The 70,656-nt window shown below is 45.9% G+C and overlaps 1 protein-coding gene across 3 annotated transcripts; it reads left to right on the top strand.

Moving 5' to 3' along the window:
• The first annotated feature begins 14,716 nt into the window (after positions 1-14,716).
• Positions 14,717-62,812, top strand: Brd1 (bromodomain containing 1). Of its 3 annotated transcripts, none has more exons than XM_038341559.2 (13): positions 14,717-14,768; positions 18,227-19,607; positions 31,268-31,424; positions 36,493-36,624; positions 37,045-37,173; positions 37,638-37,950; positions 40,831-41,091; positions 47,603-47,707; positions 57,767-57,902; positions 58,327-58,454; positions 59,881-59,990; positions 60,195-60,349; positions 61,359-62,812. In XM_038341559.2, exons 2-13 carry the CDS (start codon positions 18,241-18,243, stop codon positions 61,540-61,542), a joined length of 3,177 nt encoding a protein of 1,058 aa, XP_038197487.1. In that variant the 5' UTR covers positions 14,717-14,768; positions 18,227-18,240; the 3' UTR covers positions 61,543-62,812. The 3 variants fall into 3 exon arrangements, with proteins under 3 accessions (XP_038197487.1, XP_038197486.1, XP_038197488.1); XM_038341558.2 differs by having other exon boundaries at positions 47,210-47,707; XM_038341560.2 differs by lacking the exons at positions 14,717-14,768; positions 31,268-31,424 and having other exon boundaries at positions 19,474-19,607; positions 47,210-47,707.
• Positions 62,813-70,656: the final 7,844 nt, after the last annotated feature.

The raw sequence follows: 70,656 nt of genomic DNA, 5'->3' as shown, positions 1-70,656 counted from the left end.
TGCTTCCTGCTTTTTTGTGGGTGAAGTAATTTTTTTTCCTTTTTTTTTTTTTTTTTTTTTGGTTTTTCGAGACAGGGTTTCTCTGCAGCTTTTTTAGAGCCTGTCCTGGAGCTAGCTCTTGTAGACCAGGCTGGCCTCGAACTCACAGAGATCCACCTGCCTCTGCCTCCCAAGTGCTGGGATTAAAGGCGTGCGCCACCACCGCCCGGCCCTGGGTGAAGTAATTTTTTTGGGGGGGTGTTCACAGCAACCTTATGGGGAGGGTCTTGGTACATCAAACCACATTAGTCTGAAAGAAATCCACAGGTCCTCATCTGTGAAAACAAAAGCAGAACCTCTTTTCCAAAGCAACAAATCCTTACACCCAAATTTGGAAGTCAAGATACCTTTATGTTGGTTTATCTTAGCAGCCCATACAATGAAATGTCTCTCTCTACTTAGTTTCTTCACAGTCAAAAAATTTAAAGAAAACACAATAATATATATAATCCAGACTCTGTGCATATTCCATCTTTACATGGCTTTTGTACTCTATTACTTTTTCTACAAGTTTAATATTTATTTTATTATCTTTAATCCTTTAATCTATAACTGTCTGTATTCTTTTATATTACATTTACTGTCTCTTTAGTCTTTTTTTTCTCTTTTCTAAGCCTACATACATTTTTTAAACACACTGTGACCCATTTAAAGGTCTATTTCATCTGAATCTATCTTTATTGTGTATCTGTAATCCTTTTTTGATCAGGACTGCCATGCACCCATCTGCGCTCTATGCGCTAGAACCCAGTTTGCGAGCTTCAGGCAAGGGGCTGGAGGTTGAAAATACACATGCAGAGACAGACCAACACACAGACCTTCAAACATTGGTACCAAAATCCCTCTTTAATAGCACCATGGAGGCTTAAATACCCCTGCAGTCAATGGTCAACAGGTGAAAATCCCCATCCGCTCATCCTCTAGGTAAAGCACAGCTTTTAGTAACTTCAGTTAGAAGTCTCTAGACAGGGAAGAGCAGCTGAAGGCCAGGACTCATTAGTCCCAACACAGGACCACTTCTTAAAATGTTAAACAGCTTGACTAGTACTAAGGCTGCTTTGTCTTTTGACTCTGCCTAGTCTGGTATGGTGGAGGTCCATTTATTGCCTCTAAGACTGCCAGGTGGTAGTTGTCCTCACCACCTCAACTCTGGTAACCAGTTGGCCCATGCTGTCACCAAGTAACTTGCAGCATGCTGCCCACAAACCCCATTCACGTGCTCAGCCTCTTGAAAGAGCCAGAGTTTGTGCTGCCAGCACGGCCCAGGAAGCCACCATTTCAAAACCGTGCTGCTTTTTTTCTGCTACTGATGAATCAGGAAGACTTCTCTTAAGGGAGCTACAGCATGCTGCCAGCTGAAAAAAAAAAAATATGCAGCCAAACTTTGTTTTTTAGTGTCTAGAATTACTTTCCAAGCTTTCTCAGGTTTTATGTGGATTTAGCTAGCTCACGTTGGAGTGCCAATTTGTTGTATGAGGCTACTTGTTCATTTCCTGGCCACCCAGACTCCCAAAATAACCACACAGAAACTGCTTGGCCAATCACTATAGCATATTCCTAGCAATCTCTTACATATTAAATTAACCCATTTCTATTATTTGATATTTTACCCATGAGGCTCATGGCCTACCAGTAAGGTTCCACCTGGCAGTTTGTGTTTTTCCCCTCTGGCGGCTACATGGCATCTCTAGACTCTGCCTTTTTTCTCCCAGCATTCAGTCTAGTTTTCCCCTGCCTACCTCTACTCTTTCACCCTATCACAGGCCAAGAGAGTTTCTCTATTAACCAATGGTATTTCACAACATACAGAAGGGAATCCCACATCAGCCATGGTTTTTTTTCCTAAGATATGTGTTAGCATTTAAATTTCCTTGTGTCCACAGTCTTTAATATGTTGTATTTTTTTATTATTTTATTTATTTTTGTATACAATGTTTTGTTCTGTCTGCATGTCTGCTTGCAGGCCAGAAGAGAGCATCAGATCTCATTACAGATGGTTGTGAACCACCATATGGTTGCTGGGAGTTGAACTCAGGACTTCTGGAAGATCAGACTGTGTTCTTAACTGCTGAGCCATCTCTCCAGCCCATGTTGTATCTTTTTTACTGTATTCAGTATACTTCAATTTCCCAGTGCCTAGTTTTTGTTTTATTTTGATTTTTAATTTTAGGTGGTAAAAAGATGGCACAATGGTTAAAAATACTGTTGCTATTACTTGGGTACAGTTCTCAGCTCCCCAAATTGGCTCATGAAACATTTTAATTCCAGTTATGCAATCCTCCTCCTTTTGGCCACCACAGGCACCACACATACATACATTCAGACAGAGCTCTCATACCCATAAATATAAATAAAATAAATCTGATATTTTAAATTTTAGTTTTAATATTAATGTGTATATGTATGGGTGAGTGTGTTAGTTCAGCTGTCCAAGGAGACCAAAAGAGGGTTTCCTGGGACTGGAGGTCTCAAGCAGTTGTGAACCATCTGACATGAATGCTGGAAACCAACTCTGGTCCTCTGCAAGAGCAGCACATACTCTTAACTCTGAACCATTGCTCCAGCCCTTATTGTGAAGATCTCACTTAGTAAAGCAGGATAGCCTTGAACTCTCAAGTCTCCTGATTTCTTCCTCTTAAATTCTGGGATTACAGGCATGTACTACACCAACCGGGCTTTTGTCCTGTTTCTGTGTTTTATGTTTATTATTATCTAAAAGTGTATACCACACACCCACACCACGGGTTTTTTTTTTCCCCATGTTTGTTTTCTTGAGACAGGGTTTCTCTATGTAGCCCGGCTGTCCTGGAATTTTCTCTGTAGACCAAGCTGGCCTCAAGAGACCACACCTGCACTGCCCTCCTAAATGCTGGAAATTAAAGACGTGTGCCACCACCACTGCCCCGCTAAAGTAATTATTGGTGCATTAGAGATTTGTTTTTGTTGGGGGGAGATTTTGTTTGTGTTGATTGCTCCAGGGACCACCAATAGAGTTCACCTTGGGTCGGAGGGCAGAGTTCACATTTAAATGGCTGATAGGGCCATAAAGTTTCCAGGCAGAGCTCAGAGGGAGATAGGATATATGGAAAGAAAAAATGAAGAGTTGAAAGGTTGTGCGGTTTTTTTAGTCTGGGAGAGGAGAAGCAGATGTTCGAGTCTCTGTAGATCCATAGATCTCTTAGCTTTATTGGCTAATACTTACTCTCGGTATATTTCTTAAAGAACGTAAAAAGAAATCACAGTAAGTTTTACCATTTTACTTTTTGCTTACTCTCTTTCTCCCTCATTTCGCTTCTCTTTTCTGCCTTCCTGTGGGAGAAGTGACCATTGTTTAGAATTCCACTTTGATTTGTTATAATATTATTAGCATAATATTTGTGTAATTTTATCAGTCGTCTTCTGGCCATTAAAATAATCATGATTATATTGTCATAATCTATTCATATTGACATTTAGTATTATGAGTGAAGTACAAAACTTTATTCCATTTGTCTCTTTACCTTGTCTACTAAAACCTATAAATATTTTTGTTTTGTTTAGTGTTTTTTTTTTTGAGAGAGGGTTTCTCTGTGCATTCCTGGCTGTCTTGAAACTGGCTCTGTAAACCAGGCTGGCCTCAAAATCGGAGCTCAATCTGCCTCTGCCTCCTGAGTGCTGGGATTAAAGATGTACACCATTATCACCCAGCAAAACCTATAATTTAAAAAAAAATTCTTATATGTACATTTATATAACTTCTCCTATATATACATATATAACTTTAGGCTGTAGAAGGCTTTATTTTTAGGCTACCAACCAAGTCCCAAATCATGACACGGAGACTTATTATTAGTTTTAAACTCTCAGCCTTAGTTTAGCTATTATTTTAATCTGTTTGTCTGTTTTGCCTTGAGGCTTTTTTTCTTCTTTCCTCCCTTCCTCCCTTGCCTGTTCTACTTTCACTGCTTCTCATATCAGTATGTCACTCTGTTTTTCCTCTTTGTTCTCGCCTCATTTTTCAAAGCCTAGATTTCTCCTCCTGTTTATTCTGTCTGCCTGCCAGCCCACCTATCCCTCTCCTGCCTAGCTATTGGCCATTCAGCTTTTTACTAGACCAATCAGGTGCCTTAGGCAGACAAGATGAGACAAAGGCAACATATCTTTAAAAAATTAAACAAATGCAGTAAAACAAATGTAACACATCTTTACATTGTTAACAAAGGCAGCAGAAATAAATGTAACACAAACAAATGTAACACAAACAAATGCAACAAACCTTTATACAGTTAAAGTAATATTTGCAACATAAACAAATGTAACATCTTTGCCTAGTTAAAATAATATTTCACAACATTAGACAGTGTTATTTTTTAGCTTCAACAAAATAACATACAAACTACAAAATCCAGTATGGTCTAATTTTCTTATTTCATTTTATGCACATTGGTGTTTTGCCTGCATGTATGTCTGTATGAAGGTTTTAGATCTAGTTCAGACAGTTGTGAATGGCCAGGTGAGTGCAGGGAATTGAACCTGGGGCCTCTGGATGAGCAGTCATTTCTCTTAGCCACTGCCATCTCTCCATCTGTAACTCCAGTTCCAGGAGACCCAACAGCCATGGAAAAACACCAAAGTAGATAAAATAAAAAATAAAGAAGAAACACATTGATGATGTCCTGTAACACATTGACCATGTTCTGTAACATACTGGTGATGTTCTGTAATACACTGGTGTCCTGTAACACACTGATGGTGTCCTATAACACATTGATGGTGTCCCGTTTCACTTGCCTGTCTTGTATTCATCACATTACTTTTTTCCCTTGCTGAAGTTGACTTCTGTTATCATGACTTTCCTCCTTGAGAGTTTCCTTCAGCTAATCTTCCTTATGTTTACACACGTGTATATACATGGGCCTGCATACACGTACACATACACAAACATACACACACTCCTGTGGACATGCACATGCACACACATGCATATTTGTGCATATGCACAGAGGCCAGATGAGAGAGTGTCATTTTTCTCTACTTATCTCTGTCTATTTCTTTGAGGCAGATTTTGGTTTGTTTGTTTGGTTTTTGTTTTGTTTGTTTTTGAGATCTATTTTCTGGGCTAGGCTGGAAGCCAGAAAGCCTCTGCAATCTCTCTGTCTGCCCCTTGGAGCTGGGGTTTTACAGGTATTCATAGGAAGGTAGCTCATTCTATGTGCTGAGGTCTGAACTCCAGTCCTCCTGGCGGTGCAGCAAGCACTCTGACTGCTGAGACATTGGTCCTGCATGTGTCTCTTGGGTAGCTCTGTTCATGGCGCGTCGTTCTAATCTTCCTACATTAGAGATTCTTTTCATTTGTTCTCATTCAATCTGAAGGAGTTCCAGTAAAAAGAGAGTTCCTGATGGACAGCTCTTCTCTTGAAAAACAGTGTCCATATCTTCCTGGCCTCAGTGGCTCCTGCTGAGAAGTACAGGTACCGAGATTCCTCTTCACTGCAGGCAGTGGGCCATTTTTCTGAGTCCACTTGGCAGAGGTTTGGTCCCCAGTTCAGAAGTTTAACTATAATGCATATAGCAGGGTTTTTTTTTTTTTTTTTTTTTGTCTTATTTGGACCTCACTAACCTTGAAATGTGCAGATTCATAGCGTTTGCCGTATTGGGGGAAGTTTTCTGCTATTGGATCTTCAAATATTTTCTCAGTCCCATGTTTCTTCTTGGACTTCACTGACACAAAGCCTAGCAAAAACTAGATTTATTTTTAATAGTCCTATAGATCCCCAAGGCTATGTCCAATTTCTCTCCGTCTATTTTCTCTCTGCAGTGCAGTTGGGCAATTTTTATGACCTTATCTTCCAGTTCAGAGTCCAGATTCATTCCTATGTCATATCTAATTTGCTATTGAATCCATCCAGTAAGTTTTTCAAATTTTTGGTTCATTGTTTGTACCTTTTTTTTTTGTTCTGTAATTTCCCTTTGGTTCTTTGATACGGAATTTTTCCTAAGTTTTTCTATATGCTCCTTTATTTCAAGATAATTTGTAATGACTATTGAAGCATTTTTGTGATTGCTGCTTGACAGTCCCTGTCAGACAATCCCACATCTGTCGCCATTGTGCTGCCCCTGGTGTTGATGACCTCTTCCCAGTCAAGCTGTGAGTTTTTATTTAAGTCATTCCTCAGCCATGATTGGACAGTTTGGGTTAGGGTTATGAGACTGAATCCTACTTAAACCTTTCCTGTCATTAAGCCAGGCAGTTTGTTTAAGCAGGTGAGGGCTTCCTGGGCTGCTCCTCTGGGTTGTGGTTCTCATGGCCCTGCGGTTTTCAAAGCCCTTACCATCGTATGCTGATCTATTTTATCCATCTGGTGACACTGAGGTATCTACTTAATTCTTTGGGCTTCCTGTGGGAATAGAGGTGCTTCTCATGCTGCCCTGTGGGAGGGGAGGAGGCCAAGTGAGGTGGACTTGCTAGTCACAGGCTTCTTGCCTTGTCTCTGGTGAATTCGTGGGAAGGTACTGAAGCTTCTTCTCACTGCTGGGCAGGGGTCTGGGAAGACACAGATGTACCCGGGCACCTCTGCCACTGACTGGAGGTGCAGAAGATATATGGTCTAGACTCCAGATTAAGAGTGTGGGAGGCTGCAAGTTGTGTGTTTCCTAGGCCCCTGGCCAGCCTGCTTTGCTCCTCCTGTCATTGAGACTTCTACAGTTATCTGCTGTGTCACTTAAAAGCTGTGTTTGGTTGGAAGGAGCAGGAAGAGATTAGTCAATGCCATAAGGGTTGACGAGAAGCCGCTGGTTACCTGTTGGTTTGGGACGGACTCTCGCCCTGTTGTCTCCCATTTTAGCCTCTCAGGTGCTGCTGTTGCAGATGGGTACCCCAGGCCAGGTTCATGGTCACTTTTAGAGCAGTGTCATATCCATCAGCAGTCACTCTCAATTTCCTGCTCCCTGAGTCCTTGGCAACTAAATCTATCTTTGTAGATTTGCCTAGTATGTCCCTAAGTGAAGACATACAGCGTGTGTCCTTTTGTGCCTGGCTGCTTTTGCTGAACTTGTTTTCCGTGTTCATCTGTGTTATAGCATGTCAGTTTTCATCTTTCTTTAAAACTTTATTTACCTTTTCATCAGTCATTTCCCCCCTTTCCCTATTGTGAATAATATTGTATTGTTTTTATTTTTGTTTTTTCAAGACAGGGTTTCTAAGTGTAGTCTTGGCTATCCTGGAACTTGCTCTGTAGCCCAGGCTGGCTTTGAACACATAGAGATCCCCCTGCCTCCGCCTCCCCAGTGCGCCACCACCACCTGGCATATTTTCATTTCTTTTGGGCATGAATTCAGAGTGGGTTTATAGTGACAGGTTAACTCTATGCTCAGCATTTTGAGGAACGGAATAAGAGTATCAGTGTTTCTGCACCCCTGCTAGCACGTACCCTAGACCTTTTGGGTTCTTGTTATCCCAGTGGTTGTACAGTAGCATCTCACTGTGGATTGCATTTACAGGTTCGTGAGGGCTGATGATGTGGGGTATCCCAGTCCTTGGCCCATTTGTTAATGCTTTTGCTTGAGTGTTTTGAATTGAGGACCTTGGCTTTCATTCCGAGGGAGATAGCATTCATGATGTTCTCAGTTTGGGAGGGATGGAATCACTTGAGGTGCTACACAGAGAAATAGGGAGGTACAAAGTATCTGAGTGATGAGTCAGACACAGGGGTCACCCAGGTGAGCGAAAATGTTGACTGGACTTGGGGGGACAGAGGAGTTGGTGCTGTGGGTCTGGTTCTGGTTGTGCTGTGAAGAGGAACTCGCAGAATTTTCTGATGGATTTCCTTTTTTCTTTTTGACAGTGTAGCTCTGGCTGTCCTTGATAAACTCAGAGAGATCTGCCTGTCTCTGCCTCCTGGGTGTTGGGATTTAAGGTATAAACCACAAGTCTGGCTCCTGATGGATCTTATGTGAGCAGTTGAGGCTGCTTATCATTGAGAAGCATGAAGGGCCCAACATTTGAGACTGCCTTCATGTTATACAGCTTCAGGAACACAGAGTGAACATCTTCATCAAACGAAATTTATTGTGCCATGGTCTGGAGGCCAAAAGTCTGAAATGAGTGTCTGCAGGACCACCTCCCTCTCAAACCTGCGGTGGAAGACCCTTCCTGTCTCCTAGCTCCTGGTTATGAGGCTGTTGGTCAGTCCTTCATCATCTTTGACTTTGTGGTACTGTCACGGCAGTCTTTGCCCCACTGTGCCTGCATCTAAACTTCCAGTTTCCCTCAAGGATATCAGGCACAGGAGTGGGGCCTGGCTTAAAAACCTGACCTTGATTACACATCTGAACACTGTTTCCAAACCAGGCCACGGTTCAGTACTGTGACTGAGGACTTCAAAACAGCTTTACAGGAGACATGCCTCCTCTTTCAGTGAGGGAGACAACAGAGCCACTCGGGGATGAAGGCTGAAGCCAAGCCTCAGAGGGGTTATGTCTGAGAGGCCTATTAGAGACGATGCCAAGGAAGCTGCTGAAGGATGGGTTAAAAAAAATTTACAAACATGACTCATGCAACTCTAAAGCGAAGATGTGTCAAAGATTTCTTTAATCATCGCTGAGCAAGCCAGCACGGTGGTGAGACCATTCATGGCACCGAAGAGAGACATTTGCAGTGGCTGACGCAGAGCTTGGTTGAGGAGGTTTGGTAACCCAGATTATCAAAGCAAACTGTTGATGCTCCTCGGGCCGTCAACCTGCCATTCTCTCGACCATCTCTTCCCCCAGGCAGAAATCACTTTCTATTATTCACTATTGAATTTATTTGCACTGTCATCAAACAAGAATCATTTAACTAGCCGCCCGTTTTCTACAAGTTAAAAAAAAGGAAATCTACCTTTCCTGACTTGTCTAGCAAGACGCATAGCCCAGGAATCTGAAAATTCCCTCGGCAAGTCTGCTGGACAGCATTCAAGCTGATGTTGAAAAGACACATGCCACTCTTTTGCTTAATCCTACATTTTGGAAGTGCTTTATTAGTTCCCACTTGGGATGGTAATCTCCCAGGGTCATTGTTGTCCCAGGAAAGCCAGTTTCCTTGTGTGCTGACCTGATTCATGCACACAGGTACTGTGAGAAGTGGTAATTAACACAGACGAACCTCCTTGTTAGGTGATAAAGCTAAGCCATGCATTACACAAGAACAAGGCCGGAAAATCAGCTCTGTCTGACGATGTCATCGTGAGGAATGTGGGACTGAGCCTCAATTATGCCTAAGGTAGATTCTGATTTGCCTTTCTAGACCTTGGTTAGGAAACTGAGCCAAACTAATCTTCAAGTTTGCTTACAGTCCTTGTGTGTGTAGGTGATTTTCCATTTTCTCACTAGCCTCAGTGGCTGTCATGGTTCCTGGGTTTCCAGACTGTGTCTCTGTGTAAGGGTGGGCCTTTGTATGTCAGAGTACAGGTGCCTGGCCAGCGTGTGTCTGAGGGTGGAGTGAAGTAGCTCATGTACTCCAAACTTTGTTCCTTTTTATGGTGGGCATGCCATGTGGCTCATGAGAAATTTAAGATCTTATGAGGTCTTAATGTAAGGCCTTGGTTACACAAATGATTTGATTTCCCAGTGAAAAGGACAACCAATTTCTATGATAAACATGCAAAACATTCGATTTTCATTAAGAGGAAAGGTTATAAGCCAGACAAAGAAGCAAATACCTGTGTTCTCAGCACTTTGGAGGCTGAGGCAGGAAGACTGAGTTGAAGGCCTGTCTGGGCTACAGAATAGTGAGTTCTAGAACAACCTGGGCAACTAGAGTCTGCTACAAAACACACAAGAAAGAATAAGCATAGCTATATGGTGGTGGTGCACTTGGGAGGCAGAGGCAGAGACAGAGGCAGAGGCAGGCAGATCTCAGTGAGTTCTAGACCAGCCTGCTCTACAAAGCATGTTCCAGGATAGCCAAAGCTACACAGAGAAAAGAAAAACAAAACAAAACAAAACAAAATAAAAGCAACAACAGCAACAACAAAATAATTTAAAAAGAAGATAGCACAAGCCTTGAGCATGATCATAATCAAGGTCAGCCTGTGCTATATACAGTGAGTTCCAGTCTGGCCTGAACTAGATATTGAGAGCCTATCTCAAAAACAAAAAGTAGACAGCAACAACCAACTAACCAAATTATAAAGCTCTTTTTGATAGATGAATCTAACTCAATCATAATTTTTAAATTAGTTGTAACTATTCATGCCATCTATTGTTATTTTTAATTTTTTTCTTCGTGAGACAGGGCCTCTCTTTGTAGCTTAGGCTGGACTGGAATTCACTTTGTAGCACAGTCTGGTCTCAAACTCACAATATTTTTGCCTTAGCCACCAACCATAGTGCTAGGATTATGTGTATATAACACAATAGCCAGCTCATGTCATGTTCCTCGCCATGCTTTAGTCTTTCTAATTACTGCTGGTTTTTTGTTTTTGTTTGCTTGTTTGTTTTTGAGACATGGTGTCTGGGTGTAACAGTCCTGGATCTCCTGAAACTCACTCTCTATACCAGGCTGGCCTCCAGCTCACTGAGATCCGCCTGCCTCTGCCTCCAAGTGCTGGGATTAAAGGCATGCACCACCACTGCCTGGCCTTTTTTTTTTTTTTTTTTTTTTTTTTTTTCAAGACAGGGTTTCTCTGTAGCTTTAGAGCCTGTCCTGGAACTAGCTCTTGTAGCCCAGGTTGGCCTCGAACTCACAGAGATCCACCTGCCTCTGCCTCCCGAGTGCTGGGATTAAAGGCGTGCGCCACCACCGCCCAGCTCCTGTTTTGTTTTTTTGAGGCAGGGTTTCTCTGTGTAGCCCTGGAACTCACTCTGTAAACCAGGTTAGCCTCAAACTCAGTGTGGGAGTAAAGGTGTGACCATTGCCTGGAGATTTACTCCTTTATCTTTGTCCGTTTGTTACTGTTGTTGATTTTTCTTCTTTTTCTTACATTTGAAAGGCGTAAGTTACATTTCCATTTTTCAGGTGGATATTTTGATATTTTAACATTATAGTCCATTTTCTTTGGATTCTAAAGTCCTCTAACCATATAATGTAAGAATGTCATTGCACTTGCACTCCTCTCTCCTCTCTCTCTCTCTCTTTCTCTCTCTCTCTCTCTCTCTCTCTCTCTCTCTCTCTCTCTCTCTCTCTCTCTTCTTTTTTCTCCCCAGACAGGGTTTCTCTTTGTAACAGCCCTGGCTGTCCTGGAATTCACTCTGTACACCAGGCTGGCCTCCAGCTCACTGAGATCCACCTGCCTCTGCCCCCCAGTGCTGGGATTCAGGATGTGTGTCATCACACCTACTCACACTTGCATTTCTCGTTGCCGCTTCTCTTCATGTATGCAGCAGAGTTTGTCTGTGATTTCTGGATACTATCTGACGTTACTAGTGCAAACTGGTTTCATGGCTGAAATCCATGTCTTGCTACTTATTTCATTTTTTAGTATATTTCTAGAGATTTTTAGAGATTTGTTTCAGTAAACTTAACTGTATATGGGTTATGAATCCATCTTTATTTTGCTGTCTCATTTTTTTTTTTTTTGTTTTTTTGAGACAGGGTTTCCCTGTAGTTTCTAGAGCCTGTCCTGGAACTAGCTCTTGTAGACCAGGCTGGCCTCGAACTCGCAGAGATCCGCCTGCCTCTGCCTCCCGAGTGCTGGGACTACAGGCGTTGCTGTCTCATTTGAATACTAGTTTCTACTGTATATGAGTCCCGGATTCAATTCTTTTAGAATTTTGGTAATTCCTCCTACATACATATTTGAGTCACCATAAAGGTCCTTCCTCTGGTAGCTTTTCAGTTGCTTTCTTCATTCTTGAGATTGCAGGCTGACTTGGTTTCATGCCCGCACGTGGGACTCCTCCGGCCTACTAAGCAGGGCTTTCATTCTCGGAGGACTCATATTCTCCCTCAGTCCTTCCTGCTCTGTGAAGGTTTCCTGTCTTTCATCTTTTGTTTTATGAGATTGTGTCTTAGCTTTACCCTGTGTTGTGGGAGATCCTTCAGTTGCTGGTTTGCATATAGTTTTCCCAGGGTAGAGAGAAGATTGAGGGCTTAGCTTGCTTGGTCTTTATGGCTGGCTGGCCTGGCATGTTTGGATTCAGGTAAGTGGGCATTTATAGAGGAGGCAACATTTGCTGTTCCTGGCTTTGTGGCAGATGTGTTTCGGCCTCTCAGGGTTGCTCCTACCATGACTCAGTGGTGTTCTAGAAGGGTACTAGATAACCATAGGACCTTGCTTCTGAAACCCACCCTTAAAAACTTTATTTTCTAGCAGGGCAATCACTTTTTTTTGTTTGTTTTTTTCGAGACAGGGTTTCTCTGTAGTTTCTGGAGCCTGTCCTGGAACTAGTGCTTATAGACCAGGCTGACCTAGAACTCACAAAGATCCGCCTGCCTCTGCCTCCCGAGTGCTGGGATTAAGGGCGTGTGCCACCACCGCCTGGCAGGGCAATTACTTTTAATCCCAGTACTCAGGAGGCAGAGACAGGTAGAACTCTGAGTTCAAGGCCAGCCTGGTATACAGAGGAAGTTCCAGGACAGCTAGGGGTACACTGAGAAACCCTATATTGCAAAACAAATAAAAACAAACAATAACAACAAAAGACTTTATTTTCAACCTATAGTTTGGCTGCAGTGGGGCATGAGTGTTGGCCAGCAAAAGCTCATGGAGCTCCAGTCCCAACCTGGGATGCTCAAGTGAGCAAGGCTGTACTGTTCTAGTCACTGGTGCCTTATCCCGAGCAGTGATCTTGACCAGCTTAGGAAAATGGGGGCCCTGCCCTTGAGTGAAAAAGCTTGTCTGTTTACCTGAGGGTGACATTGTCCATCCTAATGTCACAGGCACGACCCCATGACAAGCCTCTAAAGGGAACCAAAGAACCACCTAGCCGGGCGGTGGTGGCGCGCGCCTTTAATCCTAGCACTCGGGAGGCAGAGGCAGGCGGATCTCTGTGAGTTCGAGGCCAGCCTGGTCTACAAGAGCTAGATCCAGGACAGGCTTTTAAAAAGCTACAGAGAAACCCTGTCTCGAAAAACCAAAAAAAAAAAAAAAAAAAAAGAAAAAAGAAAAGAACCACCTAGTCGTCACTCTCATTTCAAAACATTTAGAGATTAATTAATCTCACAATGAAAATTTTCAAGAAACCACTAACTTTTAGAGTTTTAAAGTAAAGGCTCAAGTAGAAGCAACCAACTGGAAAGTACGACTGGTGTCTCTGAGCTCCTCCCCACAGGGCCCTGCTCTTGAAACCGTCAGTAGTCTCCACAGCCCAGGTTTCTCAACCTGGGGGTCAAAGGACCCTTTCACAGGGTCGCATAGTAGATATCCTGTATATTGAATATTTACACTACAATTCATAACAACATAGTAAATTTACAAAGTAACAAAATTACGGTTTTGAAGTAGCAACGAAATTTATGGTTGGGGGTCATTGCAATATAAGGAACTGTATTAAGGGGTCACAGTGTTAGGAAGGTTGAGAACCACTGCTCTAGAGTTTCACCAGGTCCTAGGAAAAGAGAGCAATGCTTAATAACCTTTAAGGCTTAAAAGAGGAAGGTCTGAGCTGGTTGTGGTGGCCCATGCTTTTAATCTCAACACTTGGGAGGTAGATCTCTGTGAATTTGTGGCCATCCTGGTATACACAGTGTGTTCCAGGACAGCACACACACGCACACGCACACACACACACACACACACACAGAGGAAGGGTGTGTTGGGACATGCCCCCATGACCTGGCTGTTATATTCTTTCTAAGACCTCCACACTTGTTAAGGTCACAAGTAATCCTCAATTCCTTTCCATTTCCATACCCAGTCCTACCCAACCACTGACCCCTCCTTGTGCTGCCACCTCAGGGTCCTCCAATCGTTGGCATTTATTCCTCAGAGGGATCCACCCTTGTCTGGTGACTCTCCCTCAGGACCCTTATTTCCATCCCCTTCTAACTCAGTCTTAATGAACTACCCAGGTCACATGACACTACCAGACCCTCACTTTTCCCCCTTAGGATGTCTACTCTTGATTCCCTCAAGAACCACCCCCTTGGAAAACACACCCTCTCAGGAAACCATACCTGCCCCTTAGGGTCAGCATTCTCGCTCTACTCAGTGCCACTGCACCCCCTAGTAAACATCACCTGGTTACCCCACTCTTGTAGCACTCTTGTCCTTCACTCTCTACCCTTCAGGAGCCCCACCCTTTCTTCTCAGAACCACCTTTCCCAGTCACCCCACTCTGCACTCCTCTCCCTCCTCACTCCCCAGGATCCCCACCCTAACACCCCGAGAGAGCCACCCTTCCTGGTCACCCCACTCACGCCTTCGCGTCCTGCCCCGCCCCCTCATCCCGGCTTGGCGCGGCGCGCGTCATGGCGGCGGCGGGCGGGGCGCGTCTCGCACGCAGCGCGCCGGGCGGAGCGCTCGCCGCATTGTTTGCTTCGCTGGGGAGCGAGCGGCGCCTCGGCAGGCGTCCGAGTAGATCCGTGTCCGCGTCCTCCGCCCGGCCGGGCCCCGAGCCGGCCTTAGCCGGCCGTGCCGGCGCCGCCGACCCCGCCCGAGCCGCGGCGCCCTGCGGGCCCGGAGCCGCCGGTCGAGCGCGCCCCGGAGCCCGGCGGGGCTCGGCTGCGCGGCCGTTGGCGGAGGAGCCGCGGCGCCATTAGCGCCGCCTCGGCCGCGCCGGCCCCCGCGCCTGCCCGCCCGCCGGGCTCCCGCGGCCGCGGCGCCCCGAAGGTGAGTGTCTGACGGTCGCTGCTCGCCGCCCGCTTCGCCGGCCGGGGCGGAGGCGCCGGCGCCATGTTTGGCGGCCGCGGCGGCGGCTCCGCATTGTCCGCGGGCGGGGAGGCCGAAGAGTCGGGACGGCGAGGCCCGGAGGCCGTGAGGCCTGGCGGGCGCGGACGCCGGGGAGGACTGAGAAGGCCGGGCCGGCGTGGGCCGCCGTGAGTCGGCGCGCCCGGGGACGCCGAGATGGGTGCCGGCGGCTTGCCGAAGAGGCCGGTGTCGGGGAGGCGAGACCGCGGCGGGATCGCGGAGGCGGAGGCCGCGGCCGGGTGGGGGTGGAGAGGGACACGGAGGCCACGGCGGGGTCGGAGAGACAGAGGCGTAGAAGGAGGCCTCCGCAGCGCGGGAGGCGCGGCCAAGAGAATGAAGCCGGCGGCGGGGCTCAGGAGGCGGGGAAGCAGTCGGGCCGGGCGGGCTCTGGGCGTCCCGGCTGTCGGTCTGAGCGGCCGGGGCCACATCGAGGCCGGGCGTCGGACAGCGGAGGAGGCGGAAGGCCTGGGGTCTCGCGGCGTCTGCCCAAGTCCTCACCCGTAGTCTTGGCGGTGCGGAGCGGGTCGCATTATGTAACAGATAGGTCCGATCTATTTTGCCAAGACAGGAAACTCCCTTGAAGAGGGATGGGCTCGGAAGATTTCCTAAGTCGAGCGCGTCCTGCTATCTCCGGAGCAAGCCTGCAGCTCCGCCAAACTCCGTGGATGTGTGCAGGAAACGCTGAGAAACGAACGCGCGTGCGCGACTTTTCTTGGGCCTTTAGGAGAGAAGCAACTTTCCTGTGCATAATTTGCAGAAAACACGGCTCTTCTTCATGCACTGCAGTTGTGACACACTTACACACACCTAGGAAAACGCCCCCTTAATGAAGGCCATTCCCTTCACCCAGCTGCGACTGTTTTAAGAGTTTCTGTCATCTGGTAACATATAGTTACAGAGTTGGGGTATTTATTTACTCTTTTAACACCTGCTGGGTCTGGCGCTGTCCTGAGTCTGTGTTCATTCCTTGAATGGTCACACCACCGTTAGAGGTGTGTCTCTTTCCTGTGCGTGCTTTTACAGTGAGGGTTAAAAGAAGCTGGAAGAAGCTTGCCTACAAACGCCAGGGCAGGAAATGAACCGAGCTGATTTTGAGCATAGAGTCTTTTCCTCTTTTTTGCCAGCAAAGCTTTTTTAGGATGTGTGTAACACAGTTATTTCTGGAGAAAGCATGCTTATTGCCTTTGCTGATCCCTCCATGGAAATGCTTGTTTCTGCACAGAGCCGGAGGGTCAAAGTGCTGGGCGGATATAGGTAAAACGAGGAAGCGGATGAGATTGTTGGGCCCCGGACTGAGCAGTACTGTTAAATGCCCTCTTTCCCCGGGTCACAATTACATTTTCAAATTACAGAGCAGCTGTGGCCTTTAAGTATTAGGTTCAGTTCTTGTCGAAAAGTGGTTTAAAGACCTTCAGTGCTCACTAGAAAAATGTGGGATTTGAAGGGTTGGTTATAGTACTTTACTGTAGAGGAGAAAATTACATGTTTGTCTTTAATCTGGGAGCTTTTGCTTCTACCCTGTCCTGGTAGTGATTTGTGAAGTGTCCGTGGGTGCACCATGGTTCTCTCTGTGTGCAGGATATGATGCTGACACTTGTATGTACATCTGTCTTAACCTAAGGGATGCTGCTAGAGGCTGAGGGCTGGATCTGGTGGGTTTGCTGACAGCTCCCTGAGAACCCAGGGTTGAGTAGATTCCTCGAGGCCCCACAGATGCAGGTGCATTGGGTCTGGCCGACCAGTGTCTTCTTGTTCCTGTTCATAGGGAGATAGTATCTAATTTTCACACAAAACGTGGGTTCCTGCATCCTGTAAGATTTATCTTAAAAACTGCATATACGATTTGTAGAGATTTCTTTCTGGGACTTAAAGTGTGAAGTCTGCTCTTTGCGGGTTTTTTCTCGAAGACTGATAAGATAATTATGAGGTTGTGAATCCAGGCTTCCTCAAGAGCTGTGATCTGGACTGCTCTGTCGGTTCATCTTGGAATGCTTGGGAGTAAGTTTTCTGCTTCTTGTCAGTGAAGTGGGCTCTTTTAGAGGGAAGAGTTTGAGTTGTCTCTGCCGTTGTTGCTCCATGTGCTTGTCCTGCTTGACTAGTGGTTCAGAACCAGCATGTCGCTCATAAGGTGCACAGACACCAAGTCACCTCAGGGAAACTGAAAGGCGAGGAGTCCTCTACAATGAGGTGGGAGTGTAGGCTGGCAGCACCCCGATTTTGTCCACACTGGAAATGAACAGTTCTTTGCATTGAAGTTTTCAGGCATGTGAGCCAGTGACAAGGACTCTTGATTTGTTGGGGTGGGGCGACTTCTGCAGGCTATTTGAGGTTTGTGGGAACCCATCCTTTCTTTGGAGCAAGATAGGAGCATTTTCAAGTGTGTCAGGAAGACAGCAGAGATGCCTTTTGACTTCTTGCCCACAGCTACATTGACTTGAAGAGTATGTGTCCCAGCACATGGCCGGATCCTGGCCTGAATGAAGAGAAAGGCTGATGCTGCCCATGGGAGTTTCCAGGGTGGTCACTGCTTAGGCTCTGTGGAAGCTACTTTGGACTGCTTGGGGCAAAGATATTCTACAGCTCCGTTCAGGGTTCCTTTCTACGTCCTGACAAGGCTGTGTGTTTGTAGGATGTGTTTGGGAAGAATGGACTACTTGATGCTACTGAGTGATGGAGGCTACTGGCCCCCAGCACAGGGTTCACAGGAGCCCTCAGCTGGGCAGTAGTGGAAAAGAGGAAGGAGACCTAAAAGGCTTGCTAAGACTAGGTGGCCATTGAGCATGCCTGCTTTGTGGCTACAGGTATCTATGTGATGTGAAGTCTATCTGAAAAACAATCCTATACTTGTGAGAAAGAGGCCAAGGTCTCAAACTCTGGAGGGAATGTTGCTGTTTTGTAGGCAATTTTTTCTTTTTTTTGGGGGGGGGGGTGACGGGGTTTCTCTGTAACAGCCTTAGCTGTCCTGGAATTAGCGCTGTAGACCAGACTGGCTTAGAACTCACAGAGATCCGCTTACCTCTGTCTCCCAAGTGCTGGGATTAAAGGTGTGCACCACCACTGCCCGGCTTATAGGGGACTTTTGGCTTGATCTAAAATGGTGACTTATGTGTAGTATGCACCTGTGCCCTAGCTGTTCAGCAAGAACCTTGAGAGCTGCTCCCTCTGCCTCTGTGCCCATCAGTACCGTTACTTGGATGTGGTGATGGGCACTATTGAAATGTCCTAGGAGAAGTTGTTTGGAAGTCTCAGAAGTATTCAAGCTTCGAGAGCTTCATTTGTGGGATGTTGAGTTGATTTGTTAGTGTTAGCCAAGCATATTTTGTGGTTTTCTGATCTTGTCATCCTGCATGGAATTAACTTTGTTATTGACTTTATTTTAGGTAATCATTGCCAAATGAGGAGGAAAGGACGATGTCATCGAGGCTCTGCAGCGAGGCATTCTTCTTCCCCGTGCAGTATTAAACACTCCCCCACTCGAGAAACATTAACGTACGCACAAGCTCAAAGGATGGTGGAGATAGAAATTGAAGGACGCTTGCATCGGATCAGTATTTTTGATCCCTTGGAGATCATACTAGAAGATGACCTCACTGCTCAAGAAATGAGTGAATGCAACAGTAATAAAGAAAACAGTGAGAGGCCGCCTGTTTGCTTAAGAACTAAGCGTCACAAAAACAACAGAGTTAAAAAGAAAAATGAAGCCCTCCCCAGCACCCATGGCACACCAGCTTCAGCCAGTGCCCTTCCTGAGCCCAAGGTGCGGATTGTGGAGTATAGTCCTCCATCTGCACCCAGGAGGCCCCCTGTGTACTACAAATTCATTGAGAAGTCAGCCGAGGAGCTGGACAATGAAGTAGAGTATGACATGGATGAGGAAGATTATGCCTGGTTAGAGATCATCAATGAGAAGAGGAAGGGTGACTGTGTCTCTGCTGTGTCACAGAATATGTTTGAGTTCCTAATGGATCGCTTTGAGAAGGAGTCATATTGTGAGAACCAGAAGCAGGGCGAGCAGCAGTCCTTGATTGATGAGGATGCCGTTTGCTGCATCTGCATGGATGGGGAGTGTCAGAACAGCAATGTTATACTCTTTTGTGACATGTGTAACCTGGCTGTGCACCAGGAGTGCTATGGGGTGCCCTACATCCCTGAGGGCCAGTGGCTTTGCCGCCACTGCCTGCAGTCTCGGGCCCGCCCTGCGGATTGCGTGCTGTGCCCAAATAAGGGTGGTGCCTTCAAAAAGACAGACGATGACCGCTGGGGCCATGTGGTATGTGCCCTGTGGATCCCAGAGGTTGGCTTTGCCAACACGGTATTCATTGAACCCATCGATGGTGTGAGGAACATACCTCCTGCTCGGTGGAAACTGACATGCTACCTCTGTAAGCAGAAAGGCGTGGGTGCCTGCATTCAGTGCCACAAAGCAAATTGCTACACAGCATTCCATGTGACATGTGCCCAGAAGGCTGGCTTGTACATGAAGATGGAGCCTGTGAAGGAGCTGACTGGAGGCAGTACCACGTTCTCTGTCAGAAAGACTGCTTATTGTGATGTCCACACACCTCCAGGCTGTACCCGGAGGCCTCTGAACATTTATGGAGATGTTGAAATGAAAAATGGTGTCTGTCGAAAAGAAAGTTCAGTCAAAACAGTCAGGTCTACGTCCAAGGTCAGGAAAAAAGCAAAAAAGGCTAAGAAAACACTGGCTGAGCCCTGTGCGGTTCTGCCGACCGTGTGTGCTCCGTATATTCCCCCTCAGAGGTAAGTGCATCTGAACTTCAGAGCAGATGAGCCTGGATTGACAGACTTGATGGAGGACACAGATTAGGGCTGCAGGAAGCCCTCCATTTGTCTGTTGTACCTTCTGAGAGTCGTTTCTTAAGCCATGTCTCCATTCGTTTGCTACTGTCCAGTGGGGCAAAAATGTAAGAGAAGTTATAGATTGGGATGATTTACAATTCCTTGTGACTAAGCGGCCTTGAGTATAAGGTAGGCGTGGTTGTAGGAGCCACAGCCGCACTGGCATCTGGATTTCATAGCATCCTAGGTTTTCTTCCCATCTGTGTAACATGTTTAAGCTCACTTACTGCCAGATTTTGGGACCTTGTAAAAAAGTTAAAGAAAAACATGTGGCTGGAAATGTGAACCGCCATCCTCTGTAAGGTGCCGCCTGAGCTGAGCCTAGACTGGGAGCTGCAGCTAGATGGTCTTCCTGCTAGTCTTGGATTCACAGGGATCTTCTGTCTCCAGCTCCCAAGTGTGGGATAAAGGTGCTCACCACCACACCTGACTTCTTTCTTCTTTTGCTGATGATGTCTTCAGTAGTGCAACTGTTGCCTGATCTCCAGAAGGGCGACTGTGATGGCCCACAGTCTATGTTCCTGGTGATAGGAGTCCTGCTGTGCTCTTCTATGCTACTTAGAGACTGCTTCACATCCCCCTCAATCTGCCCTGATTGCCTTCAATCCCTGTGTCTTTTGTACTCCTTGGCTTGCCTTTTTTGTTTCATTATGTAAAAGGAAAAATGTTCTTTTTCACATCATAATACCCTTTTGAACCCTGTCCCTGAGCCTGGAGGAAGTAATTTTCTGTGAAGGGTATGGACTTTAAGTCTGGTCAGGTATGTAAAGCTGAGATGGTGATGTTCATGTGAAGCAGACAGCTGCTCTGAAGCAGCTTACATGGGTATTGGTGACAGAACTGCTTTGTAAAAACACTTACTTGGCAAACGAGTGGACTGTGGACTTGCAGAATATTCTTATTGCTAAAGGGCTGAGGCTGTCTTTAACACAGTGACCATTAGTTTTTTTTTTTCTTAATGTCTGACTTGAAGAAGTTGCTCATTCTTATTAGCTTGTGTTATACACTGGAGTTGGGCACTATGGTGCCACCATGAGGTTACTGGCTGAGTTGGGAGCACAGTTTTAACATAAAAGGAACCAGCACTGTCTTTGTATTAGCAGAGTTTAAAACAGTTTTTGTAAGTGCTGTGTTATTGTAGAGCTATACCTCCTTACAGTTAGTGAATCAAAAATGAATAGAGTGCATAACCCACTGCTCAGGCAAGGCCCATTGAAAACTCCATTAATGGATAGAGAGTTTATAACCCATTGCTCAGGCAAGACCCTGTGAAAACCCCATGAATGGATAGAGAGTGCATAACCCATTGCTCAGACCAGACCCTGTGAAAACCAGCATGCCTGTATTTGGTAAAATTTTCAGCCTGACTTCAAAGATAGTTTAACTGGGATTTCTGCTTCTGAGGCAGAAAGGATAGGGTTATATCAAGAGCCATGAAAAAGTTGAGTTTTACCAAAACTGAAGTAAATGAAACAACAGTCTATCACTACTTCTCTGGTCAGCGCCAGATATTACCTGTTTGAGGTGATGGGGTGCAATCCTTGTACTTGTGGTTCCTGATGTTCAGGTTTGGAACATGAGAGCTGCCAGATGGGTGGGACTGTGGGAAGGAGGATCTGCAGGTGAGAACAAAGGCTCTTTGGCCTTCTGTGGCCAGAACCGTTGAGGAAAGAACTTGAAGCTTTAAATACTTCAGGGTCTATTATAGAGTTGAGCAGGTAAGAGGTGCGCCCGGTTTATGTCTCCCAGACAAGGTCTTATCTGTGCCAGGATCACCTGGGACTTACTAAGCATGCTGCTGGGTTGGCTTCATACTTGCGAGTCTCTTGCTTCAGTTTGTTAGGTGCTGACCATGTCCTATCCTGTCCTGTCCTGTCTTGTCTGATTTTGTTTTGAGTTGGATCTCACTATGTAGACCAGGCTTGCCTCAAACTCACTATATAGCCCAGGCAGGTCTCAAACTCACAGCTTCCGCCTCTTGAATAATGGGATTACAGGTGTAAGCCAGCACGCTTGCTTGGCTACTACTGCTGCTGCTGCTTTAAGATTTATTCCTCTGTGTGTAAGAATGTTTAGACTGCGTTTTTTTTTTTTTTTTTTTTGGTTTTTCGAGACAGGGTTTCCCTGTAGTTTCTAGAGCCTGTCCTGGAACTAGCTCTTGTAGACCAGGCTGGCCTGGAACTCAGAGATCCGCCTGCCTCTGCCTCCCGAGTGCTGGGATTAAAGGCGTGCGCCACCACCGCCTGGCTGACTGCGTATATTTAAGTGCACCATGTGTATGATTGGTTCCTGCCAAAGTCAGAAGAGGGCTACAAGTTCCCTGAAGTATTAGGCCTGCTAACTTTCTTGCCTTGGCTATGCAGGGCCCTACTTTTTATTTCCAGGAGAGTGACTGCTAGTGGGTGTGTGGCTATTGTCTGCCTAGATCTGGCTTGGGACTTAAAGCCTCTAGCCACTTGGATAATTGCTGTGCATTTTATTCAGTACAGAAGATACCTGAGTAGTGAGTTGAGACTGGGGCTCCTTTTCTTTGGTGGTATTCATATTGGCAGTTCTTGATCTGACTTTGGGAAAAAGACAAAAATGGAATATGAACACTTACGTATTTCATTAGATAGAGTAGTTCTTGCTTTTGAGTATAGTATTGAATTCTGTTAGGTTTTGTACCTTTTTTCTCCTCCATGCTTCTGGCAGTTAATTATATAGCTAGTTCCTGACTTAAGATTTGATTTACCTTTTTTTTTCTTCCCCTGAGACAGGGTTTCTCTGTGTTGCCCTGGCTCTCCTGAAACTTGCTCTATAGATCAGTCTGGCTTTGAACTCAAAAGATCCTTCTGCCTCTGCTTATGGAGTGCTGGTATTAAAGGTGTATGTACCTCTACACCCGGCTTTTCTCTTTTCCTTTTTCTTTTCTTTTCTTTCTTTCTTTCTTTTTTTTTTTTTTAATTTTTGAGGTGGTCTTACTATGTAGCTTTGGCTGTCCTGGAACTCACTATGTAGATTAGACTAGCCTCAAACTCATGGCAATCCACCAGCCTCTGCATCCTGAGAACTGGAACTAAAGGTGTGTAGCAGCATGCTTGACTGAGTTACCATGTCATTCTATGCATTCAGTACAAAACACACTTGGAGCTTTGCCCTTTTCGGGCTAGCAGTATGTGTCGTAGACTCTGGAGATGCTGGCGACGCACTGATGTGAACCACAGCTTCCAGTGAGTGGCACAGAGAGGATGAGCGAGAACTCTTTGTGAGGAACTGTATTGCTTAACTAGGCTGTTTGGTAGGAGAGATGCAAGAAATGAACTCTTGACTTGTTGGTGTGTCAAATTTGACTATTATGTCAAAGAGCATCTGTGTTTGATAAACATTTCCATCTGCCACAGGTTGGCCCCTTCCCTCCCAGGTGGAAGCCCTGCCCTGCATGTATTGAGAGCAACCTAGGGGTGTTTGCTGCTGTGGGAGGGCATTGGAAAGCAGGCAGATGCATCTACTATAGTGGTATTAGGGAAGAAGCATGAAAGAAACCAACTGAAAAGTACAAAACGACATGCTGTGGTGTGGAAGGCAGGGCGCCCACCCTGGTACCTGGCGAGTGGAAAGAGCCAAATCAGTCTAGGGGAACAGTGGGTCTGTTTACTCCTTAGACAGTGTCAGCAGCAGCATGCCTTCCGATGTGTTACATTAGCCTGCCCTTGTAAAGCTGTGCCATTTTTGATCTGAAATCTATGTATACAGGCCACCCATCTTACTGACTCTGTTCCCACCATCTGGACACCATCCCCTAGTGGGCCTGGGTGTATTGTCCCTGGGCACTCATCTGAGGGGGTATCTCCATTGTGGCTGATTTTCTCCTCCTTTTAATTGTCATCATAGTTACTTTGCAGAAATAGAGGTAGATATTTATTTTAGAAGTTTATTGCTGGGGGGCAGATTGTTCCTACTGTCTCACTACTGCTGCTGTCCATGTGAGTCCACTCAGAGCTGACAGTGGGGTAAACTTAGTACCAGAGCTGCCCAAGGGAAGGGACCCTGAGGTCAGCAAGACACCCAAGTTTGACTGTTTCAAATTTTCAAAACAAACAAAGGGAACAAAAAAGACCTCCATTAGTTCACCTAGTTACTTATTGCTAGTGTTCTGCTGTGAACCGTGTACACCCTTATACATGGATTGTGGAGACTTACACACATCCCCTTGCATGGTCAGGTGCCCTTCTGGATATAGGTTTTAAATTATGTCTTTGCGATGGGGAAGGACACAATGTCTAAGTCCTGTATACATCCACCTTCTAGAGGTAATCTCAGTGCCTGACTGTTGCTCCATACACGTAACCCTGCCTGCCTCACACAGTGCTCAAACCCTGCAAGTCATAGGAAGCTCATTCTGATAACTGTTTTGTTCTGAGGTGTCAGATCATTGGGCCAGCTGGAAGGTAAGGAGTCAGAGAGCTTGAAGGTAGGCAGGTGAGACTCTGAGCAGTGTCCTGTGGACACAGGGCTGGGGTGTGTATCTGTATCAAAACCCATTCAGCTGCTGTGCTGTGACTGTTGAGTCTCTTCAGTCTTCCCGGGTTTGGATGTTTTCAGTCTTTGTCTTCTGTGCTACCTGGAAAAACGTTCTTCTTTTTGAGTTTATCTGGTATTGCCTTCTGGTTCACTGAAGTTGTGCTTGAATGTGGAAAAAGTCTTCCTCCTGTGGTTGTGTAGAGCAGTGGTTCTCAGTCTTCCTAGTGCTGCTATCCTTTAACACAGTTTCTCATGTTGTGGGGACCCCCAGCCATAACGTTTTTGCTACTTCATAACTGTAATTTTGCTACTGTTATGAATTGTAATGTAAATATTTTTGGAAGTAGGGGTTTACCAAAGGGGTTGCTGCCCACAGGTACATGGAGCCTACCTGTTCTCTGTGGGTGATGTTTTTTTATTTTTTAAAAGCAGTGTTCTGCTGGCATGTGTGTCTACAGGCCAGAAGAGGGCTTCAGGTCTCATTATAGGTGGCTGTAAGCCATCATGTAGTTGCTGGGAATTGAACTCAGGACCTTTGGAAGAGCAGGCAGAGCTCTTAACCACTGAGCCATCTCTTCAGCTCAGTTGTTGGTCTGTTTTATCATGCTATTTGGGAGGAGTATTGTTTCCTGGTGTGTAGTCTGACATCTGTGGCGAGGCTTGAAGACAATTCTAGACTGAGGGTTGTTTCTGCTTGGCCAGTCTTTCCTTTGATGGTAGAGTAAGTGTTCATCCTCAGGTCACCTTGTGTCTTCCTTCTCCATGGTGCTTCCGTTCTCCTTCTTTTGTACTGGTTTGTCAGTGACCTGGGTAGGCTGGGAAGTTTCCCTACATGGGCATTGTGAGAGGTCCTGGAGGGTCTGAGAGGAGCCACTTCTCACTATCTCATGGAGTCAACCATTTGATAGCATTAATAATAAAATTGGCCTCGGCCACAGTTGCGCTGCCACCGCTGAGATCTTGGCTGCTGGTCATTTCTTTGTGGTGACTGTCTTATTATAGGCAGCCATGAGGATGCCCAACTTGCCAGATCTCTCTCTGTGACTGTGACGGTTGTGGTCTTGGCAGTCCAGGCTTCACATGGCCATCTGTTGACCAGAAGGTGTTATGTGCTTTATGCCTAGAGATTCTTGGAGGCAAAAACCAAGACTTTAAAATAATACTTTTTTTTTTCATGACTTTTTAATTCTGTTTATTGATGCTATAAGGTGAGAGACTCTTGCTAATCTGACCATGGAGCTGTTGTGAACATGAGTGGAGTTTGTTATAAAGTTGAGGATGTGTGGGAAATGTTGGGCTGGTTTCACAGATTCACTCTCCAGAAATGAGTTGTGTGGAGCATCTGCAGAGAGTCTGGACCTGTGCACGTGCATAGTAGACGTGTTATTTCCCCACTTCTCATGATTTTTGCCAAGAAAATTCTAAATAAGGAAAAACCTAGAGACTAACAAAATTTGAATTATCAAATGTAGCAGAGACTGGGTCACCTGGAGTCCTGCAGTCCCTGTTCTTATTCTTCTAGCAGTGTTGACAAACATCTGGGGTGGTCGGTTCTGTCACGCGCTCAGGTATGCACGTATGCGCTCGCATGTGTGCACACTCCTGGAGTGCATTATTTAAACTTAGGTAGCTATCCCCTCCACCTGCATGCCTTGTCCTGCCATCTCCAGTGGCCCTGCAGCATGAAGGAAGCCATTCTCTGATGATAAGGGGCTGTACGGTATTGAACCTTTGAAGGAGCAGTCTGGATATGGATTTTGGGGTGGATGTATGTTGCCACAGTTGTTACGGTGTAGGTGGGTGTAAGCGGGTTATCCTATCTAACACCCCTCTCGGCGGTTTACATATGTGTCCTGCTATCACTTGAACTTGCTTGCCCCTCCCTGTGCTGAGTCAGCAAGCACTAATCATTGTAGCTCTCACTCATTTTTAGTGATAGCTATGATTTACCAAAAAAAAGAAAAAAAAAAAGAAAAGAATAAAAGCTTTAAAAAGTCCAGAGAACCCATTTGTTCAGCAACGTAATTCAAAAGTTCTTGCGACTGGCCAGTTCTCCCTTGCTTGTGTTTCCCTTTTCCTTGTTAGAAACAAGGTCCAGCCATGTGACTCTGTCCATGACCCTGCAGTGGATAAAGATTCTTATAACTGGCTGGGCAGGCAGTGGTGGCACAGGCCTTTAATCCCAGCACTCCGGAGGCAGAGGCAGGCGTCTCTGTGAGTTCGAGGCCAGCCTGGTTTACAAGAGCTAGTTCCGGGACAGGCTCTAAAACTACAAGGAAACCCTGTCTTGAAAAACAAACAAACAAAAAAAAAAAAAACAAAAAATCTTATAACTGTAGATTTATAGTTTTTGATGAAGTGAGTTTTGGCCTGTGGGTCAGTCCTTTTCTGTGTGGACCGTGTCTTTTGGGTCAGACTTAAAATCATCTCATCCTATAGGTCAGAGAATTTTTCCATGTTTCCTTCAGGAGCCTTGGGTCCTAAGATTGTTTGTTGAGGATGATAGGAGAGAGCCTAAGTGCCTATTCCCTCCATACTGCTGGTGGTTCTGCTGTTGGCCTTCCTGTGGCCTCACAGCCCCACAGTTACTTACTTGTTTTCTTGGTCCGGCTCCACAGCGTTGCTGAGTGGAGTAGAGTGGTAACTCATGATATTTGGAGCTTTCTGCTGACTGTCCCCATGACTACATGGCTGTCCCCATTATAGCAGTGTTCTATATGAATAATGGTAGGGACTACCTCATTATTCACATAGGGCTTTTGTTTTAAATTTTATTTTATGTGCCATTGGTGGGAACCCCTAGAACTGACGTTAAAGACAGTTTTGAGCTGCCTTGTAGGTGCTGGGAACTGACTGAACCCAGGTCCTTTGGAAAAGCAACCAGTGCTCCAAACCATTGAGCCATCTCTAGCCTGTTTTTTGTTTCTGTGTTTTTTTTTTTTTTTTTTTTTGAGACAAGGTCTCTACATAGCTCTGGCTGTCCTGGAATTAAAGGTGCGTACCACCACACTTGACTAATATTGAGAGGGGCCAGGGAGTCCTTGTCTCAAAACAACGATACCCCCAAAGGCAAAAGTAGCATAAGTATTTTGTGACTTTGCAAAGATTCAGGAATTTTTGTTTTATATTGATATATTGTAAATGTCTCTTTTTTTACAATTTTTAAAAAAGACTTATTTGTTATGAATATAGTGTTCTGTCTGCATGTATGTCTGCAGGCCAGACCAGGAGAAGGCACCAGATCTTATTACGGATGGTTGTGAGCTACCATGTGTTTGCTGGGAATTGAACTGTGGAAGAGTAGCCAGCAGTCTTAACCTCTAAGCCTTCTCTCCAACCCCTGATACATTGTAAATCCTATCTTTGTGAACAATGTCTGAAAGTAACTGTTTGGGTGGGCTTTCTGATCTTTCTGCTCTTTATCCAGACACAGTTGCAGCCTGCCTGTTGAGCTGGCCAGAGGGGACTGATTGATGCTATACAACCTGCTCTGCTGTTTACATAGGACTTTAAAAAAGCAAACTAAACAAAAACCAGTCTCACTATGTATCCCAGCTGTTGTGCAACTCACTGTAGACCATGCTGGCCTCGAACTCAGAAATCTGTCTGCTTCTGCCTCCTGAGTGCTGGGACTAAAGGGGTGTGCCACCATCCCTGGTGTCAGTGTAGCTTTAAAAGACTAGTTATTTCCATGGATGACTATTAGTGTTAGAATGAGACTAATTTAATTTAATTCTCTTGCTGTTTTCATTTTTACTTTTTGAGACAGTGTCTATGTGCGGCCTGGGCTGACCTCAAGCTCTCCATCCTTCCGCTTTAGAGTCTTGAGTGCTAGATGACAGGTGTGTCTACATGCCCTGCTTTCGTCCTGGTTTTTGCTTTTATTGGCTAAGGTGCTAGAAATCCTGGTCACAGCTATGAGTAGTCTATAAAAACAGCCTCCTTAGAAGTCTCAAGCTTGTTGTCATCAGCTGACTTCCACTTTAGGCCTAGGATTTTTTTCTAGCTAAAAGTGGGCAAAACCTACTCCTCCAAAGGTTAGGGTATGTGAGTCACTTGCCATCTTCATTTTGCAAACATTCTCTTCAAACTTTTCAGCAAAAATGGGTCTACTGAGTTTCTCTTGTATCTTTTTTTGTTTATTAGCTATATTCAGGAAGGCTTGAGGAACTCTTTGAGTGTATTCTTGCCAACATTTAAAGTTTTTAAATAGACTACAATTTCAAAAAGTTCACAGAACAGATGTGTGGTTAATAAGTAAACGCTTTTGTAACTACTTCGTGTCACATGAGACTGCGTATTGCAGCCCCTGCACAGTCCCTTTCCGTCGTCAGGGACTGAGTGCTCTCTGACTTGTAGGGCTCGCTTCAGGAGCTTTCCCCTAGATAATCCTGCTTTCCTTGTGCCTTTGATGGAGTACCTGTATCAGTTTTACTTATAAAAACTGAGTAGACAAGGTTGGGTACTCTATTAAGAAAAGTTTTTGAGATCACAGTTTGGGGAGCTGAAAGTGCAAAATTGGGCACCACATCAATTTATTCTCTGGCTGAATCACATCAGAGTAATGGCATCATGGCAGGAGCATGTGTGGGAAATAGAAATGACATGGTAAGATAGGAAGCCAAAGCACAGGGAGTGGCCAGCGTTAGGTCTCCCTTTTGGGTACCAGTATCACACCAGAGATCTGGGACAAATTATATCGAGTGGAGTAGCACCTCTTTCCTTCTAGGGGTCCATTTGGTCACTTCTTCTTCCAGGTTCCTGTGTGCTGTGGGTCTCATGCCTGACTTATTTGATGGCCTGTTAGTGGTGTGCCTTGGCCTGTTCTTCTCCCACGTGCTTTCTCTGAATTAGTAGTTGGCCTTGGAGCTTAATGAGTGTGGGATGAATAAGTAGACATATTTGCTTTTGACTGGTCTGCTTCTGGTGGGCTTATAGTATTGTGCCTTTTGTCCATCTCTTTCTCCAAGGCACATGGTTGCTCACCAGAGGTGAGGCAGGTTCTGCAGATGGTGTTTGGATACATACCTGTAGGGTGCATTTTCAATATATTTTTATGTATTTAACAGTTTCGTTTACAACTTGCAAACTGTTCACATTTTTCCAAATTTTTGCATTAGAGAAAGGGTGGATTTTTATTTTTATTGATTTTAATTTTATTTTTTCTTGAGACAGGGTTTCTCTGTTTAGCTTTGGAGCCTGTCCTGGCAGTCAATCGGTAGACCAGGCTGACCTTGACTTCACAGAGATGCTCTCACCTGTATCTCCCAAGTGCTAGTGCTAGGATTAAAGGTGTGCACCACCAATGCCTGGCTGGATTTTTTTTTAAAATGAGATTGGAGTCATTCTTTTTTAAAACAAATTGCTAACCAGCATTTTTTTGGGGTTTTTAATTGTTTTTTTTTTTTTTTTTTTTTTTTTTAAAGATTTATTTATTATGTATACAACATTCTGCCTCCATGTATGCCCGCACACCAGAGGAGGGCGCCAGATCTCATGACAGATGGTCGTGAGCCACCATGTGGTTGCTGGGAATTGAACTCAGGACCTCTGGAAGAGCAGCCAGTGCTCTCAACCGCTGAGCCATCTCTCCAGCCCCGGGTTTTTAATTGTTAAAAAATTTTTTTGTCCCTGAGCCTGATGGTGGTGGTGCACTCACCTTTAATCCCAGCGCTTGGAGGTAGAGACCAGTGGATCTCTGACTTCAAAGCCAGTCTGGTCCACAGAGTGCGTTCCAAGACAGCCAGGACTACACAGAGAAACCATCTTGAAAAACAACCACCCTCCCCCACCAAAAAAAAATCTTGTATATGTACTGCCTCATGTGATGTTAAAATAACTCTAAGTGTAATATTAAACATTATTTCCATGTTAAAGCCCTCTGTCCTTTACATGTTGCTGGAATTTATATAGTTTACTATGCAGATGTTAAGCACGATCCAAGTGGTGAAAACAAAAACTACCCAGAAAAGCAGCTTAGGAAGTGACCAGGCCTGCCTGACCCATGGACATAGTTTCTTGTGGACTTTGGTACATCTTCAGGTGTCTGTCACTTGCCTTCTGTTGCACTTTTCTGTCTTCATCTGAGTGTCTTTTGGTGGCTTTGTCATTGGAGATAGGCTTTATGCACGGTCTTGGTGCCAGACCCACCCCTACTGAACATGCAGAGCCACAGGGGTGGTAGAGCTGGCAGAGCTCTGGCCGGAGACTGCAGCCTCAGGATTTGCAGCATTCTCAAGAGGAAGCCAGAACTTAATTTGATTCTTTTTTTTAAATTTTTTTTTTTTTTTATTTTTAAGGTGAACTTAGAAGCTTTTAATGTCAGTTCTAAAATTTTGTTGTGTAATGCACAATGAAGGAACACCTTGTGGCCTTTTGTAGTTTTGTACTGTTGAAATTGTGATTTTGGTGGAGCTTGTTTTCCAATGCTCTTGTGAGGCGCACTGAGCTCTTCTTCGAAAGTAATGGTGGAAAGGAACAGAGAAGCTCTCTGGCCAGCCTTGAAAGGCTTGATGGTTTAGCCCCCTGCTGCAGAGGTTTATACAGATTTGTATTTCTAGTCCCCGAAGGCTGAAGTGTCTTCAGAAGATGGTTGTCATTTATTAGGAACAGACTGTGTTCCCAGCCTGAGCTGGTGGGCTGCTCTGCTTCAGGTAGTTCTCTCTTCAGGATGGAGTGGGACCAGGGCAGGTAGTGCCACCTGTGAGAGCAAGCTGTGACCTCAGAGTTCAGCCATGAGCATCTTAGCTGACAGTGGTCAACACTGCTCTGTCTGCGTGTAGATAGGACACCACACAGAGGATCAACATGTTGAAAGTTTGGTCAGCTGTGTTTCTTTTTGGACATTTGACCTGATGACTATTTTGGTGGATGAAATCTCCAGATAGCTGAAGGTTAAGAACTATTTTCATAGTACAGGGCCATAGATAATATGTGTCAAGACTCAGGGAGAGACCTGCAGTGTTACTAAAGTAACGTCCTATCTAGTTTTCTAAATGCAAACACACTTAAAATAATGCTTTTTTCAAAGCTAAACTCTGAGTTTTTCCATGTTCTAGATTAAATAGGATTGCGAATCAGGTGGCCATTCAGCGGAAGAAGCAGTTTGTGGAGCGAGCCCACAGCTACTGGTTACTCAAAAGGCTGTCTAGGAATGGTGCTCCCCTGCTGCGGCGGCTCCAGTCCAGCCTGCAGTCCCAGAGAAACACGCAGCAGGTACGTGCACATTGCCCTCATCCACCTTTCAGTGTCACTTGCCTCCTAACACACTGATCAAACACTGTCCCCTCAGGTTGGATGTGGTGCTGACCTCTGGGCTTTGAGCTGCTAAGCTGCAGAGTATGGCGTGAGCTCAGTGTTGAGTTGTGCTTCCTTCCCTACTCTTGCATACGCTGATGGGTGTCTGCTCTATGTCTAAGACTGCCAGTTCCAGGGAGAGAAAGGACTTGCCAGAGAAGTTGGAAAGGGAGGCCTGATGACAGCCTGGACCTGATGGGTGGGGATCTTTGTGCTGGGCCTTGAGTATATCGTTGGCTTAGCATTGACCATAACAAGGAAGAGGAGAGGAGTTGAGGAGGTGACTTTTAAATTTCTTTTAGTTTTATTTTTATGTGCATTGGTATTCTGTTTACGTGTATGTCTGTGTGAGAGTGGTGGGTCCTGGAGTTGTAGACAGCTGTGAGCTTCCATGTGGGTGGTGGGAATTGAGCCTGGGTCCTTTTTTTTATTTATTTATTTGTTTATTATGTATACAGTATTCTTCCTGCAGGCCTCATTACAAATGGTTGTGAGCCACCATGTGGTTGCTGGGAATTGAACTCAGGACCTTTGGAAGAGCAGGCAATGCTCTTAACCGCTGAACCATCTCTCCAGCCCGAACCTGGGTCCTTTTGAAGAGCAGCCAGTGCTTTTAACTACTGAGCCATCTCTCTAGCTCCCAAGGAAGTGACTTTTTAAAAGAACAAATTTAAACAAACTTGTCCGTAATATTAGAGGTTATCTTAAAGAGGAAAGAATTATCTTCTGTGGATGTCACACACACAGTTCCTCTCTACATTGCCCAAATATACATGTCTGGTGGCCTCTACTGCTACTCATGGGAGGGGCTAATCTTTAGATCTGTAAAATATCAGCCACCTTTAATGGAAGTTAAGTTTGTAGAAACCTGTTGAGGCACAGCTGTGGAATGAGCTGTGGTACTGGAGTCCTGCTGTGTGAATTAGATGCCCGCATCTGCAAGTGGCCAAGTGTCACTCTTCTGGGATCTAAGAACTTGCTGGACTGTAGGTCTGATCTGAGTGGAAGGGGCAATCCAGGGCCTCCCCAAGTGTCAGGTCTTCTCTGTTAGATTCTGTAGATCACCTGTGTCTATTCATTGGGGACACTTGCCTCCTTGAAGACTACTGGGTTTTATGAAGCTGCCCCATCTGAGGACTATCAGGGGATCACTAAGTTTTGAAGTGTCTAGCACATTGAGACTGTTTTGGTTGTTGAGTGAATCAACCATGTTCTTTACCTCACTTGTTGTTGAGATGCTGCTGTTCTTTCAGAGCACAGCTCCACTGGCGGTTCCCAGCATGTCTGCTTGTCCTGGGTACCAGAGGGGAAGAAGGTCTTAGAGGGATATTAGTCATGAAGTGGGGGAGTGTTTATCAAAACTGGGCACTGCTTTTGGTCTTTGTTTATGCGATGGTAACAGTGTTGGAAATAAGATGTGGAGAGACATGGAGATCCAGACCTCATGTCTTGTCTTGAGCTAGAGAATACTCTCTAAATAAGCTAAGCATGAACCACAGAGGAGTGTTTTTGGTAGGTTGTCAATAAGAATGAAATGCCATCAATACAGTAGTGGGGCATACAGCTGTTGGCTTCTTTGTTGTATACATGGGAGCTTATAACGACAAACATAAGTTGCCAGAAGGCCTGTGGGTGACTTGTATAGAGAGATGGAGGAAGAAAGAGAAGGAGTGTGATAAGACAAGGTGGCAAAGACAGCCCTCCAGAGGGTCATCCCATGTACTCCAGAAAAGCTGTCCAGTGCTGTACTCATTTAGACCCATCTTTTTAGAGGCAGGTCTGTGAAGAAGAGTATTTGCTGCCAGCTGTCCCTTTTTGCAGAGGACATTGAGGCCATCAGAGAGGGGGAGCAATTTGTGAATACAAGTCACGTGGTGTTCCTGGGTTAGGGCATTCTAGAATCACCAAAAAGAGAAGTAGAAGGCATTACCCATGGCAGAAGGGCCTGCTATGCAGTGTTGGATCAGACGGGGACATGAAGCCGAAGGCTGTAAACTGCACCCACATTGTCCTAGTGATTAAGGCTTGATATCTCTCTCTCTCTCTCTCTCTCTCTCTCTCTCTCTCTCTCTCTCTCTCTCTCTCTCTCTCTCCTGTCTCTCTCTCTGTCTCTCTTTCTGTCTCTCTGTCTCTCTCTCTCTCCTGTCTCTCTCTCCTGTCTCTCTCTCTCTCTCTCTCTCTCTCTCTCTCTCTGTCTCTCTCTCTGTCTCTCTCTGTCTCTCTCTCTCTCTCTTTTAAATGGCCTGAACCTTGCCATTGGAGCAAAGCACATGCTCCATCTTAGCCCTTGATAAGTTTTTAACTAGAAATAAGTGATGTTAGAATTTGATTTCTGTTGGTTTTGGTTGTCTGTGCTCAGCCAGACTTTGGGAGAAGACTGTTAGACAGACCTCTTCTCTACCATGACTGACATTTTGGGCGATGGGGTTGAGGGACAGTAGAATAGAATGAGCCACTCTGAGAGATGTCACTGAGTTCATGGTGCTATACCTGAGACTACCAGTGTTGCCATTAGAGAGGCTTCCCTAGGTGTGTGCAGAAAAGACACACTGGTCTGGTAGAAAAGACAGGCTCTGATCTTGTGCCATCTGCTGAAGCGGTGCTAGGAAGGAGGTAGTTTAGGATGGCCAAACAGTTTCTGGCTTTTTTTTTTTTTTTTTTTTTTTTTTGTTTCCTCTTTTCCTGCCCCATTAACTCCTTGGGGCCTCTACTTCCACCATCCTGCTCATAACACCCTTTAGGTCTGGGACTCTGACAAGTCTGACTTGGCTAAGCCTAGCTGCCCTGTGCTTCACAGATGAGCTGACCTGTTCCCCCAGTATGGTGGGTGTTGGCCTCACTGCTGAACTGGTCCTTGTTATAGGGTTGGGTCTGGTCATCTTCCCTTATCCTGGTACCTGGATCTTGGCATGTGTTGGGAATGGACACACTGGAGTGCATGTGTTTCTTCTTGGCAGTGGGTGACCACTTCTGAACTTCTCCTTTTCAGAAACCACTCTACTTCTAACCTCCTGACATTGACTTCTTTGTAGAAAAATAGACTTCCGCAGAGCAGCAACAAGCAAGCTGGTTTTTTTTTTTTTTTTTTAATGAGTGATATGTATACAGGCTCAATTTTTCATGATCCTGTAGTATGCTGGAGTACGGGTACCTTTTAAAATTAAAACCAATCCTTGGAAAGAAAGCCACTGCATTTTGCTTGTCCTTAAATATACAAGCATAGGTCTATCAGTAATCTGGAGATTTCCTTTGCTTTACAGGGGTTTGCAGGCCAAATGTCCTTTTGGTTACTTAAAGTCTGTTTCCAACTAGTAGGCAAGAAGTTGCCTGGATGTTGTTAGGATATTTGTTTTCTTTTTTTGTTTGTTTTGGGGCAGGGTTGACTAGGAACTTATGGTGTAGAATAGGCTGGCCTTGAACTCACAGCACTCTGCTTGTGCCTGCTTCTGCCTTCTGAGAGTTGAAATTAAGGGTATGCACTGTCATACCTGGTGGCATTTGTTTTTTGATTCACCTTTCCATGTATTTACTGACTTTGTGTATACATGGATGATGCTGTCATCAACCCCAACTAAATGCTTAAAAATTTTCAGTAATACCAGGTATACCCTGCAGTTCTTCACTGCTGTGGGCACTGAAGTATGTGGGTGGAGACAGATTATGCTCCAGCCATCCTGTGCCATTGCTTTCATACCATGACGGGTGGCTGTACATACAGTTTGGGTGGTAACACTGTCCAGATACCCTACATCCTTGACCAGTGTGCTGGTAGCCTGGGTTACAGAGTCTCTGCTGTGGTGCCCTCTGAAGATGGGCCATGAAAAGCAAAGCCATCTAGAGAGAGAAGGGTCTCATGTCTGTGGCCTGTACCTTGCAGCTGTATGGCATCACTTTGTTTCTGGCCGGCAGATGTAGGTACTTCTGGGTTGCTGTCCAGCAGCAGTACAGGAGGATAGACTTCTGGAGTAGCCGTTCTCCACCTTTTATCCTGGGGTCAGGGAGGAGGTAGTTTCATATTCATAGAGCAGAGAGTAGAGTATTAGTTTTGGATAATGACCACTGTGGTGTTGCATGAGGACCAGGGGTCTTGGACAGGCTCACTCTGGGGTGGCAGAAAGGGGAGTATGGGTAGCCTGAAAGTGAGATCTGGATTGGGGAACAGTGCTCTGGGGATCTTGGTTGAACAAGAAACATGGGATACTGAGAGTATGTGGCATGTTGACTTTCCTGGAAAGTGGCTGGAAAATCTTTATAAATAGGGCTCTGGTTTTGCTTGGGGTTCCTTGATTGCTATTAAGGGATGTGTGCTTTCTCTGTGGCAGTGGCTCTTGTTCCTGTAAGGGTACCTTTTGGACACTCTGGCCTTGAGGGCTCTACTAGGCCCCTGGACTATTGTGGGCTGTTTTGGCTTTTTACTCTACTTAGAAGTCTTGAGCAGCTCCAGCACTGACCTCTGTGTATCAGACTGCTTTCCTACCACTGTGTCTCCTGACTTTTCAGTGCTGCATTTGGGTTTTGATGTCTTGGGTAGAGAGGGGCTTTGCTGGTTGCTAACTAAGTTAGGACAAGGTCAGGGCATGTTCTGTCTGGTATCTTGCTCTGTCACCTGAGAAGACAGAGGTGTGACTGGTGACTGCAGTGCCCATCCTTGTCTCTAAGGGGTTAGAAGTGATCTCTACACCTTACCTGCTGAGCCCAGAACTGAGCCTGTGTAATATTCCATTGCCAGTCAGGTTAGTTCAGCCTTGTATTGTATACCTCCTTTCTTGTGCTCCCTCCAATACTCCCTTCCCTGGAGATCAAGCCAAGAATCCCTGGTACCATGGGCCATATTGGACCCTTTTGTACCTTAGTTACAGCACAGGGACTCTTGAAAGAGAATAGGCCTCAGGTAACCCTTTTAGTCTTAACCTGTGTGAGCTTTTTAGACCCCTGGCAGGAAGAAGCTTTAGGCTTGACTGATGGGAAGTTTTATTTAATCTTTTAGAGAGAAAATGATGAAGAGATGAAAGCTGCCAAAGAGAAGCTAAAGTACTGGCAGCGGCTGCGACATGATCTAGAACGTGCACGCCTGCTAATCGAGCTGCTACGCAAGCGGGAGAAACTCAAACGTGAGCAGGTAAGGCCCTTGGGTTCTGCCAGCCTCCAGGGCTGGCTCTGGATGAACCTCTTGCTGCTGTTGTGGAATGTTCCTGGAGATGCTCTAGAGTGACCCTTGTGTACCTGCTGACTTTGTACTGCTGCCCCTGCCCCACAGCACATCCCTATCCTATAGCTGGTCCCATGGTATCTTTGGTACCATTTTTGGGTGGCCACCCCTAAATTTGCAAGGGCCTTAAAGGAAACCTCTACTTTGGAAGAAGCACATGTCCTTGCACAGAGACAGTCGCTTTGGGGTATGGTGGTGGGCTGCATGTAGGCTGCTCTGTGCTGATGGTTGGGGTGTTGCTTCTGTGACTCTGCAATATGTGAGGTGCCATGGTCTCCAAGAGAGGTATATCCACAATTGTTTTGAGACTGTGTGTACACTTGTTGCCAGGTGAAGGTGGAGCAGATGGCTATGGAGCTCCGATTGACACCACTGACTGTGCTGCTACGCTCAGTCCTGGAACAGCTTCAGGAGAAGGACCCTGCAAAAATCTTTGCCCAGCCTGTGAGTCTAAAGGAGGTACGTATTGCTGTGGCTCACTGTTCTGTCTCATGTGTGACTCAAGATCTGTGCTGCTGTTTAATTAGTAAACATATAACTGGGAAAGAAGTTGCTTGAATTCTTGACTGGCATTATTATTTAATGAATGCATTGTTTAATATTTAATGGATAATATTTTAATTGTAAAAGATTATGTTTCATTGTAAAGCATTAAAAGTGCCTAAGTGAAAAGCTCTACTCAGAACTTAGCTATTGGTGATGTTAGTTCTGCTGGTACTCCACTTGATGTACTTGTAGCTAAAAGAACTAGATTGGGAAGGTTCCTGTAAAAATTGGGCTTAGTTTGGATTGGCATAGTGTTGCTATGTGAAATTAGTCTAGGGTGGGGGGCGGCTGTGTATATAAGGTGTGATTGGTATAGATGGCATGCACTATGTTTTGATTTTCCTTTGGTTTGTGTTTATTTTCCTCTCTAAAATTAGGTACCAGATTATTTGGATCACATTAAACACCCCATGGACTTTGCCACAATGAGGAAAAGGCTAGAAGCTCAAGGGTATAAAAACCTCCATGCGTTTGAGGAGGATTTTAATCTCATTGTAGATAACTGCATGAAGTACAATGCCAAGGACACCGTGTTTTATAGAGCTGCAGTGAGGCTGCGAGATCAGGGAGGTGTTGTTTTGAGGCAGGCCCGGCGTGAGGTGGACAGCATTGGCCTGGAAGAGGCCTCGGGAATGCATCTGCCTGAGCGACCTGTTGCAGCCCCTCGGCGGCCTTTCTCCTGGGAAGAAGGTAAGAATCCAGCTCTGCATCCAGGAAGATGGCAGGTGCTTTTCCCCTCAGACTATAGAGTTAAGATTCCACTATGCGGCCAGCATAAATGCTACTGAGGGTGCTCTTTCATTTCCTGTCTCCTGTGTGTTACACACACAGCACGTCTTGCTTGGGTCTTGCCACATTTCACATACCCACTGCAAAGAAACAGATGTCTAGTTGAGTCCAGATCTAGATGATCGATCTGTGAAGACAAGATAGTTGAGGATTCATATCCGAAGGCCTGACTTTGCTTCTGAGGAGGCCTCACAGTGAGAAGGTGCTATTGGTAGTTGTATTTCAGCTGAGAGGAATAGAAGCAGGAGCTAACATTGGCTTTGCCTCTGACCCTTTTTCTTGGATGCTTGCGGGTGTTCATGGAGGGCCTGTCTTCAGTGCTTGACCTAACCCTCCAGGACTCCAGGGTGAGCTTGTACCTTGGGCTCCACCAGGCACATGCTGTTGTGTTGCTCATGAAGCATGGTGGGTGTTTTTGTTTTGGTTTTGGTTTTTGAGACAAGGTCTTACTGGGTAGCCTTAGCTGGCTAGGAACTCAGTATGTGTAACAGATATATACTACCACATCTGATCTTCATCAGTTCTTGTAAACCTTTTGTCCCTTAATTGTTTATTCAGTAGGTGAATGTCCATATGGATTGGTGGTCCACCCTGGAACATGAATTTTTCCTGTATTTAAAATTGTTACCAAAGCCTGACGTCCTGTGTTCCTGTTTTGACCTCCTTTTTCTTCTTTTATTCCCTGTCCAGGAAAATGATAGGATTTTACTGACTTTGTTTTTCCTGTACTTTTCTTTCTTTATATCCAGCTGGTTACTGTGTCCTGATTCTGCTTTTGTTTTTCCACTGGCTTCTGGCCTGGAGAGACTGTTTGTCAGTACTTAGGCACCCATGGGATGTACAGGATAGATACAATTCCAGATAGTGTGTAGTGGTACACATCTGTAGTCACAGCACTCAGGAAGCTAAAGTAGGAGGTTTGCCACAAGCTCAAGGCCAGTCAGGACTATAGTAATTTCCAGGCTAGCGTGAGTTGCCTGTCGAAAAAACAAAACTGGTCCAAAAAGTATAATTAGAAAATAAATACAAGCAGGCTGGACTCTGGTTTAGTAGTGCATTTCTAGCATGCACAAAACTGGAAATGGTGGTACAAGGATTAGAATTTCAAGATCATCTTTTCTGCCTAGTGAAGTAAGGCTAGCCTGGGTTACATGAGGCTTTGTCTTGGAAACACACACACACACAGAGGGGGGGGGTAACAGATTTCTGCAGCCTAGCTAGGTCCAGTATGCTAGATCAGAACCATCTCGTGCTGAGATGTTCCTCCAACAGTCTCTGTTGGAGCTGAGTCTGATAGCCCCCAGGATTATAGAGTGACCCTTAGTCCTTTATGTACATCCGTGTTCTGTTCTCCAGGCTATGTGGGAGGCAAGGCTGGTAATCCAGCCTCTTCTGTCTATTGTAGATTTCCGGGGATGTGACTGAGCTCTGGGTGGTGTTGGCTGTCCTTAGAAACAGGAGCCCATGATATGTGGGAGCTTTTGATCCCACAGCTTCCAGTTTTCATGTTCTCTAGCTGGACAGTGTTTGGAGGCCTCAAAGTTGACACTTTCAGGAAACTGACTCTGCCACTGCTAAATAAATTTCTATGTCAGGCTTGTTGTCAGAGGAAAGTAATGGAAAGTACAAATCTCTTCCTCAGTGATTGGAGTAGAAAGAAAGGGTGATCCATGGTAAGGCCAGCTCTGGGTACCGCTGCCACTGTCCTGAGCCTTACTATAATGAAGATACTGGTCCTATTGAAAAAGAAGTAGATGAGCAGGTTATGGTAGTTCATGACTTAAATTCTAGTACTCAGGAAGTTGAGGAAGGAGCATTGCAAGTTTGAGAACAGCCTGGGCTACATAGTGAGACTTTGTCTTAACAACCAAAGAACAGAAAGAAATGAGCCTTGAAAAGCTGGGACTAATATTACTCTGTTATTTCTTTTTATTTCTTTTTGGTGTTTCAGATTTAAAAAAAAATTGTTTACTTGAATGTATTTGAGGCATTAACTTTGAGATTTTTCTAGAAATAGTGTAACTATAAGTCTTGAGTCAGCCCATTGGGAGACTTTTGTTCATGTTCCCATGCTAATTAGTGTTGTTCTTATAGACAGGGCAATTGAGCTGGACTTGGTTCCTGGGCCAGCTACGAGGTCTGGGCAGATCCCCTGTGCTACTTTTGGTTTTATCTTCACAAAGTTTAAAGAATTTCTTTGGCCATTTTACTGGCTTAAGTTTTGAGGACTTCTGTAGTCATTGTTGGTAGAATTTGGGGAGACCTGTGGACTCTGCAGCCTAGTGTCCACGGACAGTGGTGACTCATGCGAGTACTCCAGCTAGGATGACATTGGTGATGATGGAGACAGTTTACATCAGCATGTTTGCATACTGTCTCTTCTGTTGGCAGTCCATCTTCTTTCTGTGCTGGGGGAGGGTCTCATGCATTTCTGGTAGTCTTTGTACCCCTTACTTGGAATGGGCTGTCTACACAGAACTGAGTTGGGTCCTTTTGCAGGAGAGTCCACATATGTTACCTGTATATCCTCTGCTGTGGTTACACTATTCCTTTGTGTCCTAGCTGACTGGAGGAGAAATTCTCTTTTAGGAGTCTTTTTTTTCTCCTTGTGTCAACAGCCTTCCTACGGGTTCAGAATGACGGTAGAGGAATCTGTATGTGACATCAAATGTGAAGCTGGAGCTTTGGCTATGGGCAGACTAAAGGATAGTTGAGAACAGTGTGTTATTCTTAGAGGTACCCAAGGATCAGGTGACTAATGATGTCTGTTCTTTGGTTCAGTGGACAGGTTGCTGGACCCAGCCAACAGGGCCCACATGGGCTTGGAGGAGCAGCTGAGAGAGCTACTGGACAAGTTGGACCTCACCTGCTCCATGAAGTCCAGCGGCTCACGGAGTAAACGGGCAAAGCTGCTCAAAAAAGAGATTGCTCTTCTCCGAAACAAGCTGAGCCAGCAACACAGCCAGTCCCCATCCATAGGGGCAAGTACAGGAGGCTTTGAAGATGATGCTGCTCCACTGGGGCCAGACACAGGGGAGGAAGGTAAGCATGATGGGGTGGGAGGGCCACACCTATGGACATGAGTGCCTCTGTCAGGCTGAGTTACCCTGTAGTAACCATGAATTTGTAAGTTTTGAAGGTCACAGAACTCTGATCACTGGCTATTCCTTCCAGGTTTTAGTTGCTCTCTGAAAGGATGTTCTGGCGGGTGTTGTCTGTGCTGTACTTTAGCACTTAGTTTACAAGCTTAAGGCATGGGATGAGATTTTCTTGAACTTGAGCTCAAAAGACTTTTAAAAGGATAGTTTAGATCTGATATTGTATTGAAGATGGTAGGAATAAGAAATATCTTTGTTGTAGTTTGTAAATGGAGGCAGAGTATATTGGATGATTAGACAACCTAACATTGTTTTTACTTTGTGTGTGTAGGTCAGAGGACACTAGTGTGAGCAGGTTCTCTCCAGGCAGCTAACAGGATAAGGGGATGGAACTCAGGTGTCAGGCCTTGTGAACACCTCTACCCCTAAGCTGTCTTGCTGAAGTCGCTTAGAAAATAGTGTTTCCAGAGTACACCCGAACTTTGGGCTTTGGGCTGTTAGGGGCGGGAAGGAGACTGAGGTACTTCTTGGCAAAGGCCTACTCCCAGACTCATCCTCAGCAGCCTGAGGCCTTCCCTGTAAGTCACCTTCAGTGGACACCATCTTGTCCCAGCAGCATTGAGTGACATCTGGGGAAAGAACCAGACAGGTGGGATTTAGGATGAGGTGGAAGGAGATACAGGAGAGATTCATCTGTCCAATGGGGTACCTGCTTGATAAGAAGGCCTGTGTGTGTGTGTGGCGGGGGGGGAGGTGTGTATGAGCATGTACGTGCACATCTAGTTGGGGAGAGTTTAGAGAATCATTGCACCTTTTAATCCACTTGCCTCACAGCCACCACATCTTAGTTCCATGAAATGGGAAGAAGAATAAGATCTTCCTTGTGCCTCTGTTGTTAGCAGTTTGGCTTGTGATGTCCCTGTGTATTTTCCTGCCTCATCTAAATAGGAATAGAAAAACATTAAACAAGACAGATGGAGAGATGGCTCAGCTATTAAGAACACTTACTTGGCTGCTCTTCCAGAGGTCCTGAGTTCACTTCCCAGCAACTGCATGATGGCTCACAACCATCTGTGATGAGATCTGATGCCCTCTTCTGGCCTGCAGGTGTACATGCGGGCATAACACTGTCTACATAATAATAAATAAATATATCTTTAACAAAAACTAAACAAAAAACTCAATAAAAACTAAGACAGATGCAGTTGTAGTTTGCATTTTGATCTGTATTACTGTCTGCATCAGTAGACATGGCTCTGACCTCCTTGTAATGACATAGTTTCAGTATGTACCAAGTTTCATTTTGTCCTGACAATCTTGTAGTGCATTCTCCCTTTCTCTGGCTGCTTCTTTTATACAGTTGTGTTTGGCAGCCAGCAGAAGTTAGAGCTAATGCCCCTGAGTTTTCCTGGCTGTAGAATTTACTTTCAGTTTGTCCAATTGTAAATTTCACACATAACCTTTGCCTTGCCGTTAGGTAGCAGGTTTGATGGATCCACACAGTAAAGGTTTTAGTCTTCAGTGTGTGACACATTTTCCCCATACTCTTTGAAAGGTTTATTACCAGCACATGTCAATCCTCTGCCTCTGTTGGAGGATCTGTGCTTTTTAAAAGTAACATTTGTTCATGGGACCTTTGACAAACAGATGCATATGAGATAACGCTGTTCTTTGCACTCTGGCGAGTCACAGATAGTGAATGCCATTGCCTGGTTCCCATGATAGCCCTTTGCAGGCTCTGCTTCCCACTGCTAGAACTGGCTGAGGAGGACCCTGTGGTCCAGCCACTCAGTGATCTGTGCATTATTTGTTCTGAATAGTCATCTGAGGAGAAAGATTATTGGCAGGACAGCTCACTGATAATACAGTGGCTTGCTTTTGATAGAGAAACCTGACCTCTCCTTACAGCTGTGTGCAGGATTTCATTTTTCCCCCTCAAAAGTTCCCTCATTGGTGCTGGTTTTACAGGGCTAAGGATCTTATTTTTACTTCAAGTTTCTCAACTCGGAGGAAGAGCCAGCAGTGCCATTGAAGACCAGATCTGGTGCTTTGTACTATTGGGGCCCTTTAGAGGAGTCATATTAGTGATTGCTGAAGCAAATGCCTAAAATTGCTTTGGCCTGTGTTTAAAACTCAAAGAAAGAGCATTTTCCTTTTAGCTGAGAGGAAAGATGAATGGAGAAGGAAACAGCCTGACAGTCTTTCTGAGGCAGAGCTGTGGAGGTGGAATTTCGGGCCCCTAAAAGAGACTGAGTTCCAGATAGGCAACAGGGAGCATAAATGTTGCTGTGGACAACAGAAGCAGAAATATGAAATTGTCCCATGTGCCTTGGGACAGAACCCCAAAGTCAAAATACTATATAGTTGAGCACATTCTTCCCAGAGAGAGTGTTATGGTTGGGCGCAGTCATAAATGCCTTTATTTTCAGAACTCTATGAATTTAGAGGCCAACCTGGTCTACATTACAAGTTCCAGACCAGATAGGGCCCTGAAAGCTTGTGACCTATTAGAAATAGAAAATCTGTTATTTTTAGAGAATGACCATAGATTTTTTTACACTTAGGAATGCATTCCTTGAAGTAAAATAAACAGTCTCGCTTAAATTGTAATTTAAACAACACTTTTGTGTTTTGTGACATTTAGGTTATTTGCATTAGAGGAAACATCAGCAGTATAGCTGTTGGGAGCCAAGTCCAAAAAGCCAACATCTGAGGAAGGAAATATGTCCTGGTTGGCTTGGGCAGTGGATGTGCTCTGCTTGCTAGTGCAAAGGACAGGCTGTTTGTCAGGAGATCTTCCATCCTGACCTTCAGGTTGTAGAGTTCCAGCTAATTGAATGCTGAGGGGCACATGGAATGGGGTCATGATAAGCTTGAGCTCATAGACCTTTATATTTATTGGGATTTAGTGGACTGACTAGGAGCTTTGGGGAGACCAAAGCTATGTGCTGGTGAATGGGGCTTACACCTTGCCTATGGCTAAGGTGTGGGGTGTGTTTTTTGTTGAAGACTCTGGTCCAGATCAGTACCCTCACTTACTTACACTGCTTACAGCTAGTTATGTGCTGTTCCTGCTGTGTGCACCCCATGTACATTCAACATTGAACTCAGTGTAAATGCTGTTCCTTCAGGGCTGGCAGAGGAAGGGAACAGGAGGTAGATTGCTGGTTGGGATAGTGCAGTTTCTAGCCATTTGTTGGAATGTCTCCATATACTCTGCTGTGGTATTCGGAGTTGTCTGTGGCTTTGGTGGAGGCATTCAATTGGCTTGGTGGCCTTGTATGTAGAGAATCATGGTCACACAGGGAATAGCTAGCTGGTCCTGAGTAGATGTCTGTGTGATCAGCATGTGAAAAAGGTGAGTAGCTTTTGCCTTGCTGCTGTCTGTTGTTAGTTCTGGCTGGGGACTTTTTGAGTACTGACATTCATACTCATGTTTGAGTTGTGAGGTGGCGATTCTTAAAGTTAATGGAACATGTAGTTAAGCAACGTCCATTTGTTAGCAGATGGTGATGTTTTGACAATGAAATGTTTTCCATTTGTATATTGACTGCCATTAAGATTTCTGCCTGAGGTACCTGATGGGAGTGTTAGCTGTGGTGCTGCCCTGCCCAGTGTGCTGGTGTGAAGGTTCACTCATCAAGGAACCTGCCAATCTCAGGTGGTGCTAGTTCTCAGTGTGGTGAGGGACTGAGGATCAGAGTTTTAGTTTTCCACGTGGCCCCGTGCCTACTAGAAATCGTATTTCACTTAGGTCTCTGTGTAGCCTCCTGTATCTAGTGTGATTCTTTTTGTAACACCCCAGGAGTGTGCCAGTGAACTATGTGGCAGTGGTTGGGAACCTGGACAGCTACTCAAGGCCTGCCTGCTACAGAGCAGGGAGAAGACATGGCTTGAGTGTGGAGGGGACCACAAATTATTGTTCCTGGCCATGCAGTTCATTGTGGGCAGGCAGCTTTTGATTTAGACATTAGTTGGGAGTAATGGAATGTGGTAGAGGCCTTGTGCTCAAGGGCAGGCATGTTCACCTGTTGTCTTGGCAGTAGTGACTGACTCCGAAAGTTAAGCTGGGGGCAGAAAATGGGTCTTTGTTACCTCTTAGCTTTGGAGAAAATGGATGGCAGATCTGCAGTACCTGGAGCCCTGGGCAAGGAGGCCCCTCTGGTGCGTGGTGTGATCTCTGCTGGTCTAGTACTGCTTTGAGGCTGCCCATTATTCTTGGCCCTGAAGAGGCCATAGGACTGGATTGGACATTTGAAATCTCAGTCAGTGTAAGATGACTCAGGTAGGAGGAAGAGGAGGCAGGAGGCAAATTATGCACTGAAAGTAAGTGGTCACCTGCCCTAGCCATATGCTCCTATGCCAGCCTGTATACCACCCAGTGTCAGTGATTTCTGTTTTCACGTTCATGTGTACCAAGAGTGTCATGCATGACTCGGCACTGTTTCTAACCCCATCTCAGTTCCTGTGTGCTGTGCAAATTCTGTGCTTTTAAAGTGGTTCATGAATCTATCAAAGTGGGCAGGAAGAATTTTGTCATCATCCAACATGCCAGTGATTCAAGATTCAGCATTTCTATTTCATCGGAATCTTAATCTCTGAGTACAGATTTCTTGGCTCCTGTGGCGTGAATTTTATCTCCCCGATAAAGCTTTTCAACAAAAGACCTTGTAAACAGCAGGCATTTTGTTGAGGTTGTGCTTCCACCAGTCGCCTTTAACAGGCTCCATATGCCCACATTTAGCCCAAAACCACCTCATTTGCAAGAGTGGCTGGTTTCTGTCTGGTGTCACTCTAGCTTTGTGTTCCAGATTGGAGGTTCTTAGGAGAACTTCTTTGGCTTAGAACGTTTGTTCTGAGTTCAGGTGGAGCTTGTATTCATTTTCAAAGGGACTTTTGAATTTAAAGTATTGTGACATAGTGCAAATGTTTTGTGGGAAGTTTGTAGTTTGAATAAGATAAAAACCACACCTACTAATTAATGTATGCTACTTTGGATTGCTTAAATCGATGCTCTTGGTTTTCTATCATATGTCCTGCAGGGAGACTCTCAGAATCAGTCTGTCCAGAAAGAACCCTTATCAGTTAGCCCAGCAGGGCCTAACCTTACACCATGGGCTTCACTGCCATTCTGTTCCTTGAGCTTTTTTTGTGTGTGTGTGAAGAAAGGGAGACACTTCTCTCTGGAGTTTGAATTTCAGATTAAGATGTCAGGCTCATATTGGTTCATGCTGGTAAATTTTTCTTAAGTTTTATTTTATCTGTATAAGTGTTTTACCTGCATGTAAGGGCACCAAATTCATGCCTGGTGCCACAGAGGCCAGAAGAGGGCGCATGATTCTTTGGACTTGGAGTTACAGATAGCTGTTGGCTGTCATGTGGATGCTGGGAACTGAACTTGGGTCTCTTGTAGGAGCAACACGTGCTCTTAACCACTGAGCCAGCTCTTCACTCCCATGTTGATAATTTGTAAACCCCTTTCTAAAGAGGTTGAAATAATTTTAAAGCTGTGAGAGTGGAGTTGGGACTCACTGGTAGATTATAGGCTCCAGGGGAGTGGGAGATGCTCCTGGCTCCGCAAGAGTCCTCCCCAGTTACTCTCCACTTTGGGCTTTGACTTAGCCCTGGTCAGACAATTTAATATTTGGGTTCTTTGTCTTTGCCACCTTGTGGTACAGAATAAAGTGATGTGGGAAGCTTTCAAGGCTCCCTTAGTTCTGTGACTTTAATTTTCCTCAAGGTAAGTGAATGTTAATGTAGAAATTGTCCTGAACTCAGATGAGAGTTTTAATTTTGCTGTGTGAGAAATATTCTCTCACATTTTTTTCCAGAAAGTAACTTGTGCACCTGGGCTTAGAACAGCAGGCCCGCAGTCTTTGGTTAGGGAAACACACACAGTGTTACCTGACGGCCCCAGGCTGCTCACTGCTCAGCAGACCATTGTGTGCGATGCTGTTTCCTTAATTGAATTAGTGTTTTGGTGGACTTCACATTTATATAAGTTTTATAATAGATTTTATAATCTTCAGTTTTCAAAATCACTTTATTTATAATTTTTTCAGGAGATAAATCTCCCCCTAAACTTGAACCATCAGATGCATTACCTCTTCCTTCAAACTCGGAGACTAATTCAGAACCACCAACCCTCAAACCAGTAGAACTCAACCCCGAGCAGAGTAAACTATTCAAAAGAGTCACATTTGATAATGAATCACATAGCACTTGCACTCAGAGCGCACTGGTAAGCGGACACCCTCCAGAGCCCACCCTCGCCAGTAGTGGCGATGTGCCGGCGGCGGCGGCCTCCGCAGTGGCGGAGCCATCAAGCGATGTAAACAGACGCACTTCTGTTCTCTTCTGCAAATCGAAAAGTGTAAGCCCCCCAAAGTCTGCCAAGAACACTGAAACCCAGCCAACTTCTCCTCAGCTAGGGACCAAAACCTTTTTGTCTGTAGTCCTTCCGAGGTTGGAGACTCTACTGCAGCCAAGGAAAAGGTCGAGGAGCACATGTGGAGACTCCGAAGTGGAGGAGGAGTCCCCGGGAAAGCGCCTGGATACAGGTAAATGTCCGGGGTCTGTTCATGTGTAGCCATGTACTGAGCTTTTGTTTTTAAAGCATTCTCGTTTCTAGAGATGAAGATAGACAACATGGATTCTCTTTCAAAAGCTGTGTTCTGTTTTCAGGCAGTGGCCATTCAGCCTCTTGGCAGCACAGCAGCTGGGTATGGCTGGCCCTGCCCCTCCTTTGTCCTCTTTCTCCTTTCCTGCATTTTTTTTTCACACATCAGGTGCAACTTTGAATGTGGTTTGGTTGAGTACCTTTAATATTGTGTACATGTATGTGTGTAGACTGTAACCTGCCAATGGTCACACCTGACACTTAGTAACCCCAGCGTGTGTGTGTGTGTCTCCTGAGGTCAGTTCCCACTAACCCAGGGCCCTAGATTTGAACCTGAACTATTCATTCCTGAAGACTGCTTTGTCCATTGGGTACTCTGAAAATAATCTGTCATTTCATTACTTTGCAACATTGGCTTAAGGAATATTTTAATGTGTCTCCAGTTTTTTTTTAAATCTTTTTAGTACATATGCATTGTACTACTAAAGCCTGATATAATCACACTCGAAAATATTTCTCATTTACTGCTAAGCTTATTTCCTTCTAATGGAGACAGACCTTTAAAAAAAAAAACGCTGAATTACTTTATTTCTGTATTTGTTTGGGTTGGGGCATGCTGTAGTGTGCACACACATGGAAGTGGTGGTGGAATAGATCTAGAGAAAATGAGGAGGGGGGTTGGTTATCTACTTTTACTATGTGGGATTCAACTCAGGTCATCAGGGTTAACAAGAGAATTCACCCACTAAGCCATCACCTAGGCCCCACTACTAAGCTGAGATGTGTTTCATTTCCTAAGATGATGTCATGTGTGCCTATACCAATAGCATCTCCATGAAAATTCCTTGTGCTGTGCTTGAATAATGTGGACGTGGCTTTCTCACAGCCTTTTATCTGACCCTCAGATAAAATAGTGTGAAAGGGTGGTGTTATAGTTCTTGAATAGTAACTGTCATTAGACCTTTTGGTACCAGCATCAGATTTTCAGCATTTACTCTCTGTTAGAAACCTTTGTTTTGGTCTTGGATTAAAGCTTGGTTATTATTCTCTGTCATCTTATCACACCTAGATAAGTGTCTAAGTTACTTTTCTATTGCTGTGAAGAGACACCATGGTGAAGGCAATTTATAAAAGAAAGCATTGAATTGCAGCTCATGGTTTTAGAGGCTTAGGGTCCATCACCATCATGGCAGGGAGCATGACAGCAGGCAGGCATGATGCTAGAGAATTAGCTGAGAGCCTACATTTGATTTGTAAGCTTGAGAGTGGTGGGGAGAGGGGAGAGCCAGGTTAGTTCACCCAGGAGAGTGAACTCTAACTGGGAAATGGCCTGGACTTTTGAAGTCTAAAAATCCTCTCCCAGGGACATACCTCCAACAAGGTCATACCTCCTAATTCTTCCCAAACAGTTAGACCAACTGGGGACTATACATTCAAATATATGATCCTATGAGGGGCATTCTCATTCGAATTACTACATTCTACTCCCTGGGTCTCTATAGGTTTGTGGCCATAGCACAATGCAAAATGCATTTAGTCCTATTTACAGAAGTCTAAATAGACCCAGCGGTGGTGGTGCACGCCTTTAATCCCAGCACTTGTGAGTCAGAGGCAGGCGGATCTTTGTGAGTTCAAGGCCAGACTGGTCTACAAGAGCTAGTTCCAGGACAGGCTCCAAAGCTACCCAGAAACCCTGTCTTGAAAAACCACACACAAAAAACCAAAAAAACAAAAAATCAAAACCAAAAAAAAAAAAGTCCCCATAGTCTCACAGTGTCAACAGTTTAGAATTCCAGAGTTTCTTCTGAGACTCTTGGCAATCTCTTAATTTTAACAAAATAAACAGATCACATACTTTCAACATATAATAGTACAGAACACACATTAACATTGTTTTCTAAAAGAGAGGAAAGGGGGTATAGTAAGGAAATACTGGGCCAAAGCAAGCCTTAAAACCACCAGGGCAAACGCCAAATCATATAATTCTATGTGCAGTGTCAAAGGCGTTAGATGGCCCTTGCTTTCCATCTTTACTGACTGCAAAACACATCTCTCTCACTTGGTAGACATCCTATGACTTGGGCAACGTCAGCATCTTGAGCTTCAACACAATCCAGGCTTCTCTTTTACAGCTTTGCCCGGTATTCTTTCTGGACCTCCCCATGCAGGGATTCCTCTGTGCCACACACCTGATCTCAGTGGCTTTCCTTAGTGGAAGAGGAAGTGAGTGTTCATGGTTCCTTTACTCTCATATCCTCCAAGACTAAAGTCAACCACCAAACTGAAGAACTAAATTAGGCCATCAGCTTGTGATGAAACCTCTCCCTGCTTGAATCACATTGGCATAAGCTTTGCTTTGTTGTTGCTCTTTAGGAACAGATAATTCCTTAGGCCTTCCCCTCTCTTACCCCCACAAGTTGCAGATTAGCTGAGTAGACTCTCATCCTAAGGATACCGCTCACTTTATTCCATTTCTCCTTATCTTTCTACATAAGTCTTGGCTCAACATTAAATTTTGTGGTGTCCTTGTTCTCTTCAAACTGTATTTTCTTTTTTATCCCACTTGCTCTTTTTTGTTGTAGACATGCAGAAGAGTGATTACTAAAAGCTATATAACAGTGTCATTGTTAGGTGAAATTTCTGTCCCAAGACTTAGTTCCTCATTTTAATTTAGTCTCAGGCTGATTCTTAGTACAAGGACAGAAGCAGCTACGTTCTTTGCCAAAATATCATAAAAATGATCTTGAACCCAGTTGCTAATGTTATTTCCTTCTGAAACATCTTGAACTGGGCCTCTGTAGTCTACATTGGTCTCAGTACTACTGTCTTCCAAGCTTCAATTAGGGTGCTCATTAAGCCCTACTTAGAATGTTCAGCCCCTTTTCTTGTCCAAAGTCCTGAAGTTTTCTGCATTATTTCAACAAGCAGCACGGTCAGGCCTGTCACAGGAACACTCCCCTCCTGGTCCCAGCTCTCTCTTAGTTACTTTCCTATTGCTATAAAGAGTAACTTGTAAAAGAAAGCATTTAATTTATTGTTCATGGTTCCAGAGGGTTAGAGTCCATGACCATCATGGTGCTGGAGAATTAGCTGAGAGCTAATACCTGATCTGCAAGCATGAGATAGAGAAAGGGAGAGCTAACTGGGGATGACCTGGGCTTTTGAGCCGGAAACCCTCTCCCCAATGACACATCTCCTACAAGGCCTCCTCCTACCTCGAATTCTTCCCAAACAGTTCCACCAACTTGGGACCAAGTATTCAAATATAGGATCTATTTGGGGTCTTTTCTCATTCAAACCACGACTAAGGAAAATTACATGTCAGCAGGGAACAACAATTGGTCTTGCTGATGAGTGAATTCTGTTTTCTGGAGCCTTGCCAGGTGGTCAGGTCAGAGAGTTTAGAAGAACAGGCTGGCCTGGTATTGTCAGTGGGCTATTGACATCGCTTCATTCTTCCTGTCTCTGTCTATTGGGTTCCTGAAACACCACACACAGAAGAGTTTCTTGCTACAGGCAACAAATTGTGATTTTTGTTGCAAAATAAGTCCTTACAATTCTCTCTCTCTCTCTCTCTCTCTCTCTCTCTCTCTCTCTCTCTCTCTCTCTCTCTCCCTCCCTCCCTCTCTCTCTCTCTCTCTCTCTCTCTCTCTCTCTCTCTCTTGCTTTGCTTTCTTTCTTTCTTTCTTTCTTTCTTTCTTTCTTTCTTTCTTTCTTTCTTTCTTTCTTTCTTTCTTTCTTTCTTTTTTTTGATATAGTATTTCTCTGTGTAAATTCTGGCTGCCTGGCCTGACTGGCCTGGAACTCCTTAGTAGACCTGGCTGACCTTGAACTCACTGAGATCCACCTCTGCCTCCCAAGTGCTGTGATTAAAGATGTGTGCCACTGCCTCCTAGCCTTTTGTGTGTGTGAGGCTGGGGATTCCTCCCCACCCCACCCCATGTACAGGTGCTGCAGATTGATTGATTCGAGGGCCTTGTGGCAAGTTGTTTACCATGGAGCCCTTTTTATTTTATTTTTCCATATTTATTGTGTTTGTATGCATGCCAGAGTGTGTATGTAGGTCAGAAAATTCTCTTAACCAAGTGAGTCCCAAGGAGGCATCAGACGTGTGTAGCAAGCAACTTTTCACTGACTTACCTTGCAGACCCTTTTTTAAACATTTTGAGCAGACTGGCCTTGAACCTTTCCAGTAACTTAACTAGGCCAAAACTCGCCGGGTGGTGGTAGCTAGCGCACACCTTTAATCCCAGCACTCGGGAGGCAGAGGCTGGTGGATCTCTGTGAGTTCGAGACCAGCCTGGTCTACAAGAGCTAGCTCCAGGACAGGCTCTAAAAGCTGCAGAGGAACCTTGTCTCGAACCCCCCCCCCCCAAAAAAAAAACAAAAAACAAAAAAAAACCCAACTAGGCCAAAACGCTTTAGCATCCTACCTCAGCTGCCATTACAGACCTGTACCAATAGGCCCAGCTAATTTGTTATTTTATACTCAGCAATTTTTAAGCACTTATTTATTTAATATATATGAATCCTCTATCTGCTTGTACTCCTTTATGCCAGAAGAAGGCCTCAGATCCCACTATAGATGGTTGTGAGCCATTATCTGGTTGCTAGGAATTTAACTCAGGATCTCTGGAGGAGCAGCTCTTAACTCCTGAGCCATCTCTCCAGCCCATGTACTTAGTAATTTTATAGAAACTTTTTTTCAATGCTCTCTTATTTTGATGAGTTGATAATAACATTTTAAAATTCAATAAAACCCAGTTTTTTAAAAGTAGTAATAATTACCATTATTTTTATTTTATGTGTATTGGTGTTTTCCTTCATGTATGACTGTGTGAGGATGTCAGATGCCCTGGAACTGGAGTTACAGACAGTTGTGAGCTGCCATGTGGGTGCTAGGAATTGAACCCCGGTCTTCTGGAGGAGCAGGCAGTGCTCTTAATCGCAGAGCCGTCACTTGAGCTCCCAATAAAACCCACTTTCTATGAAGTCATTTTAATGTGCCACTGGAAGTAAAGATTGATGCTAAAGTTGTTTCACTTCTTGTGAGTTTGTATAACTATAGATTTAGTTTTTCCTAGCCACGTTTAGTGAAAGACTCTGGTGCCTGTTTGAGCTCACTGGAAGTCCTGTATTGCTAGTCATGGTATGGTGTCCTCTGCTAGGACATTGCTCAGTGAGCGTCTCAGTACCAGGTGACATGTGTGCACAGGATGGAGTGGAAATAGCTTTCTGCCTCCTCAAGGCTCACATCTATTGGCAGCAGAGTCTGTTGGCCCTGCAGGACACTAGCTCTCACCGCATAGCTGCTGTGCAGAGCCCTTGCTGTGTACTTGGCATCTTCTGCCAGGCTGCCCAGTTGGCTATATGGGCTTTGCTAGACCATTTGTCACCCGTGGGCTGCTAACCATGGAGTTCATGAGATGTTACTTATTTGCACATCTGAGTGAAGTTCTTTTTGGGTTCTCAGTGATAACGGTGAGTCCCAAGCAGTCTTAACTATAGACCTTTAGTACATGTGACCCCAGTGCCTTTGATCCTGACTGAAATGGAGATTTCTGCTTTCTTATTCCAGAATGGCAGTAGATTTCAGTGGATGCATGGTGAATTCCTAAGCGCACTCCTGAGCAGCCGGGAGCCTTATTAGCACTAAGATCTGACCCTCAGGAGCAGGAGGCGTCCACTGCTACATCTGCCTGGCCCATGGTGGGCCAGGCATGGGCTGAATGGGCCCATCCTACCATCGGTGCTGGCTGCGCCTCCTCCTGAACCTTCTGGTGCTTTCTGCGCACCTGGATTTCTTGTTCCAAGTTGCAGTTCTTCGCTGTTTGAGGACTTGGAGTATTCAGAACCTTCTGATCTTTTCCAGGTTCATCTGACACTGTGAACTTTTAGGGAATTCTCTGGTGCTCATCAGTGCACTGCAAGATTCCAAGTTAGATTAAGTACGGACTCATTTATTTTAAAACTGCCCACTCAAGGGCTCACTGCTCATGCCTGCGGGACGGGCAGAATGTGGGCAGTGCAAAGCATGGTGTGACTCATTTTATGGGTACCACATTTTTTGGAGCTGGCTCTGTGTCGTATATTCTTTACTCTGACTGCTTGTTTATTTCCATCAATGGACCCTCAGGCCAGGACCTGTGTTACATCTTATTTTGATACTCATGGTGTGGAAATTCTCAATGAAATGGGTGGTGGTGGTGAGCAAGCTAAATGTCTTCCATGACTATAGACTGTTGAGGCAGTCAGACTAAATGGTTCTCACTGTTTTCCAGGTTCTCAGTTAACCACTAATGTGCTTGGGTAGCTCACTCTTTGGATCCTAATCCTTTTCTCTTAACCTCGACTTGGACTGGAGTTCTGCTAATGGCCTCTTGGAATACAAAACCTTCGCTGCCTCCTTGCCTTGCTCCTAGTTTTTGAGGATCACATTGGAACCATCTGTTGAGCCGTCCTTTAAACAGACACTCAGACACCTACCCTTGGAGGAGCTCTCTATCCCTGGCCAGCCCACCCCTCTAAGTCAGCCCAGCAGTGAGAGGAGCTCTGGTGCCTGAGCAGACATTTCGGCGCCTCAGTTCTTCCTGGTGGATAGATGTGAAGGAAGCAAGGAGTGCCTAATCTGGCAGAACCTGCCGTAGCTTGGACAACATAATCCAGCAGTTTGAGCCACATCCTGAGCACGTCCAAAACTGGCCTATGATGACTGGGGGCTCTGGTTAGGGCAGCCCGGGCTAGGTGTCTGAAGGGACTGTATATGCAGCAGTGGCTAAAATGGGGCCTAAATAGAGCTCCTTACTTGGTTGTTAGCATCTTTTATTTCTTTGTTCTCTACCTGATTTCCCTTCTTTCTTTATCAGTTTCTCTTGGATTATTAAGCATTGTTAGCCTTGTTGGTAGCTGTGCAAATCCTGCTTGAGCCAACTGAGAAGTCCTGCTGGAATTGCCCTTGAGTGGGCGTGTTGGCCTGGTCTCTGGCCTGTCTTGGCCACGTGCAGCAGTGTCTTCATAGACCGTACTCAGGAAATGCAGGTGGTGGGTGGGTGTTTGCTGTGCTTTTATTGAAAGGTTAACAGATGCACCCATTGTGAGGTTCTTTGGGAGGCAACAAAGTAAAGTGTCATCGAGGATAATAGATACTTCTGCTACCACCCTGAAATGGTATTCTTGGCCTGGGGCACAGTGTCCCACATGGGTCATAAGCTTGTTGATGTGCAGTAGGTGGGAACAAGTTGGAGCTTTGAGCAGCATAGTCCTGTGCTGTCATGTTTCAGATGAGTCAATGGTGGGAGCAGAAGCAAGGATGCACACAATGGCCACATCCTCAGACACATCTAGGCCATGAGGGGTCTGTAGAGGGCAGGGAGGCTAGTCAGTCCTGCTTACCAGGCCTGATATTCCTACTTGGCTGCAGCCTTGTGGGTTCTTGGCATCATGCAGGTTGGGAGTCCAGGATAGAAAGGATCATGTCCTTACTCTGCTACCTGCATGCCTCAGCTTTGCAAGTAGACCGCCTGGAACTCTTCCCTGGGCTGTGGGCGTGAACTTTTCAGAGTGGAGACCTAAGCACCTCAGGGAGTCCTTTACTCTCCACTCTGTGTACCCCAGTTGTCAAAGGGGAGCTTTGAGAGAAATGGTGGTAGTTAAGTCTTGGTCTGGGCCTGCCTTGGGACTTAATTGCAGCAGCACATTTGTGGTATCCCCTGGGCCCGAGCAAGGTGTTTGGGCTCTGCCTCGGCCTTTGTAGACCACAAGAACCCTCTGCAACATGTGTTTGGGGGTCATTGACTCTGTCCAGGAGCCATCTCATCTTTTTGTTTTGATTGTCAAGGGTGGCGGGCGTGTGTGATGTTAGACAGTAAGCCTTAGTGTTAGGCAGGCACTTTGTTTCCATTCTACAGCTGATGAGAGAGGCAGAAAGGCTTATGCCTGACTTTGTGTCAAAGCCATATCTTCATCAGGCAGTAGCTGTAAGAGCTGTTGAAGCTTGGGTCTCTGGCTCACATTGCCTCTCAGGACATGTCCAGGTCCTTGAAGCCCTCAAGAATCTGTTTGGACCATGAAAACATCCTTGTTTGGGCTGCAGCACCCTCTGGAAAACAGGCCTGGAGAACTGCTTTGCTCAGTAGGCCCCAGGGGTCTTTCCTGGAAGCTTCTCAAGTTTCACAGTGGTTGTGCCAGCTTCTTTTTTCAAGGTGTATGTTTTTATGTAATGTGTGAAAAACTTTCTGTAAACTTAGGAGCCCAGATGCAGTATGCCTTGGTAATTAAACACTTGGGAAAACTAAAGAGACATTCAACCATATTTTTTTCCTTCTTAAAATTATAAACCTTAGTTTTTCCTCTTCTAGGGCTGGTTAGGCCCTGACAAGGTACCTTGCTGGGAACACCAAATGTACATGGGCTGTGCTTCTGGTGCCCATCCTAGGCCTTCTTCCTAGGACAGATGACAGTGATGGGTGCCTGCTTGTCTAAGACCTTCAGACTCCTCTGACCTGGCTGCTGCTACCCGCTCAACCTAGCAATGACAAATATTCTGAATTTGCAGTCTTCTCTATAATTATGGGCCCTGGAGCAAGGACTCTGCCCCCTCTGTCAAACCATCCAGGTTGGGAGGGCTGCCTCTGTGTTGAATCTGCTCACCCAAGTCTGGGTGTTGCTTCCCCCACCTCCACTCCAGGGCAGCAGCATATTCCACTGCCTCCTGAGAAAAAAAAACTCTTGGGCCATAAGGCCCTTTAAGAGTAGGGTATGATTTCTTCCCTGTCATGTGCCTTCAATGCTTTGCCAGTGATGGGGACCTGCTTGTCCAATAAACAAGAAGCTTCTCAGAGGCCTTGTCAGCATAAGCAGGTCCTTTTCACAACCTTGTAATCTAGACAGTCACTTCAAAGATTTCTAAGAAAACGTAAGTTTATGTTTTATTTTGGAAATAGTTTTTTTTTACACTTTTAAGGATGTGGAAAGATGGGCATGTATGAAGAAAAGTGTTTCCAGTCCCCCATTTCCGTCCCCTTCCCTGTTTCAAGCTGGTGCAGCCAGAAGGAGCCAGGCATGAACCTCCTGATTGAGGGAGCTCTGTGCAGGGGCCAAGGTTGTGCCTTTTTCTACTGGCTAAAATGGAAGTTAGACTTATGTGGGAAGAATATGGAAGTTGCGTTGACTCAGATTTGTCTTTATTAAAGTACTTTTCAAATATTAAGATGATGTGGTTGTGTTTGTCCAGACATTCATTTATCTGGCCACTACACGTTCAGCTTCCCATGGGGAGTTGGGAATGTTCTTCCTGGTGTTGCAGGGCTAACGTGCATGCTAAGGCAAGTGCTCTTTTTGTTTTGGTGTTTTTGTTGTTGTTTTGCTTTTAAAATTTACTATTCCCTAACGTTCCACAGGTATCAATGTGTATTTGTGGAGTATTGTGGTGTTCCACCACTCTAGGGTACTGGAGGGTCCTCGTCTAGACACCACTCATTCCTTGTAGAGTGGACAGTCCGACTTTGTTGGAAGCTCACAGAAGTGCATGTGATGTGTTAATTTGGGGAGTGGTAACAGATTTTTGTTTTGCATTCATGGAAGTTGTTGAAATTACTTGTGGAGTGTGTGTAGAGCTTCTTGATTGTTTTTTACTATGATTTGCTGTGCTTACTTCATTCAGCAGTGTGTCTCTGTCCATTAAGGTCATCAGAATGAGAATAAAGATACTGGTTTCTCTGAACAAAGTGTTCTTTGTGGGGCTGGAGATGTAACTCAGGTGGTGGAGTGCTTAGCTGGCATGCTTTGATCCAGCACCACATGAACCAGGTGTGGTAGGAGGTTGGAGTCAGGAGGATCAGGAAACCAGAGCAACCTGAGCTCTTTGAGACCCTGTTTTACAAGAGCAAAGTTATTTGGAAAATATATTCTAATTTTAAAGACGGCGGAAGTGATGAATAAATTGGGCTAGAGCTACTGCTTTGGGGTAGGTGACTGCCTCTGTCTGCTTCTTGTGTTCCAGGTCTCACCAATGGCTTTGGGGGTACTAGAAGCGAGCAGGAGCCGGGCAGTGGCTTGGGGAGAAAAGCTGCCCCCCGACGGCGCTGTGCATCTGAATCCAGTATTTGTTCCAGCAACAGCCCGCTCTGCGACTCAAGGTAGGTCCTGTCCTCAAGCAGGGTGCATGGCTTTCATCTGAAAACCGCTTGAGAAAGAAAGGCTGTTCTGGTTGGTATCTAGTTGATGTGTGTGCCTGCAATTCAGGGAAAGTATCTTCTGAGTCAGAAGTAAATCTATATAAAAGGTTAATCTAAGTTAGTGTATAATTAACTTGCAGTTTGTACTTTCCACTCCCCAAATCTTTCTCTTACTGAGATTGTGGTCTGCATAGCCCTGCCTGTCTATTCTTAGGTGGCCTCTTGTCAGCTAGGTTAGGTGGTCAAGCACCCTCATTGGAACAGGCTCACTTTTCTTGGGTCTCCATACCCTTGACAACCCAGCACCTGATGTAGGGTGAAGCCACAGGCATGGGGCTCTTGACTGTAGTCTCAGTTTGACTCATCTCTGCTTCTTCTCCTGAAGTTTTAGTACACCCAAGTGTGGGCGAGGGAAGCCTGCCCTTGTGCGAAGGCACACACTAGAAGACCGCAGTGAGCTGATATCTTGTATTGAAAACGGGAACTATGCAAAGGCTGCCAGGATTGCAGCTGGTAAGTTGGGGTACCCTAGTTTTCTGGTGGGCATTTTGCAATACAATGGCTGGGAAGGCAAGGTCTCCCAGAGTCTGGTTTTGGTGGCTTGGGACTGAGTCAAGGCCCCACATTTGCGAAAAAGTGTGAACTTGAGCTTATTTACCAGAGGTTTGCTGTACAGGGTTTCAGGCATATCGTGGGCTATACTGTATAGACAGTCTGTGGGAAGGGAATGACTCTGAGTAATTCCTGATCATCGGGTTTGCCCAGGTTAGGATCTGTCCAGGATATATCTGTTTTGACAACTGAATGCCACAGCAGGATGGTCATTCCTAGCTTCAGGCCGCAGTGTAAGGGAGTGGTGTAGCAGATCTGAAAAAGCAAAAGCAGCCAAGCCATAGAGAGCTCTTGCCTCTAAGAAATCCTCAGACTGAAAGAGAGTGAGTTCCTATCTCATCCTGGCTTATATTCCTCTCTAGTGCTGGGGTTAAAGGTGTGAGCCACCACCACCTGGATCTGTTTCTGCATTGATCTTAGGGTGGCCTTGAACTCAGAGAGATCCATCTGCCTCTGTCTCCCAATCCTGGGATTAAAGGTGTGTGTGACCACTGCCTGGCTTCCAGTGGCTTAGTTTTACCTTCTGGTCTTCATGCAAGTTTTATTTATTAAAATATAAATAAAATATCACTGTAGAGAGGAACCTGCTGGGCTGATGCTGTTTATACTTTTCCTGTCAGAGTGGGCCAAGCCAACTCGAGGGATAAAAGCACCTGGTATTGCCTGAGGCATGGGGCTTTGGTGGGACCAGCTCTCTGTGAAGGCAGCTGTGCTCTGTGTGTGTCAGAGACTACAGGGAAGCTAGTGTGGCCATATGGGCTGCAGTGAGTGTGGTGGACACGCTGGAGGTTCTGAGCATGGAGAGGCTAATGTGCTGTTTTGCTGCTGTGAGGCAGAACCAGGGCTGGCTGGACACCTGTTACCAGCAGTTTTCAGTGAGGGTTGCACACGGTGGACACCTGGGATGTGTCTGGAGCTGTCAGTGAACTCAGCGAGGCTTGGAAGAGCAAGGTGGTGGTGGAGCAAGCCAGGACTTGGATTTGGGGGTTTGGTTGTGTAATAGGAGTCTGGTACATGCCAAGGACCCCATCCCTAGAGTTCAAGTGTGGTGAGGTAATGGGGACCTGGAGTCATAGATAGGCCTTAGAGCTGGGGAGGGTGGGAGGCAGTGAGGCCTTTGATAGACTTCTAGGCCTGTTCTTCACAGGAGGAAGTGAGGTAATCTGCCCCTCCTAGACTGAGGTGGAACCATAGGACTGTCCTGCTCCAGCAGCTAGGGAAGCAGGGGTCTGGGTGGGGCTTTTGTCAGCCCTCAGGCTTTGTGGCTGTGCTGGATGTGTTGGGGGTTCTTCTGCTGGTCCTGATTCTGGGGTTCCCCTTTTTCTAGAGGTGGGACAGAACAGCATGTGGATTTCCACTGATGCTGCTGCCTCTGTCCTGGAGCCCCTGAAAGTGGTATGGGCCAAGTGCAGCGGTTATCCCTCCTACCCAGCACTGGTGAGTCTGGAGGCTGTGAGTAGGGTGTTTTGGGGGGACCTGGGGTGGGGTTCCAGTGCATGCTCTGTACTTTGCAGTTCCTGTGTTGCCAGGGGTTATGGTTGTCGTGGCTTTGGAGGCAGGTGTGGGAGTGGCTGTGAGCTTGTAAGGCATGTGGCCCTGAGTTTGAGAATGCTCTGAGTGACTGGAACTTGTCCTTGGCAGATCATTGACCCCAAGATGCCACGAGTGCCTGGCCACCACAATGGTGTCACCATCCCCGCCCCACCCCTGGATGTGCTGAAGATCGGTGAGCACATGCAGACCAAGTCTGAGGAGAAGCTGTTCCTTGTTTTGTTTTTCGACAATAAGAGAAGCTGGTGAGTGTTGTGTCTGCAGCTCAGGCAGAGCTGGGGTCTATTAGCCCCAGGGCTTGGCTTGACCCATGCTGAGTCAGGTTGTCTCCAAGTAGTCTGTGCCCTGGTCTTGTCTAAGAAGGGCACTGTTCATTGACACCATGGGGATTGAGAAGTGCTGCTCACTTCCTACCTGACAGCTCCTGTCACTTAACTACATCCCAGAATGGCTCAGGCTGTCTTCATATCTTGTTCTAGGTTCCCTTGCATGACTGTCTGACCCTACTGTTCTGCTAGGACACAAGGGTCACCCCTTTCCTTGAGTTTCCTGCCCATCTCCCCTATCCTGCCTTCACTCAGAGCTACTGAGGGACCCCTATTTTGCTATGCTTCAGATCCTAAGACAGGTGTTAACCTCCTGACATCTTGACCTTATTTAGTTGAGTCCAGACCTTTTTATGTGGCCTTAATGGCTGGGAGTGTTTAGGACTAGGAGGTCCTTCATAGCCCCCTGTGGAAACTTAGCAAGTCCCCTTTTCCTCCCTGCCCTGACTGTCTGGCAGCTGGTGTTCATCAGTGAGGCTTATACTTGCTGGTCCTGTTTCTGGAGTCTGTTTCTCCATCCTAGAATGCCTCCTTACTCAGTTCCAGGGTTCGCTCACTTATGTTATGTGCACACATCTGTTCTGCTTTATCCCTTGTGTGCATATGTGTGTGTACCTAGGCTCACCTTGTGTGTTACATATATGTGTATTCTTGGGCTTGTCCTGTGTACACAGCTGTATGTTTCCAACTTATCTCCATAGCCACTTGGATATGTTTGGGAAAGAGGGTTGTATCATGATTTTTATGCCCCACCTGAGTCCAGGGCTGATGGATACCCTGTGCACCCAAGCCATCCTGCCTGAGGCCCAGAATGTAGGGAGATTGGGTTGTGTACTGCCAGGTTCCTTCTTCTGCACAGGGCCTGGTGGTTGGTCACCCACAGTGAGAACGGGTTGGTGGTTCTTATGCTCTGTCTTCTCTTTAAAAGGCAGTGGCTTCCCAAGTCCAAGATGGTTCCTCTGGGTGTTGATGAGACCATCGACAAGCTGAAAATGATGGAAGGGAGGAACTCTAGCATTCGGAAGGCCGTGCGGATTGCATTTGATCGAGCCATGAATCATCTGAGCCGGGTCCATGGGGAGCCAGCCAGTGACCTCAGTGACATTGACTGAGGTAGCTTCCAGCAAAAGGCAGTGACCAAAGCCACAGTCAGCCAGCCGGGAGCCTTGTCTATAGTGTTGATAAGCTGTACATGTTTGTATATTGTTCAGAACTTAACTTATTCTGATTTTCTAGGCGTAGTTCTTTAATTCTTTTTCCCCAGGGAGGGGGAGGTTTCACTTCCAAGTTTTCTATGAAACCATCTTGTCTTGGCGCTTTGCAAGTGGGGCAGGCGTGTTCCGAGCAGTGCGGTGTGGGTCTCCCACTGGTGGTGCCGCGGCCTCACTTACTTTAATCTGTAGTGTTTTTTTTTTTTAAAAAAAGACTTTTGAATGTTTAATAATTTTGTAGATCATGCTCTTTACACAGAGTACCGCTTATTTAATAAGACGGGATGTAAATTTACAATGACAAATGTGTATTTTAAGAAAGAAAATGACATTATTTTGAATGGTACTTTGTGCAAAGAGGGAATAAATTTATGCTGTGTGCATCACTTGCAAATCACCAAAAATGTCCCGCCAGCTGCTGCCGGGCAGGGCCCGTTCTCATCGTCCTGTCTGCCCTGAGTCTCCTGCTCCGCCCTGACTCCTGCAGGCGTGCCTCCCAGCGGGTTATTTATTGTAGAAAGTGTACTCATTTGCTTTATAATGAAAAATAAATTTGCAAAGGTATATTGATATGCATTTTTATACAGGCACATAAAATTCAACTTTGGTGTGGGAGCAGAATGTGTTGCGTGGTTATATACATGACTGGCCTGTGTGTACTTTGATTTTGTAACTTGTAATCTTTTGTTTACAATGAGGGGCTTTCTGTAACTTGTTTTAATTTAGAACACTTTGGTAGCAATAGATCTTTGGATACATTTTTGTATGGTACATGTGATGTATATAGAATTAGTACTTTATTTTTATTTTTAAGAGGTAAAGCATTATGTTAGGGGGGAAAAGGCAGGGTGGGTTTCCAAATTTGCATTTTTATATTAAAATAAAGTGAAGATTTGGACAGTGTGGCCCTCTCATTCCTGCATCACTAGGAGGCTGGGTGAGCTGTAGCCCGAGGTCCATGAGGGCACTGGGGCCTTGAGAGGGTGGTGTGACCAGGCAGACGACACACTTGACTTAACAGTTCACCTGGGATGGCATTATTTATTATTTTGCCTAATCATATTTTTATTTTAAAGCCTAAATAGTTACTAAAAATTTAAAATGTTCTTTTAAGTCTACATGTTTGTAATATCTCCATAGAAACTTGAAAATAAAAAGTCTTCCTTTGGTAGTTTTGTCCCGTGTTTGGCAGATGCTCATATGCCCAGCATCCCTTTCTACCTCTGTGAGGAAGACTGGGGTGGACCAAGGCCTCAAGGCTGGCATGTTCATGGTGGGCAGACGCTGTTGGCTCTCTACCTGACCTCCTGCTGTTGAGTCTGGTTTGAGCTGTGGTTGACCTTTGCCCTGGGACAATCTGTGGGGTGGAGCTGCTGCAGGAGTATGGCTTGGGGTATCCTAAGACCGAGAAGGGTACAGGTAGCGATGTCATTCATCATCCCTGGTTCCGGGGAACCAGGGCCAGATGTCCCCACTGGGTGGTTGTCTGAAATCTTCCAGAGCTAGCTTGGCGTTTCCCAGCTCTCATTTCCTGTCTCTCCAACCCCCTTTTTCCAGATATCATCCTGTACCCACTGTGGTGTCTGGCCACTTGTTCCAGTCTGTTCAGAACTTGACCGGTGTCAGTACTTTAGTAGGTATCCGGTAGACTAGGTGACTGGTCACCCTGAAGCCTACCAGGTGTCGTTAGCCCTTGAGGCAGGAGTGCGAGCACCCTCTTGGGTGAGCAAGCAGCAAGTCTCAGTGCTGACTGAGTCCCTGAGAGTGTGTATCTTGAGTTGGCCATCATGGCCCTGGCTGTGTAGTGCTGGGGAGTGTGTTTTGTGTCTTAGGAGGCTCCGCTGTCCTGCCACACTCATAGGCTCAGTCGTGGGACTAGGGATGAAGCTGCTTTTTAAAGAACTGTTTTTTAATTAAGATTTTTTTTTTCTTTTAGTTTTTTGAGATAGAGTTTCTCTGTGTAGGTTTGGAGCCTGTCCTGGAACTTGCTCTGTAGACCAACCAGGCTGACCTCGAATCAGAGATCCGCCTGCCTCTGCCTCCCGAGTGCTGGGATTAAAGGTGTGCGCCACCACCACCTGATTTGAATTCTGATTTTTAAAGAAATCTTGAATTCCATGTGTGTTTACAGTGAACTGTGCTCATGCCACGTGCATTTCCCTACTGCACTCTTACCATATCCCCCAGACAGGCCCATGCCCCTCTCCCAACTTCGTATCATTGTTTTTGTAAGCACACTAATTCCAATCAATACTGTCCATATATGCATGGGTGTGGGGCCATCTATGGAGCTTGGAAACCTCACCAAGGGGATCATCGTTAAAAAGTCTTCGTCCTTCAATAGCCGTTAACTGCCAGCAGCTCATCAGTAAGGGGCGTGGCCTGCAGATCAGCGGCCTCACCTGTGCCGGCTTTTGGTGGTTCAGTCTCAATGCTGGTTTTGTCAGGCAGCTACAGCTGGCTGCTGTGGGTCCATGAGTGTGATTCAGCATGTCCAGAAGACACCGTCTGGCGACACTCGGCTTCATTGTAACCTCTTACAGTTCCTTCTGTTCTTTTTCTCATCCCTTTCAGGATGTTCCCTGAGCTCTGTGGTGTGGAGTGTGTGGTCCTATTTCGGGCTGAGCACTCGGTCTCATCTAGGTAACCAGCTGGTTAGTGTGTTTCTCCACGGACGTCTGCCCACTGCAAAGAGACGTGGCTCCGCCTAAGACTGAGAGCCGCCCAGGTCCTGGGCCAGATCCATTTCCCGTGGGTCTGAAATGAGTTGTTTGTGCTTCTGTCTTGGGTTTTTATTGCTGTGAAGAGACACCATGATCATGGCCTGCCCCCCCCCCCCCCCCCCGCTCCCTCTCTCCCTCCCTCTCTCTGAGACAGGTTTCTCTGTATCCTTGGCTGTCTATAAACCAGACTGTCCTTAAGCTCACAGAGATCCGCTTGCTTTTGCCTCCCGAATGCTGGGATTAAAGGTGTGTGCTACCACTGCCTGCCACAGCAACTCTTATAGATTATAAATAACATTTAATTGAGGTGGCTCCCTCAATTCCAGAGGTTCAGTCCATAATCATTAGGATGGGGGAGCATGGCAGAGTGTACTAGGCAGATATGCTGGATCCGAGAGTCCTTCATCTTAACTCAGGCAATGGAAGTTGACTGACACACATCTTGAGCATAGGAAACTTTGAAACCCTCCTCCACAGTGACACTTCCTCCAACAAGGCCACAGCTTCTACTAGTGCCATTCTCGGTGGGGGGGGGGCATTTTTTTTCAAAACTACCACAGCCTCTCATAGTTTATGTCATGTAGAGAAGAGGAGCTGGCTTGAACCACGCCATCTTCATCTTTCTCCTTCATGCACTTGATTTTGTGGAAATGGGATTATGACACTTAGCACTTAGTTGCCTCCTGAATTAGCAAAATTGCAGACCCAAGACATCAAACTAAGATGCTGTTTATATGAAAATTTCAGAGTGAAACTCAGTATTATGTGTACTAACTTGAAAGAGTTTTTCTTTGAGAGATGCAGAATAGACCATACATGAGCCATGAAGCCCACACAGCTCAGGCCACATGCATTAAAAGCAACAATAAAAAGCTTAGATTTCTACTTAGTTTTAAAAATCATAGTTAAAAAGGGACCAGAGAGGTGGCTCAGTGGTTAAGAGCAATTGTTCTTGCAGAGGACCTGGGTTTGATTCCCAGCTACCACATGGCAACTCAAAGTTGGCATCCAATGCTACCTTCTGACCTTTACAGGCATCAGGCACCCATATGGTACCCATCCATCCGTAAAGGCAAAACACCCATAAAGTAGTAAAAACAACTTTTGAAAAATTGTGGAAAAAACAGCATTTTTTTTAAAGTGACTACAAACAAAATTGGTTGTGGCCTTACCTCTATAGCATACCCTTGTTGCAAAGTCACCACCAGAGGTGTGACTTCAGGAAATGTTGAGCTGTGTTGCTCTTGCCCTTCCTTCATAGAGACTGTGATGTTGTGATGGATGACCTGGAGCAGCCATTTTCCACCGTACTGAGCATGACAGAGCCACGAGACAGTGAGGCCCTGTGCCTGCAGCTGTCATGCAGAACCTCCATTGGGCCTGAACGTTTGTTTGTGATAGGAACACTTACACCTTAAACCCACAGTCGTTTTTCTTCACAGCTGGTAAATTTCAAATGGTTCAAAAACAAGGAAAACAAAGCAGGGCAGTGGTGATCCCGCTGCCGCCTTTAACCCCAGCACTTGGGCGGCAGAGGCAGGTGGATCTCTGAGTTCAAGGCCAGCCTGGTCTACGAGAGCTAGTTCTAGGGCAACTAGGACTATTATACAGAGAAACACTGTCTTGAAAAACCCAAAAAACAAAACAAAACAAAAAACAAGGAAAACAACCCAATGACTTTGTGGCTCTTTTACAGCAGGAGGGACAACCGGCAGTGGACCGGGCAGGGTCAAATGCCTTGAGGCCAGGCACCTGTGGCCCAGCACATTGTATTTAACTTGTTCTTAGTTGGTATAACAGATGAAGTCCATGGTGAAGCAGAGCTTTGGCTCTTCTTGTGGCTCTGGGAACTTTCCTTCCTCCATACTGGTCAGTGGGCTTCCAGAAAGTTGACAAGGGCCCCATCAAGGTTTCTTAGAAGTTCTCAGATCCCGCCATTTTTCTGAAACTCGGTCACCCCAGCTACTCTCCTCCCTGCAGACTGCTGGTCAGGGGTTCCTAGATGACCATACAGGCATTTGGGAGTATGAGGTGGTGGACACTGAGTTTAGGGTTCTGGACCTAAGAGTGAGGAACCCCAGAACAGAACAGAAGGCTGCCACTGATGAAGCCCAGCTGGGCCCTGGCCTTGGGGCTTCGCCACCTTACACTTCTGAATGTCAGTGTCATCATGGCAGAAGTGGTCATTAATAGCTTTAAACACAAAATATTCCGCCTCGGTCACCGCAATAGAGATGAGGGTAGCCTGTGGAGGAGATGCCATTTAATTTGTAGTCCTGATTAAGAAGCTTCGGGAGAGTGTGGGGAGTAGGGTGGTCACTGTCCTACCACAGAAAAGGTGAGAACATTGCCTCATGGTGTCCTGAGAGCTGACCCTAAGGGTCAGCCACCACGGGTTGGATATGTCTGGTAGTCAGGGATGAGCTGGCAACTGGACTCTTGGTCTGTGGTATCTCAGACAAAAGGACAGACACCTTCTGCCATGTCATTCAATGTATACACCTCTGTCATTACAGTGGAATGCCAGCCTGTAGCACAAGCTTTAATTGGTCTTAATAATAAAAACCCAGAGTCAAATAAGGGTAAGGGTTAATGCTGAAGATCAGAGAAGCAGAATAGCCACCCACTAGAGAGTTCTTAACCTCTACCAATGCTCAGACTACAGAGATGATTCTGTCTCCATGAATCCTCAGACTGAATGCTTTTTCTATGGACCCTCAGACTGCATCAGTCTCTTCGAATCCTCAGATTGCCTTTAGCTCCTGTCTCCTCCCACCTTATATTTCTCTTTGCCCAGCCTTATCACTCCTGTCTCCACCTTCCTAATGCTGGGGTTAAAGGCATGGATCCCAATGGGATCACCTTTGTGTGAGCTTTGTTTCTTGTGTAGCTCAGGGTGGCCTTGAACTCACAGAGATCCCTCTGCCTCTGTCTCCTGAGTGCTGGGATTAAAGGTGTGTGCCACCACTGCCTGGCTTCTGTGGTGGCTTAGCTCTGCACTCTGATCTTCAGGCAACCTTCATTTGTTAGATTACAAACAAGCTATCACTACACCAGCCCTTAGGCTTGGATCCTCTTCTTGCCAGGTGGGACTACCAGGAAAGCAAAGCACTCTGCAGCATTGCAACAGCGATATGCCATAAACCCTGCTCCAGAGGTACAGGGTTCTGTGCTAGTGGGGCTGAGTCCTGGGGAAGACCTGCCCCACTATGTCCCCTGCTGAGGGCTCCCAGCTGAGCCTCTCAAGCAGAGTTGGTGGGGAAGCAAGAGTATCGGCAGTGAGATGAGCCCAGGTCTTGAGGCAGTGCTAAGTCCCCTTTGTGGCTGGCTGTGCCCCGTGTACCACTCAAGCTTGACCTGCACGTGAGCTATGGTGTAGCCCAGTGGCTTGCCTTAAAAACTTGTCATTTAAGTAGAACTTGGGCTCAGGGTGCCACAACCTCATCTCTGTTTCTGCTCATGTACCCAGGAGACTCCGAAAGACTGATTCCCCAGCGGTGCCAAGTGAAGCTCTGGTGTGGCTGTGGGGATATCCCCCAGGTCAAAGCTTAATGAGAAAACAGGATGAGGCCTGGAGATAGAGGGCTCAGGTGCAGGCAGGTACCTGGGTGAGCACTGAGCCTGCCAGACCCCTCCCTCGTCAGTGGCACCAGCTTAGCCGCCTTTGGAGCTGCAGTGGATTTCTTTATTTAGTCTAGTCGTGGTTTTTTTTTGTTTTGTTTTTCGAGACAGGGTTTCTCTGCAGCTTTGGAGCCTGTCCTGGAACTAGCTCTTGTAGACCAGGCTGGCCTCGAACTCACAGAGATCCGCCTGCCTCTGCCTCTCGAGTGCTGGGATTAAAGGCGTGTGCCACCACAGCCCAGGCCAGTCTAGTCGTTCTTAAAGGGCTAGAAATCAGTGCTTCCTGCCCTGTTTCAGGTGAGACAGTGGGGGGACTGGCTCGCTTCCCATTTCTGAACTCTCACACCTCGTGCCTGGGCTTGCTGGCAGGGCTGGGTGGTGCTAGGACAGGTGCCAGGGCCTTCACTTGGAATGTTGCTGTGGAGGTCCAGGGGAGGGGCAGGGATCCTTGTACCCTTGCCACATGGTCTCTTGGTGCTTTATGTAAACCCCCAGCATCCTTATCCCTGATTGGCTCTGTCGCCGGCCTGATCATTCTTCTGTGTTGGGGTTCTCCTCAGCTTCAAGAAGATGGCAGTGTGGGTAGGTTAGAAAACCAGGGCCACAGGGATCTGGGAACTGACCTGGGAGGGAGAGCCCTTGATCATGCTGGGAGAAGACAGGATTAATGAAAGTCCTTCTGATAAGTCCTGCCCTGGGCAACACCTGGGGCTTGGGCAACAAGAACAAGGACCCTCTGTTATCACCCTGGGAGGGCCTATCTTATCTACAGCTTCATGTTCTCTAGGGACATGCTTAGGCCAGAAAATTTTGGGAACTCGGTCTTGCAGCTCCCTAGTTGTGCTTGGGTGCAGCAATCAGGGTTGGCCCTGTGGTCCCTTCCTATACTAGGCCCCTCACTAAAGGGAGCCCTTGTTTCTGAGCCTCTCATTTTGATTCATCTCTTGTTTTTGCCCCATCAGTGCCTTCTCAATCCCTCTGGGTGCAACTGTTTTGGTTCCTGTGCCAGCTGGAGATGGGGTTGGCCTTTCCTCAGTGTGGGACCAGCACTTAACCTGCCCTAGGTGTGCGGCTTACTTAGCTGTGATCTCCAAGGCCTTGTATGGCCCCTCTATGGCCTTCTATGGAGTCTTGCTGGATCTGGCTCCTGGGCTCATTTTGTCCTGTCTGATCTGCTCAGCGAGTCCTGGCTAGTGGTTATCTTATATCCCTTCTTGATGCCAGTGTGCCCATCTTCCCTTGTGTTGGGGGCTAGCCTCATAACCCTTAGAGAGCTATCCCAGGGGCCATAGGTGAGAGTCCTTAGTAGGTAGACACAGTCCCTCGCAAGCCCAGGTGGATGACAGTATCTACCTGTGTCAGTGTGGAAGACCCTTGGTGAATGGCCCCTGCCTGAGCATTCAGGGACTCTCCAAATAGCTCGCCGAGAAACCTGGTGATGTGGGGATAGCAGGACAGCTGTGACCAGGTCCCCTGAAAGAACAGTGTGCCTGGAACTTGCTCTGTTGACCAGGCTGCCCTCGAACTCACAGATCCACCTGCCTCCTGTGTGCTGGGATTAAAGGTATGAACCACCACCGTCCAGCACAAGGACCCAGCACCTACATGGTAGTTTAGAGCCATCTAGTTGCAGGGATTTGACATACTCTTTTGGTCTCTGTAGGCACTAAGCACACGGGTGGTACTCATGCATACACACAGGCAATACTTATAAACATAAAATAATAAAGTTAAAAATATTTACTTAACTTTATTGTTAATAAAATAAACATTTGGACTTGTGACTAGATTTTCTGCCTGTCACAAGAACACTGTGTTTCGAGAACAGGATGTATGTTGAAGTATCATAATTCATGCAATGTATTTTTGTTGTTGTTTTCAAGACAGGGTTTTTCTGTGTAATCCTGGCTGTCTTGAATTATATTGTGTAGACTTGGCTGACCTTGAACTCACAGAGATCCGCCTGCCTCTGCCTTCTGAGTGCTGGGATTAAAGGCGTGCGCCACCACTGCCTGGTGCAATGTTTAATTTGTAAAAAAACAACAAAACACCAAACCCCCCCCCAAAAAAAAAAAACAGATCATACAAGTGTTTGGCTAATATTGAGCAGAAGTCTACCAACAACTTGGAGGGATTTTGGCTACACCATTGTTCTCTTTTGGTTGAGACAGGGTCTCACTGTGTAGCCTTGGCTGATTTGGGTCCGCCCATCTCTGCTTTCCAAATGCTGGGGTTAAAGGTATGTGCCACCACACCTGGCTCACAACATGCTTTTGGAGCGATAGAGTTAAATGCACCAAGTAGAACGTCTCACTGAGAGGTCAGGCCAAGTGCAGGGTGGTGGAAAGTCCTGGCCATCCTTGTCCTATAGCTGTTAGGCTGATAGAAAAGCCAGGGCAGCACTGAGATCATTATGAACCCCTGCTGCTCTTTTTGGTTATGGGGCCCATGCCCACTAGGAACCTGATTACAAGTAGGTAGGACTAGAAGCTGGGCTAGGCTCCACTGGCCAGCATCTGTGGCTTAGGGGAATCTGTTATGTGCTATGTGGGTTCATGGAAATTTGGAGTATGTATACCAAAGGCTATGAACCTGTTCCCCAGATTCTGCAAAGGGTGGCTCTATCTCCCTGAAGCTCCAGGGTAGTACCCCAGCTTCTCCTTTGTGGGTG

This window comes from Arvicola amphibius, chromosome 9, assembly GCF_903992535.2.
Source record: "Arvicola amphibius chromosome 9, mArvAmp1.2, whole genome shotgun sequence".
Classification (NCBI taxonomy): Eukaryota; Metazoa; Chordata; class Mammalia; order Rodentia; family Cricetidae; genus Arvicola; species Arvicola amphibius.
Note: the sequence above shows the minus strand (reverse complement) of the source record. Positions and strands in the feature narration are given on the sequence as shown.

What these genes read in the sequence shown, in the direction of transcription:
- Brd1 (XM_038341558.2), top strand. Translation starts at nt 18,241, where the DNA reads ATGAGGAGGAAAGGACGATGTCATCGAGGCTCTGCAGCGAGGCATTCT. An exon ending in CCCAGAGAAACACGCAGCAG is followed by an intron (nt 31,425 to 36,492) that starts GTACGTGCACAT and finishes TTAATCTTTTAG; the next exon opens with AGAGAAAATGATGAAGAGAT. An exon ending in ATCCCTCCTACCCAGCACTG is followed by an intron (nt 59,991 to 60,194) that starts GTGAGTCTGGAG and finishes TGTCCTTGGCAG; the next exon opens with ATCATTGACCCCAAGATGCC.